The following is a 72,089-nucleotide window of genomic DNA, read 5'->3' as shown; positions in this document are numbered from 1 at the left end:
ATGATATTGTCCAATAATGGCAATAACAATATAATATCAACGAATGCCACCGATTCTTAGTATTAAACCTAGTAGCCACACACACATTAGGATTGAAAAAATGCGTAAAGATATAACAACACATATTACAGCTACATAAATTGTACTCAATATCTAAGTACAAAATATTTGTATCTACTCCATCACATTGATGAGGAATGGCTCACATAGCAAAGACATCAATCTTTCATCTCACAAATCTGACGTAGTTTGGCCCAATATAACATGACTTAGTTTCGATAACTCTTATTGAGTTAACTGAATAGTTTAATGCAACCGTTTCTTTATACCAATCCATATTAAAATTCATTGTAGAAGCTCCGGAACTGTAATATTGACTAACTGCTTTTACATTACCTATTTGAAACTGATCCTGTCATTAGTTTCAATAGGTAATATAGTTAATAATATAGGTAATATAAATCCAATTAGCCATATAACATTGGTGAGCTATCCTTGAAAGTTCTTTTAACTCAAACATTTTAGGAACCAGGTAAAACTTTACCAAGTTGCTTTTTATATTATTAAAAAAACCTCTTCCTTAAAATTATTCATATTAAAAACATTTATTCATAACATTTGATCTTTTCAACTTAAGATAACTTAGTCCAAATTATTTAACGAAAGCTTTGCAAACAAAGTGAAAAGATGTGCCATAGTGTTCCTAAAACCAAAAATTGCGGTGACATTGTCTTATATACTAAAAAACTTTTGCAAAACTTATGACAGCTAGTCTGACTATACTACTGGACCAAATTACACGCGGTTGGTGCCAAATGAAAGATATTTACCTGTAGCAGTGCAGAATCCCTTTATAAATTAAAATAGGCTCAAAAATAAGCACAAAAAATAATTTAAACTTTAAAATAATTAACATGGACCCTATGGGTTGCCATGTTGGTGACGAAATAACAAAAATTATAAACAGAAAATCAAAACAAACGGAAGAAAATCTAACGGCATTACAGCGTAGGGTGAAAATAGAGAAGTTTGCACAATACATACTTTTGGTCAAGTTTTTGTCCACGGGGCAAGCTCTCGTTCAACACTTAACTTCATTCATCGATTTAGGCCCTACTCATGTAATGTTTTTACCAGCTTCCCTCACTTTTAAACACAGAAATCAAAATTCATATGAAAACAGATGTTTCTGTACACTTCAGAGAAACCAAAACTGTAATACAGTAGTTAAAATGTATCTCAAAACATTACTGGGAATAAGTTGAATATAAAATTAACTTTAGTGGAAACACCAAGCAAAACCAACGACCCCTAATTGCTCACCATCACCGGCCTAAGTGACGACCTCGGACTAAACGACCGAGATTTCTGTGTAATTACCGTATACAGTCTGAGCTGATGCTGAACTCAAGGATTGTGTTACAAAAAGGGACTTTTCTACTTTACACTAAACTGAAATAAAGTATTGCAAACTCACTACGCACTTAGGACTCTTTAAATGAAGTCGCAATGTTAAAAAATGGGCTGTGTCAAAACCTGTCATAATGTTAACATAATTTCGTTAATGTAAAGTAAATTGCTGGAAATATTACTATACAAAAGTTTTTGTACATAGGTAGTCATTTTCATTACATCAAATCTTTAAATCTGAGTACTGCCAGAAGGATCCCATGTAATCCTTATGACGCGTTTCAAGTACTAAACCTTCATCTTCAGATTTTGAATAAAAACAACTATTATAAAACTGCTGCATCGAAAAGGCCGTCCGACAGACCACGCATGAAATTGATGAAATTGTGTATAAGGTACTAATCCATGATATTTCCGGACGTTTTTTTTTTCATTTTTTTTGAAAATTTGGATTGTTATGGTAATTTTCCCATAAAACCCCATAAAATAGCGAAAAAATCTGATTTTCTCAAAAATGGCCGGAACGATTTTGATAAATATTTAGTATGTTATAGTCCTTTAAATTATAAACAAAATTACAAATCCTATTTCCGTAAAAATTACGATTCAAGAGTGATTGTAACTTGAATTGTAACTGTAATGTTATTTTCCCCCCAAAAACCCCATAAAATAACAAAATACCCCCGCCGCAGCAAACCTGCTGACTAAGTGGATTTCCATTTGACTGATTGGATTTACACTGAAATGTCTACTTAAAAATATAACATTTATTCTTGATTTAAATAGAAATTAGTTTAACAAGTACTTAGGTTTGCTGCATCAGGGAGGGTAAAACTGTTTTTTTTTTTTTTTTTTTTTTTTTTTGTAAAATGTGAATAGTTAGTAAGAAATAAAAACATTTTCCAAATTTGATCAAAATATGTTCACAAACAAGCAAACTACAACAGTTTACTTATTCTCCATAAGAATAACATGGGAATTTTAAATTTACAATTTTTTGGAATTTTCTCCGTAACCATTAGGCGCATAATAACGCTTCAATATACTAAATTATTTGTTTTTTTAAGCTCTACACAATGGTTTGGAAAGAAATTGCTAAATTTTATGTTTTTTGGGTCAACAATGGGAAAAACCTATTTTTACCCCATAAAACCCCCCGTAAACCCCCGTTCCAATGGTCCGATCATGTTGGATCGCGAACTCGTTCGAATAAACGTACGTTTACACGTTTGTACCAAATTTAATCAAAATCGGATCATTTTTGCTCGAGTTATCATGCTGACGGACATATATATATATATATATATATATATATATATATATATATATATATATATATATATATTAGATATATATATAAATATATAAATATATATATATATATATGAATTTGAACGGATGGTGTTTTTGGCCTCTAGGGACCTCAAAACGAAAAAAAAAATCGGTCCCGCGTCCAGGTCTTACCATGAGTACTACGGTAATAGCTTATTCCCTATATGGGAAATTCGCTAAAACCAGATTGTTTCCGGCCGGTTTTGATTAAAATTCATGTGTCATGTTCCTCATAATTCAAAACAAAAGAGTGCAACCCCCATTGCTGTAACAATTATGGTTCAAAAGCTATAGCAACTTTTGTAATTTTTCCTTATAGAATATCATAGGTACTCCCACCGCTTACCCATGTGTACAACTTAAATATGAAATTAAATATTTTCTCCTGTTTAGAGTATGGATACCAATAATTGATAACACAAGGGTAAATCAATCCAGCTCCTTTAGGATTCAAATCCGAAGACTGTACCCACTCGACTACCAATTAAAGAATTTTAATTTACAGTAAATATGGCCTATAAATAGTTAAAATTGAGAAATTTATCAAGTAAAATTCACATTTGCTAAACTAGTCAGTGTACTAGAGAGTATATCAATCGCTTTCAGTTAAGTACGAGGGGAATGCAAATGCCATAACAATTAATTATCCGAATTGCAATTGCATTCTGTTGAAGATATGTGTCATGAATGTAGTAATACCAACTAAAATGTCATTGTTATGTAAAACATGTTACAGATACCTTGGGGCATGTTTGATTAAGTTATGAAAACTGATCTTGAGTATGTATGAAAATGTTGTATATCTTTAAGAAATTGAATCAGTTGTGCGCTACACTGTGTTCTGGGCTCTAATTTTATTATGTAACCCTGTATCAATCTATTTTTAAATAAAGTATACAGTATAACAGGTTTATTCAGTTGCACGATGATATTACTAGTATTTGGTTACACTCAAGATAGTTTCATTGCTGCTACTCTTTTTTCTAGCCTTATGAAGTTTTGAGAAAAATATGTATAAAATAATCTTTATGAGGTAACTTCATAAATAAAAAGAATACAGTAGGTATACGTATAATTATAGGCTATGGAATTTTCCAACACAAAGTGTTTTGACTACACTGTGTTCCGGAAGGTGAGGAATCTCCTCTTGTTTTCAAGTGACTAACTATCTACTTTTACCTAACCACTCTATTTAACCCAACCAACCTATAGTTTTTCCCTCACATTGGTATATTACATATCTAAAACACAGTATAAGTTAATGTACATTACCCGTTCGTTCTTCACTTTGTTTGTTAAGGGCTGTCAAGGTATTTTCTTTCTGTTTCAGGTTGAATTTTTACTTTCTCACATGCTGAAATGTTTTAGTTATTATTCTGTTCTAATTAAACATAAGCACACATAACAGACAATTATGTTTTCGTAAGAATATTATTAGTCCAATCTTTTACAATCTTTCCAAATATTTTAATATTAAAGTGATACGATCAAATTTTATGTAAATGGTTAAGGCCATTAACCAGATAAAATTATAGGCATAAGGCACATCAAAATGAACCTCAGAGTGTGTAGATTTGCAGAAAAATATTGGCATGAACGAACTCTATTAGGGCTCTGCCCCAGGGGCTGATTTCCAAAGGGTTATGCCTTACACGTTTTAGAAGTTAACGTTATTCGATTAAATTAGTGAACACAACAGGCTGGTCAATGGAATTTACATTAGTTTGTTTATTTACATTTTTTTACTTATATTATTATTTACTTTTATGTTCTTAAAAGAGGTGCGGTAAATGAACACTGATGGGATTTCTAGCTGTTTCATACAAGTGAGTGATTAAAAGTGGGTGTTTAAAAGACGATGCATAAGAGGTGAACACTGAACAATGCATGTGTGTTGGGCGTCCAAGAGGCTGTCACCAATATTTTAACAGGACTTCGTGAAAGAGGTTGACGAGTTCAGGTACAACCGTAGTTTTAATTGATTTCATTAATTTAATGGTGGCTGCTTTGTACACCCATGAATTTGCGGGTAGAACCTCTTGTGTAATAATTTTTAAGTGTATAACAGACAACAGTGTTTTATGACTATAGCGACTAGCTTAATATTGTTGTTAAGCATAATTACGAGGTTCAAATAAATAAAAACCTAAAAATCACTTATAAACTAAATAAATGTAGTATAATTTGCTAGCTTTCACCATAGACTAAGCCACTTTGTGTTTTAAAACATATCGACAGCAACCATAAAACATTTGCACACGTCTGACGTGTTTTAATTAAAAATAACTGTTATAAGTCATCAAGACACTCAAGACATTTCGCCCCATGTCAATATTTACTCTGAGAACAGCCCCAATAGTGGTCGACAACATGATATTGGCTGTCGGCCAACCAACACAGAGAGATGAGTTGACATTTCTGTGACTTCATTTACTGTTTTCAAACTTGGAGAACTAATATTTTTAAGTTATTAAAACCCTTAATTGGAAACAAAGTTTGCATGTAAAGATAAATTACATTTATTTTGTATGCCAATTGGTTCCTGTTATGTTCAACTGCTAAACGCAGGACATGTATGCCAATGTAATAGTGAATTAACTAATTTATATTATATAGCCCCCATGTTTATGGATATATATCTGTAATCAATTTGATAAATTTATCCTACAACAACCACATTTTTCTGATCCTTGTGACAGCAAACTATATAAGACAAAGCTATTTTACTGGGTATGTATTAATGTCGTTTTTATACTTAAGTGGATCCAACCCAATGAAATTAACGGTTTGCAGTATATGTGATTAGAGCTACGTAATGAAATCTATGGTATTTTAAATAACGCTTGTTCTAAGGTAAATTGTAATCGAGGTTCTTGTTATCGAGGTTGTACTGTACAAGCAAACACAGTGAGTTTTACTAGAATTTTAAACCATCGAAATAATAGGCTATTGCTGTAAATTCAAACACAAGAATAACCATTGTATGAACTTTGCAGGCAATGTAAAATTTTAAGAGGACAATAACACATGCATACAAAACAGTGGTGCTTGACAACAGTAGGAAGTAGCACAGTTACACTAACATTTAGTTAACATATTTATACAAGTCTAAAACACGATATATAGGCCTACACAACTTGTGTCCAATTAACAAGGAGCTGAGTACTCGTATTTTTAATTGATCACCTTCAACCATGAATGAATTTAGGCCTGTTACGAGTGTGTAAAAATAAAAAATATAAAGTAGTATGAGAATAAAACTTGAAATAGGTACGTAACTTGGTTGAACTGATTAATGCATGGATATGTAGGCTATTTATTATTTAATTTACTCGTCTGTTAATTGAGTATTTAGTCGCACACTTATCCTACAATAAGTGATCGTGGAAGCCTATCCAGCAATACACAATGTTTAATTCAAAAATAAAGTAAAATTATTTGAGTGAAATAAGTGAAGTTTCGCAGTTATTTTGATAAACGTTAATTTCAAAAGAGGAAATTCAGGGCAAGAAATATTAAGATGTTTGTACATTGCCAACCTTCAGCTATTTGGAGGTCCTTGAATTTACAAGTCTTTTCAAATTTTACCAGCCAACATTCAGATTTCGCTTAAGTGAGCTGTTATAGGTTGATTGGAATCAATCCTGATGTCAGATTATCAAAGCCTTCCTAATTACCAGCTTTTCAAGTCAAGTTAGTCTGTAGGTTTGAAATAAAGAATGGCTATTTAGTTTGGTCAGCAAACAATCTAAAGTTTTAAGTAGTACCTTAGTGTTTTTTTCTGTAAAATTAAATATTTAACCATTTGTTCTTATTGAATTTTATGAAACTATAAATTCTATACAAGAGGCTAAATTAAACGGATATATTAAAATAACATTAAAACCCTGTGTTTTTTAAATACATACCTATGATTTGGCTTTAAATGATTGATTTTTCTTCCAATATGTTATCATGATCTAAGAAAACTATTTTTCTTTTCTTGACAGAAGCACATAATTGGAATAGTTGTTTTCATCACTAGGAGCGAAAGTGGCTTTTTTGTTCGCAAAGAAATTCTTTTTGGTCTTTTAAGTACCAAAAAGACACTGTCTCTCCGTGTGATGAACTGAAAACAACTATTTTCTTCATACTTGGAAATAACCTTCTATTCGTAACAAAATTAAACTATTTAGTTTGAGGTTATACAATGTAGTTATCAATGTTTATATATCTGTTGTTTACAAACATAACATTTTAACATCCTTTGATTAGCAGTATTTTCATAATGCACTGATAATATTTTCAGGTGAATTTTAAACTGAAAAAATAGCATGTTTTTTCAGTTCCCTATTTGAAGTTACCCGAAAACGATAAATTTGGGAACGATTTATTGAGATCTAAAAATAGCTGCTTTCCAGATAGTATAATGATTAAAAATATATTTCATAACTTTTACTTATTATAATTCTTATACATTTATTGTGATTTTTAAACGAATTATGATTGTAAGGAATTTCCAGCCGACCCAGTATTTAATAGCCGCACGTTCTACGAGTTGTTCAACTTGGGCACGAGCGCAGTTTCTTTCCATTTACTGGCTCCTTTAAGGTCTGGTTCTTTCCAACTTTGGCCATAAATGTTGAGAGGCTGTCGTAGCGTCGTTGTGTTTCGCGTGACTCTCATGCTAATATTATTTCCCCACAAACAATGGCTGTTTTCAGTGTTTTTATCGGTACTTTTACAATATATTATTATCTCGCTCTCATCTATGGTCTGGAATATTTTCGTGTACAATTACGTGGTAGGCCTATGGATATATTAGGTGTTAATTTAATCTGCCCCTCCTTATTTTTTTGAGACTGTAACAATATTTTGAAATTTGTTTAAAGGAATTTTTATTTGACCATTTAAACTAATTTCTTATGGTACTATTTTTTATGTTTGTGTTGTATACAATTAGTTAAACATGACAAGATCTTTAAGGACCAAAAATTGTGTTTGGCCTCTCTCCGCCCTCAAACATATTTCTTTTTGCAAGTTAAGTATGGGTACACCAAGGGCCCTATTTTTAAAATGGTTGGGAGTTGAGTCAATTGTCAACACTCAACTCAACCAACAAGGAAATAGGGTTTAGTTAGCCTATTTCGGTTAAGCTTTCCAACGGTCTACCACTAACCCCCCCCCCCCTAAAAATAGCGTCGTGGTTTTCATATGAAAAACTATAGGTCCAATATTAAAATTTGTGTTGATCGAGATTGTTTGATGTTTATTACTCAGTTTTATGTTTTTGATTTGAATAGCCCTCGAAAAACGTGTTTATAATGAGAAGACGTTTGCAAATATATATTTTGAAATTTATTACTAAGCTTATGGTTTGTCTGATGATGATGTCAGGTAAATTTCCTCTTTGGCAGTTTTTTCCTCAGGTACATCATTACATTATTTACAAACAAAATGCATCGTTTTAAAGATTTATATAAACATACAAATATTATGCATATTATATTAAGTCCTTATTGTAGACAAAGAATGAAGATTGTACAAGAAATATTTCCAACACTCCGCAAGTTTCAAGAGAAATGGCCTCTATTTGTGATTTCGTCGCCAATGTATCTACAGGCCCGCATATATGATTTTACTGCCCAAGACGCCCCTCTTCAGCCATTTATGTTTATTGTAATTATTGTTGGCATCCCTACATTTTGTCATAACATTCTGCGCTACTGTTACAAGCCGAACGTTTTATGACTCCAGACCTTTCTCCCCCATAAAACAGATTCCTTTACTTCTATATTCAACGAGTAATTTTTTGGTGATTCAATAGTATACTTGAATTCTAACTTATTGACTGTTTACAATTAACATATGTTATTCTTCTCGCTTTTAATTTCTGACAACAGCTGGAGTTCGAAAACAATGTGTGTTTCCCATGTCAATCTTATGGAGAAATACGAAACTTTAAAGGGCCACAGGGCCTCACTCTCTAATTATTTCCCTAAAAAGAAAGTTTCTTGCACAGCTTCACGTTACGCTCTTTCCAATGACACCAAAAACGTGTCAATCGGTTCAGTAGTTTCGGAGTAGTAATTGTCACAAAAACCCTGCTTGCGAATTAAATAAGTAATAGATTTATAATAATAGTCCTGACATGTAATATTTTCATGTAGCCTCAATAATTTCTGTAATAATTTCTGTATGTTCAATGACCAAAATAATCTAAAATCTTGAATCTTTTTATCAGTCTAAAAATGAGGAAGTTGTTCATCAACTAAATTTTAAATTGAGTTTGTAATTTACATAGTAAAATGTGTTGTTTTCCTACAAAACCTGAACAAAATGTCAACAATTATAATTTTGAATTGTGACATAGGAAATTAACCGGGTCAAACATCCCAATATGACAAGTGTGACAAGAAAGTGACAAGCCAATCAACTCGGTGTCACAGGCTTGTCTCGTTAAATGTGGCTTTTTTTGCTTGGTTGCACTGAAAGACTTGATATCTCTATAAAGCTAATCCTAAAAGCATACATAGGGTTAAATAAATACTTATTGCTTCATTGAAGGTACTTCAGCTCAAATTATTAGTAATATGTAGGTAAATAAGTAAGGACCCACAGGTGCAAAGACAAAAATGGCTGTTTAAATAACATAACACTAACAAATAATTCATTACATTTATACAGGTACATGTGCCGGCCGGCTATAGATCCCGACTCAGATCCGGCCGGCACATGTACCTGTATAAATGTATTGAATTATGTGTTAGTGTTATGTGTTTTTAATGTTTAAAAATGTTGACGAATCTGCTAGATGAATTGATAAATGTATCCACGGACCTGAAGATAGAGCTCAAAAGCTCTGAAATGCGCATCGTCCTTTAGTGACTCAATTCAGAACTGTTTTGACTGTATAACCTGACTGTAAGGTACGTAACCTAGATATTACTTTGAATAACAGTTCAGGAGGCAAAATAATGACTATAATATAATTGTACAATTACCTCGTCACAGCTCCGTAGTTTCCGTATATATTACGGCCGTTTCGGCATCAAAATGCCATCCTCAGATACATACATCCACCGGATTTGGCGTCGTCAAACTTGAAACACACACGTAACACGATAACAAACATTTAAAACATTTAAAACATAAAAAACGAAAGACAGGCCTGTCGCGCACATGATGAGTACGTGTACGGAAGCTGAGTCAGCTTTCATTTTGGGATGGATAACCTTCCAGCGGCTCAGATAAGGATAACGCAACAGCTGTATATTCTCTTCAGCTCTATACACACATTTATCCATAACTAGTGGTCGTCCTGTGGTCGAAACTCGACCAAAAATAATTAATGTACAGACTTCTCTATTTTCTCCCCACACTGTAAATAAAACATGTGATTGGGATTTCTTCCATTTGTTTTGATTTTTCTGTTTACATTTTGTTGTTATTTCGTCACCATCATGGCAACCCAGTTGGTCCATGTTAATTTTTAGAAGTTTTCAAATTCGTTTTTTGTGCTTATTTTTTAGCCTATTTTAATTTTTAAAGGGATTCTGCACATCTACAGGCAAATATCTTTCTAACAGTATGCGTAGATTTCCCCTGCGATGCACACGAGCTGAGAAAAAAGGTTTTAAAGAAACATGCTTGCCTATTAATATATAGATAGATAGATTGTATCTATAGTGCTCTATTAAATATTACATCCTCCCTAATTCTTTTTGTTTGAATTAGAATTGCAAACAGGTTTTTATAATATCTAAGTCCCTAAGGTTTGTTGATACTTAAATAAATTGAGGTTATCAGTTTTAATAAGAGTTTTAACCAAAGTAATATTTTGATTACTCGCAATTTAATATACTCAGCAACTTCCAAGGCTGTGTGCCTGAAACATCTATTTGCCTTTGTTTAGATTGGATAAGTTTGATTAAAGAATCTTATGTACCTCATGGAGGCAGTTTTCTAGTTCTGCTGAAACTACTTCGCTCGCCTTGTTAATATATTCCATGCTGACACAGAGTATAACGTATCTCTCTAACTAGGAAAATGTTATCTTTCTTTTTTGTTTTTGCGAATTTCCTTTAAAAGTTTTAAAAGAGTACTATGGTTTATTTTTCTATTAATATTATACTGTATATAAAGTGTGTCCGTGCACGCAATAACTTGAGTTTTTTCTTCGATTTTGATTAAATTCGGCTTGAGGGTGTAAGGTGGAATAAACTTGAATGAGTTCGCGAGCCAGCATGATCGGACCATGGGAAGTGGTTTTACAGGGGAGTGCATGTCATATTGTACCAATATGAATTTTGAACATGGAAACCCAGGAATTGTCCAAGAGATTTACTTTAATGTGACACAAGACACCACCATGTTTAAGTTTGTTTACTGAAATAAATGTTTTTGGATTTTGAAGAGTTGATTGTGAAATGTATAATTTATAGCCTAATATTGGATTTCAGTATTAACCACTGGCTAGGCACTTGGCCACTTGATAACAAGTAATCATTGTCTCTCTAGCATCTTAACAAGCTGTGTTTTTCTAGTGATTAAATTACAGGGATGGTTTAGTATGGATGGAAAGCATCATGTAAACTTGCCCTCTGTAATCATTAAAATCTTGATTAATCACTTTATCCTCTCATTTGTTTGGATAAATTTTATTGAAAATCAATTCAGACAAATGGTAATTTGCGTAGTCGGCAGGTTTGCTGTGGCGGGGATAAGTCCGTAAACACAATAACTTGAGTAATTTTTGTCCGATTTTCATGAAATTTGGCTTGAAGATGTAGGGCGGGATAAACTTGGATGAGTTCGCGAACCAGCATGATCGGACTATGGGAACGGGATTTATGGGGTAAAATTAGTTTTTCCAAGTTTTGACCCTAAAAACATGAAATCTTGAAATTTCTTTCCAAACCATTTTGTAGAGCTTAAAAAAAGATATAATTTAGTATATTAAAACGTTTTTGTCTAACAGTTGCAGAGAAAATTCAAAAATGTGTAAATTTTAAATTTCCATGTTATTCTTAAGGATAAAATATGAACTGTTTTAGTTTACTTGTTTATGGATTTATGTTGATCAAATTTGGCAAATTTATTTATTTTACCCTATACCTATTTTGAAACAAATACCTTGCTATTGCGATACAGTTTTTTGAATACACGTTCAGAATGTTCAGTATGAAATTTGCAAATAAAGCGTTGTGCAGATGAAAATTCAACAGAACGGTTGTGACGAGGCAGTCGATGAGAAGATCAGACCAGATTGGAGGGAAACTTGGACAGTTTAGCGCTCGGCGGAGTTTTTCCCGGCTAATGACAAGGCTTTCTTCAGCAGCAATGAACCCAGTTGGGGATGTGTTTTTCAAGTTTAATACTTATAAAACCACAAGATTAGTTTATTTAACTTTGATACTTTAGAAGCTGAAGCCATCAGTTTAGTATGGTAAAATTATGATAGTCAGTAAGGAGGTACATTAATTTGAAATTCAATCCTATTCTATATACTATACTTATATGAGCAATATTTGCTTGTATATGTAAATTATATATGTGTGCTTGCACAAAGATATTGAAAAAAGCTTTTATGATTTCCTTTAAATGTTGTAAATAATTACAACAGCTGGTTTTAGCCAGCCAAAATGTGTGTTTGCTGCAGTTAAAACTGCCAACAAAAATCTAATTACGTAGGGCATTTCTGTATATAATGCATATTTTAGATTTAGATTTTATAATAACACTTGAACAGACACATATTTCCCCCAGACACATTTTTGGCTCTCCAGACGAGTCAGCTGGAGCTGAGTTAACAGCTGATCGTTCATACTGACAGGTTAAGCCAACACAATCCATCACCTTCATCTCAGAATCTTTTTGGATCAAGAATTACTTAAGGCTGCAATTTTCAGTAAAATCACACCAAATCTTTCATATGGTGTACCTTAAGTTTCTTATCTTTTAAATTGATGTTTTATAGAATCCATATACTTTTTACGGGTACAGGGACAGATTGTTACTCTGTTTTATTATTATATTTTATTTTATCATACTGTGTATAAAATAATATTATATTAAATATTATATTATATTATTACTAGCAGAATACCTGTCCTTCGTACGGGGTTGGTGTATAAGTATCAAATGCAATTGCAGTTATACTCATGCTTTGTGTTTGAAAAGGAAGAGGACACGGTTTGATAAAATTTGGTTCTTTTAATTTACGGAAGCTATAGTATAACACATATCCATAATGTTTTACCACTACACCTAAACAATAAAATTGTAAATGATCAATTATTCGCACAATATCAAAACATTATTTATAAATTAAAAACATAAACTTAACTGTAAACAATCCTACTTTAACAGTTCTCATTGTGCATCACAGCTTTTTGTTGCGGCTTGGTTAAAATTAGCTATGTTGTTATAAATATAAAAAAAAACGAATAGTGCTGCACCCTGTTGGTGAACCTTATAACTTTTAATTATATTGAATATCATAGAACAAATTGTGTAATTGAAACAGCAGACAAATTTCTTTAATGCCTTTAAATATGAATACTCATAAGGTTGACATGGGAAACTTTAGAGCCACTACTGGGGCAGAGCCCGAAAGGATTTTTGAGATAAGAATATGTCTATATGTTAATAGGGAATGTGAGCTATCATCATGCTCAACCTAAAAGTGAGTGAGCGTAGCAAACGAACTTCAACCAGGACGTGATTGAGCCATGCGAACGAGCTCATCTAGAAAATTAAGAAGTTAAACGGGGCAAAGCCCGCGGGTACAGATAGTTTATAATATTAGTAAGATATCATATTTATATTATATTATGTTTCATTTTATTATACTGTGTATTATTACGCACTATTACTCGTCAGCAGGATCATTTATTGAGATAAATTTCTGGTAAAAGACATGTTTTCTATACTTTCTGAACCAAAGAAAAATATCCCTCCTGCAGCAAACCTGCTGATTAAGCGAATGTCCATCTACCTCTATTTGGATTTTTACTCAAATGTTTCCCTAATGTCAGATTTATTACTATTTAAATAAGATGAGATTTAACGAGTACTTAGGTTTTCTGCTACATGAAAAGGAAATAATGTTTTTTTATCAAATTTAAATCCAAACATATAAAAGTAAAAGCCCTCACTCACTCACTGACTGATTCATCACTAATTCTCGAACTTCCAAACTAGCTATAAAGTTGAAATTCAGGTCAAAAATAGGAAAAAGGAAAGTTATGAGAACATAGTTTTCATAATGATATTACTAAAGATATGCGACTTATAACGCTAGACGGTATTCACCGTCTGGTTGAGATTGTTGAGAACAGTACGAGTTTACGTTGTGTCAGCTAATTTCATTGTATACAGTTATGGCCATACGGCTTAAAATATGTTCGAGTACAATTATTTTATTTTTTTTAGTAGTGCAAAAGAAGGGCATAAGAGCTTTCACACTACATGGTTACAGAGACGGTAGAAAACCTTGTCGTATGGTGTTTTTGACCTCTGAAGACATCAACATGAAAAATTAAATCGGTCCCAGGCCAGGTCTTACCATGAACAGTGGTAGTTAAAAGCTTATTCCCAATATGGGAAATTCTCAAAAAATAATTATTTAATTCATCATTCCAAACAATTTGTTCAGGTTTATATTTTATTTTGTACTAATAAGGGGAGGGGGAGTCAAGATCAGTAAAACATATACAGTATCTGTAAAAGTACGCCTGAAAAATGTCTGAATGATTTACCAGTAAAGCAACAGATTAATTTTGGGTCTCGAACAGTTCCAAAAAGTTGATGAAGGAATAATTTAAGAACTCGCTGGAAACTTGAAAAAGCACAGTTAAGGGGTTCCACAGTCAAAGTTGGATATTGGGGAAACAGTTTAGAGTAAACTTTGTTAATATCTGTGCAGCTGCATATTGAATGTGGTTTGGCTTCTGGTTGAAACTTGTACCTACATGTATTGAGTCTTGAAATAGTTGGGTGAATTACTCTTCTCAAATCAACAAACCTGTCCACACGTTTCCTATGTCGATAAGAAAAAAATAGTAAATAACATATAAAGCTACAATTTGTTCAATTTGTACATTTTTGTACAAACAATGCAAATTTGTACAAACAAATTTGTACATTTTTTGCTGCCTGATGGATGTTAATTCTATGTGTAAATTGTCTGTTAGAAAAGAAATACATGACTATCAAACGAGGAAAAACTATCTTCTTAACTTAATATCTGTACAGTTAGAAAAAACAAGAAACAGTCATGTTTATATGAAAATTAAATCTATACTTATTTAATACGCAAGCACGATTTTTGTGACAATTACTCCTCCGAAACTACTGAACCGATTGACATGTTTTTGGTGTCATTGGAAAGAGCGTAAGGTGAAGTTGTGCAGGAAACCTTCTTTTTAAGGAAATAATTAGAGAGTGAGGCCCTGGGGCCCTTTAAAGTTTCGTATTTCTCCATAAGGATAACAAGGGAGATAATTTTTATTTACAGAAACATATGTTTGTTACTTGAAAATAGTCAAAGTCTACTACATAATAATTCCTGTGTATTATGGCTGTTAATGTATACTACATTTCAATCAAGGACTGTGTGCCTTAAACTTTACTCATAATGGATCTCACTACTTTATTTTCATGCTGGGAATAGTAAAATTTAGTTGAGAATAAGATACCCTATTTAGAAAATTTACTATAATAATTGATGTATTTAAAATCACAAATCTTTGACATTATTAATTCATTAGAAACGTAACAGCTGATCGAGAAATCAAACAAATCATCTACTTAATGTAAATAATGTTTTTACACAAACATAGTTTTTTTAACCAATAACTTGATTCTTTTTTACTTGTGGGTGTATTTTGAGTTTGCAGTTATGAAAGCACCAAGCCAAGTACCTTTTATCTAATTTTCTTTATAAACTAACAGTATTAATGAATTACTACTTGAACTTTACAAGTTAAGTAATTAATTAATTGTCTGTATGCCATGGGGAAGAGTGGACCCTCGAAAACAGTCGAAGGCAGAGGCACCCATCTAGAAAATCCAACTGAGTTTTTAAATATAGAGGTAAGTGGATTGTCAAGACACAGATTATACTAATAAAAGGAGGCAGTGGTTTTATTGATATTAATACATCAAAAAGGGCCTCATTAATGGCACAAGGCTTCATGTGATCAGAATGGTTAACAACAATGTAAAGTAGAATGTAAAGTCCTAACATGGAACAAGTGAGTAAGGACATATTTTGATTTCGAAGATAAAAAATTTGCCCGTCTGAAACAAAGTTACCTTTTAAATTGGAAAGATGCTAATTTCTGTTATCTTTTGGCATTTGCAGCACAAGCACTATAATTAAAGAGCAGCAATGTTCTTAGCCAGACCAATTTCAGTAATGAGCAACTATATACTGTATACAGTAAGTTTTTTTTAAGTAAGGCTACATCTTTTAATAGTAGGATAAGCATATTCATTACGGAAAATTCTGACCAGGGATATATTCCTGAAGGTAACTTTAAGACTAAAATCGTAGTATTTATGGAAGTGCTTTTATGAAAAAAATATTGTTTTTCAGTGTTTATTTTTAAAAGTGTTTTCTTCAAGCAGCATTTTATGACCCTCAAAATATGCTACATTCACTGCCTATTGGTTTGATATGATAAAATGTTTTGTTAAATGTGTTTTTAAAAATCTTAAAAAAATAACTACCCTGTAACATACTTGAACTTGAACACTTATTAATTTACTAAATATAATACGCATACAGCTAGAAAACGGCTGGATTGCTTCCCTCCTAATGCTTTATTATTACTGTATCTAATTTTCGACGAGTCAATATATAACACGATGAATTTGTTTTCTAAATTCATGTTTTTGCGGGGCATTGAGCCGCACAGGTTCACTACGGTAGTTATTTAATAAACTTCCAGAAAACATGTGGAATATAACTTCAAAACAGTTTGAAAATAAGATTAAAATATGGTTAAGAGAACATATTTTTTATACTGTTGATGAATATTTAGCTTGTGACATTAGCATTTTAAGAATTTAAATTGGATAATTGTTTAGATTTTATATTAATTGTTTGTTATGTGATTCCCTGGTGTTTTTATATTTTGTTATTGTTTTTATCTATAAATATTCTAGTTTTCAATGTACCTTTTACTTAGAATAGGCTATTTACATGCATTATATGCTTGTGACTTTGTCAATTGCACACGTGTGTTTAAAGACAATAAAAATCTTTGACTTTGACTTTAAACGTGATGTTACACTACTTTTTGAGCTTTTCTAATTCTTCAATGATGATTTGTTCGATTTTTGCTTTACCTCAAACACATTTACTGTAACCTAACAAATCTGCTAGCCATTTTGTAAAATTTTTACAGTTCCACCTAACAAGCATCCTATGTTTAAGTTTTACGTCGCAGCTCACTAAAAAGGCATATTTTTTGTATTTATTATTTTCCTCTAAGGCCGACGGTTTTTGAGTTATTTGTGATTAAGTTTTTTATTTGTATTTTGTAGTTATTTTATTATTTTTTAGTTTTTTATTTATTTGTGATATTTAGTTTTTTTATTTATCAAAAATAGGCAACACCCATGGAAATTGACGTTGGTTACTTTCAAGGTTTAAGACAATTCATCCCATTTAGTTAAATAGTGTGGAAGTATAAAATCTTAAAATTTAACTTTATTTAATGAGTAAACAACTCCGAGGAGATGGAGCAATTTATTTAAGTAATATTAACTCGTACCAAGTACTGGAAATATTGCATGCAGTGAGGTAATCAAGCATATTTTGTAAAGTGCGCAATAGTCATATTAATATTTTATCCTCATTTTTTACCCATTTAATTAATTAACATCTCCTTTTGAAAACCCCTTCGGTTAGTATTCGAATCTTGACGAAGTATCGCCATCTTTTTAGTAAACACAACCAAAATTTGTAAATTGTAAATTTAAATCTCCCAGCTATTCTTATGAATAAGTAAACTGTTTTAGTTTGTTTGTTTATAGATTTACTAGCTGTGTGCCCGTTCTACGCACGGAGATCTTATAGTAGTCAGTTGAAACCTTATTATATAAAGAACAGCAGTTGGTTTGCATATTTTCAGACGTGCTGGCAAAACTATTATATATAAACCTAATATTATGACATATAAAGAAAAAGCAAAACATATATAAAAAAGTGACACATTGGAAAAGCGAGTTTAGCATCATCCGTAAACCTCTGTTACAATCACCCACTGCAGTTATGATTTTTCACTTTACGCTTTACACAACCGCCATTGAAACGCCGTCAATTTAATAAACGTAAGTTTCCCAGCCCTATACATCACTGTTTCAAGGTCTTTTTCCCGGTTATCAAAGCTTCAGAGCAATTTTATACACATAGAATCTCTATTTCTTTTTACACATTATTGCATTTACGATTAATGAAATCCTTTATGTAAGGAAAATAGTTTTTAATCTCACTTGGTTTTGGATTTTGCTTTCAAAATGTGATCGGAAATGTTTGCGGCATTTGTTTAACCTTTAATGTAAACATATCAGTGACAGCTAGAAAAAATAATCTTAATCCGAACAGCTGTTCGTTATTTCATTGATGATTAAGTGATAAACATTGGACATTGGGAGAAAACTTGACAAAAATCGCACGAAGTCGGGTTTTTAAACGTCCGTCGTTTTATATACAAAGTAGTGACGCCATATTGTAATGGCTAAAGACAATCTCGCCAATCCAGTGAATACAGTAAAATTATTTGGATCTTGATAGGTACTCTAGTTTTTCAGGAGAAGGCCGCGTAAAATGGCTCTTGGGCCGTAACAGACACGAAGACAGACAGAAATTTAGATGAGACTTGTTTCGGTTTGTTTAATGTATAAAACGTAAAAATAACCTAAAAGTTTATGATTCTGAGCAATGTACAGACAAAACTCTAATTTTATTTATATAGATTATGATGAAACTTGGGAAATTAGTTTATTTATACTAAGTTATTGATATTTTACTAAAAAAACACACTATATTACCGTTGACTGTAAATCCTTAAGCTGATATTACCCTCCCTGTAGCAGCAAACCAAGATACCTGTTGAACCTAATTTTTATTTATATACATTTAATTTAATAAAACATCCAATCAGTCAAATGGAAATTAGCTGAGTCTACAGGTTAGCTGTGGCGGAGTTGTTTTACTCATTAAATAAAGTTAAACTAGAGAGGACCCGTGCTGCTCCGCAGCATTGAAATTTATTTCAGAAAATCTTAAGATAATTTATTAAACTGAATATTAGTGTTAACATTTTACTCAAATTAATAATTTATGTTATAAATAAAATTTGTTTATTTACACCATTACATTAATAAAATATAAATACAAATATTAAATCATCTGCCTTTACAACACTTCTCACCATACAATATTCAATGTGCGTCGTCCTTTTGGTTTTATTTCCACTTTAACTATTTCGAATTATTTTCCTCTCGATGAGGCGACATACAGCTGACCATGGCTAAAAACTGGTTCAAGCAAGTAGACTCCAACCCGATCAATTGTTTGCCCCTGCGCTTTATTAATGGTAATGCAAAATGCTACCTTAATTGGAAATTGTCTTCACTTGAAAGAAAATGGCACAGTTGTATCTGAAGGCGAAAGATCAATGCGCGGCAGGAGTACACGTTACCCGATGTTCTTCCCCGTTATTATTTCCAAATCTAAAATAGTTTTATGCATTTTCTTTACAATAAGCCTTGTGCCATTTAAAAGACTTGTTGTGTAATTAAAAAAAAAGCTAACAATTAAACTTATGGGGAATAATAATGAAGAACCGAGTGAATTTAGTGTCAAAAAAACTTAATTTGATAAAAAACGTAAAGAGAAAAATGAGTAAGACTTATTAGAAAGAATTGAATTGTTGTAATGAAAAATACAAAAGTACATAATGATTGATGTAAACAAATGTTGTTAAACATTTGTAAACAGCTGACATAGAGGAATATAAAATTACTGTTTATTTCTTTACAAAGAGTAACTTTTCCTTAACATATCAAATTTATGTTTTTGATTGAGTAATACCATAGACTAACCAACACAAGTAGACTTCTCATCCCATTGTAAATTTTGTAAATAAAACAAAGGCGCTAGTGTCGATGAAACTTTGTTTCCATTATTTTAGGGTTAATTTCTTGATTTGTGCTTTACTGTTTGGTTATATAACTAGGGGACAAGTTATTGTTTATGATTAGATTGTATTATTTGGTTAAACGAGGTTTTAAATGGCTGTAATAAAGGGAAACAAATTGTAAACAAAACACGACCTCTACATAAACCGTACATGAACTAACAATAAAATTGTCTTCAGCTGTTCCATAAGGATGAGAAATCTACTAAGGGAGTATGTTTTATCTATGGTAATACAGTATTTTGAACATAACTGATACGAACTATCTATATCTCAAATGAAAGCTTTTATTTCTAGGAGTATTTTAAGAACAAAACATATAAACAAACTAAGATAAAATGGGGTTATTGATCACTGGCCATCGGTAAATCCCAAAATAATTACATTTTTTATTGTTTGGAATTCAGCAGCGCGCTTCAGGTACGGCCGATCGTAATAATCAAGGGCTCAAATGAAAGCTGTTATTATGAAGGTTATTAGACCAAAACATATAGGATTACATAATTATAACTGAGGAAATATATCTTCAATTGAAGTAACAATTTAAAAAAAATCTAATTTATGTTTTTTGGTCAAGTAATACTGTAGATAAATCAGGGTTGGTACTGATTTTAAAAAAATGAAATTCCCTGACTTTTCCAGGTTTTCCAGACTGATATTATACTTTTTCCAGGAAAAAGTATAATATCAGTCTAATATCAGTCAAGTATAATATCAGTCAAAATATCGAATAGTCAGAATCGAGAATTATTAGAAAAAATGTAGGCCTAAATAGTTTACTCATAAAACCAATAAGAAAAGAATTAAACATCTGGAATCTGGAAAATTAAGAGTACCAACTAACTTAACCTCACACTTTATGTTCTACTTGGCCTTGACTTGACACTAGCAGATAGACGATACGGTGCTTCTGATACTGATATATATATCGATATTTTGCTAGCGATATCATCGGCTTATATCGGAAGAAACATGTGATATAGGAAAAATAACTACCATGCTTGTACCGGAGACAAAAAGTAATACCAAACTAAACTATTAAATGTTTCAACTAACAGGATAAAATTTTTTTTATAAACTCCTACAAGTGCAGTTTTTTTTAGTTTATTAAAGGTTGAATCAGTATTGAAAGGGTAAAGGTGTTGAACTTTTCAAAGACTATACTCCGGGAAATAGAAGTATTATTAATAAAGAAGGCTTGTCAGAATCTGAGTGGAAAGACAGTATAAAAATTATTGCAAATGTGGTGCCAGTGCGTGTTCTCCACAGCAGAAGTCAGGGCAATAACCGCTGCAGGCATGCCTGTGGTGAGATTGAAACCCTTGCACATGCCCTTGGCTTCTGTCCGTTTGGTGAACTTCTAAGAATCACTAGGCATCACAAAATAAGAAGTATCATAGCAAATGCCTTCCGAAAAAGGTATAACACATGGGAAGTGCAAGAAGAAGTACACTGTCTTTCTTCTAAAGGAAGCACCAGAAGAGTAAATATTTTATTGATAGAAAGAGAAACTAACAAAGGCATAATCTCGATTCAACAATTCGATTTGAAATAAACATAAATCAACCTAACGAAGTAAATGAAGAAAAGAAAAAAAAATATGATCCTACCTTTGAATATTTCAAGCAAAATTTTAAAATTTGGAAAGTTGAGGTGATTGGATTGTTTATTGGTTCAAGAGGAACATTATCAAAATTTTTTGTGAACTTTTGGAAACAATATGATTTGGACAGATCCTTTTTGAAAATTATTACTCATGAAACATTAAGAGGTTCATTGAGCATAATGAGAAATCATCTATATGGCAAACATCAAAATTAATCAGTCTTATACAATTTTATCTTGTATAATTTTTTCTGTGTCATTGGCAACCTTATTTTTTAAGGCAGATGTATTTATTTTTATAAATAAATTCTTTTCTCTTTTTATAAATTCAATGAGGAATTGTATTCAGTATCGTATTGAAATTGAAACGATGAATGTAGGCCTATCCTTCCGCGCATCCCGGTACTAGCAGTGTTTCCATACGTGGGATTATTAACTTATCCCGAAAACTTTTCAGAGCCAGCTTAGCCTTAGGACACATTCCCTTAGGGTGGTGTAATTCACGTATCGCATTTATTCCTAAACCAGGAAGGGATAGTTACACTGATCCTAAGTCATTTAGACCCATTTCTCTATCTTCTTTCTTCCTTAAGATCCTAGAAAAGTTGGTCTCAAGATATATGATGGATACAGCTCTTAGGACACATCCTTTTCATAATAATCAGCATGCGTATGTCTCAGGAAGATCATGCGAGACTGTGTTGCACCAACTTGTAAGCAAGATTGAGAAAGCTCTAGAGAGCAGTGAAGTGGCCCTGGGTGCCTTTCTCGATATTCAAGGTGCTTTTGATAATACTGGTACTCCAGCAATTCTTAATGCGGTGAGAGGAAGAGGTTTTCACGGTATAATATGTAGATGGATTGAATCCTTGCTTCACAGTAGGAAGGTTAGGCTCTCACTCCATAATGACACGATCGAGGCAAGAACTACTCGAGGATGCCCTCAGGGGGGGGGGGGGTTCTCTCTCCTCTCCTTTGGAATTTGGTAGCAGACGACCTTATAAGGACACTCAACAAAAGTGGGGTTTTCGCCTTAGGTTATGCTGATGATGTTGCAATCCTTGTGGTTGGAAAGTTCCACGGAACCATAACTGACCTTATGAATAGAGCTTTAAGGGTAGTGGACCGTTGGTACCAGGAAGATGGGCTCTCTATAAATCCCAGGAAAGTTGTAATAGTACCCTTCACAAGAAGGAGGAAACTGGATGGGATCGGCCCACTAAGACTGCAGGGCACTGTAATAGAGCTGCAGAATCAGGTGAAGTATCTTTGTGTAATTTTGGACAGATCACTTCACTGGGGACCACATCTTCAAAAAGTCACTGAGCGTGGCAAATGGTCCCTTATGGCATGCAGGCGGATGGTAAGTGGCACATGGGGGTTACAGCCTAAACTTTTATGCACTGGCTGTATGTATCTGTTGTTCGACCCGCCCTTACATATGGTTCGCTTGTGTGGTGGCCAAAGATGGAATCTACTATAGCTGTCAAAGCTTTAGCAGGAGTTCAGAGGCTTGCTCTTATAATGATAACTGGGGCAGTAAGCAGCTGTCCTGGAGCGGCTCTTGACTGTCTGCTTGATATGCTACCTATCGACATTTACATCAAGGTGGTAGCAAGTAAAACAGCCCAACGCCTTAGATGCGAATACTTATGGATAACCTCAGGAAACAATAAAGGGCACTCCAAAATTGTTCAGGTGGTACATAATGATGAATTGCACTTGCCTTCAGATCACATGTCCAAAAAATACTCCTTTGGAAAGCCTTTCAAAGTACTAATACCAGATAGGAAGGATTGGTCTGGCGGAAAAGGACCCATACCCACAGGTGATTTAGAATGCTATACTGATGTTTCTAAGATCAAAAATGGGGGCACTGGAGTAGGTGTGCATTGGATGAATGGAGGCACTGGCATTTGTCTTCCAATGGGGGTGTACCCAACTGTCTTTCAAGCGGAGGTCACTGCCATTCTAGTTTGTGCTCAAGAACATCTTAACAAAGATATCAGAGACAAAACAATCAATATCTATACTGATAGTCAAGCGACCTTAAAAGCATTAAACTCTTACGAATTCAACTCCAGGCTCGTGTGGGATTGTTTTGCTTCTGTGTCTGAGTTGGGTAGGAGAAATGACCTTACGCTTTGCTGGGTGCCAGGACACTCAGGCATTAAAGGAAATGAAGCTGCAGACAGATTGGCAAATACTGCCTCTGCGACTTCAATGATAGGCCCACAACCCTTCTGTGGCATCTCACGAAACAGTGCATGTTCTGCGATTGCGTCATGGGCCAAGGAAAAGCATCGCAAACGCTGGGTCGATGTTCCCCTTCTTAGGGTCAGCCAGCTTACTCTGTTTAGGCCTTCTAAAAAGGTTGCCTGTGACCTCTTGAGACTAGACAGACGAAGAATTAAATTAATTGTTGAACTGATAACTGGTCATGGAAGATTCAGGAAACATCTACAACGGATGGGCTTATATGATGGTGAACCGATCTGCAGGTACTGTGATAGGTCAGAAGAGACAGCTGATCACTTACTCTTTGATTATAACGAGCTCTTTGACGCTAGATCGATAACTCTTGGAAATATGGCTAGAGGTAGATACCTTCCTGAGGATGAACTAATTGGGAAGCTACAGGCATTCATTGGGCGCCTTAACTTGTAGGTCAACAAGAAAGCAATTATTGCGCACCCCAAATAATTCAATTTCGGATGAAGTGCTTAAAGGTCTCTTAAAGACCTGCCCCTGTCAGATAAGATAAGATAAGATCCCGAAAACAGGATTTTTAGAGCATGAGCGGGATTTGAAGGGGATGTGGGATAAAACAGGAGTTTTGGCTATGACGTCCGTTTTTATTTACTATGCTTTTATTTTAGTGAAAAACTAACCCCAACCGAAAAAATTACCTTAACAAAATATAATAGCAATGTTAAAACAACTATTTAAACGAAATATGTCCAATTCAACACTCAGAATTTAACATCAAAAATCTTAAGGGATTAAACGGGATTTCTTAACCAAGTGACCGGGATTATATTCTTTTGGTCGTGTAGAAACACTGGGAGCTCGGTGCGTTCAATTAAGCCAGTAATCAGAGGGTGATGATAGAATGTCTGTCGATGTTCGATGTTTTTTATATCGATGGTAGGTTCCAGATGTTTTTGTTACATCGATGTTTTCGTCAAACTTCAATGTTTTTGACCAAGTATTGAGACCTAGATGCAAAATGTAGCATATCTGTAAAAAATGTAGTCTTTCAAGAGAAATTCCAGATTTTTTCCAAAATTCCCTGACTTTTCCAGACCAACAAAATTCCCTGACATTTCCAGGTTTTCCAGGTTTTCCCTGACCGTACCAACCCTGTAAATGAATGCTGATGCTTGATGGCAAATCTACGCGTGCATACCTTTAATTTAAGACCAAAATTATGAAAATCGGTCGGGTAGAAGAGCCGAACGGACTCGGAAAAGAAAAACCAAATTTATCTCCCATAAGAAATGTACAGGGAGCAAATTTTTTTGCATAACTCAAGTAATACGTCAGATAAATGAATGCCGATGCTTGATGGCAAATCTACGTGTGCATACCTTTAATTTAAGACCAAAATCATGAAACTCGGTCGGGTAGAAGAGGCGGACGGACTCGGAAAAGAAAAACCGATATTTTTTAATATATAGATTTTTAGATTTACTACCACACTATTTAACTAAATGGAATGAATTGTCTTAAACCTTGAAAGTAACCGTCAATTTCCATGGGTTTCGCCTATTTTTGATAAATAAAAACACTAAATATACTTAATCACAAACAACTCAAAACCCGTTGGGCTTAGAGAAAAATGACGAATAAAAAAATGTGTATTTTTAGATGGACCACATTTTGTATATTTAGATTTTTCCTGTATCTCTATTATAAAAGTCACTATAGCCAAAAATACAGAAATATGCCATTTTCCAATATGGCGGCCGTAGCACAGCTTCAATTTTAGGAGACTTTTAGTATGTTCAAAAGGAAGGTACACCCAACATCTGTATCAAATTCCCCGCTTATGCTAATTTTTTTTAGGTTTATGGAATTTTTCGCTTATTTTTACTGCACTATAATTATCCCACAAGTTGAGCCACTACTGCTAGTTCTTTCACTTCAAATAAATGCAGGTGTGCCTCAAGGATCGAACCTAGGCCCTGCCCTGTTCCTACTGTACAATTAAGTCAACGACCTGCCTGATTCAATATCAACAGAAGAAACCTGGTCGTTTGCTGATGATTTCAGCCACCTAGTGCAAGGGTCAATAGAGACATATTCAATCTTTAAGAAAGCAATGTTCAAGATGAACAATGAAATCTGTAGTTAATGTGAAGAGAATAAAAATGTTGCAGAAAATGGTTAAGAGGAGATTTGTTTGAATATTCTGGCAGACTTTTTCTGCTGTGCATGCGCTTGGATGTGTTTTCAATTCAATGTTACTTCTCCAAACTACCAATAGGTTTACTGTGGTCTTTTAACACCTAGGCATACTTGGAGGAACTGTCATCCGGTTCCAAATGTGGTTCCGTTTCTTTAGTTAGTTTCCAAAATAATCAAAATAAGTGCATATTTATGGTCCAATTTAGGTCTTTAAAAGGTACCTCACAATCAAATAGGTTTTACAAGCAAATAGAATGCTGTTATAAAAAGAGGCTACCATACATGTATGTTATGTTATATACATAAGTAAAATATATAAAATACCCCCTCCGCAGCAAACCTGCAAACTAAGCGAATTTACATTTGCCTTATTGGATTTACACTAAAATTTCCATTTGCCTGATTGGATTGTATAGACCCTACTTAAATTGTCTCCTTAAAAATATCACAGTTATTCCAAATTTAAAATTAGTTTAACGAGTACTTGTGTTATTTGCTGCAACAGAAAGGGTAAAAAAGTGGGTTTTTTCAAATGTTGATAGCTTAATAAGAAATAAATGCATTTTTCAAATTTTATCGAAGTATGTTCATAAACAAGCAAACTACAACATTTTACTTATTCTCTATAAGAATAACATAGGAATTTTAAATTAAGTTTTTTGGAATTTTCTCCTTAACCATTAGTCGCATAGTAATGCTTCACGATAGTAAATTATTTGTCTTTTTAAGCCCTACAAAATGGTTAGGATAGAAATTGTTAAATTTTACGTTTTTTGGGTCAAAAATTGGAAAAACTAATTTTTACCTTTAAAACCCCCATAAACCCCCTTTCCCATGGTCCGATCATGCTGGTTCGCGAATTCGTTCGAATAAATGTAGGTTTACACGTTTATACCAAATTTCATCAAAATTGGATCATTTTGCTTGAGTTATTGTGCTTAAGGACATATACATATATGAATATGATATACGTATATACATATATGAATTTGAACGGATAGTGTTTTAGGCCTCTAGGGACCTCAAAACGTAAAAGTAAATCGGTCCCGAGTCCAGGTCTTACCATGAGTACTACGGTAATATAGCTTCTTCCCTATATGGGAAATTCGCTAAAAGGAAATCAACTGAATAGGTATTTGTATACTGTGTTATTTGTATTTGTTTCTGGTGTTTTGTCAACTGAGGTGAAACCAACATTTGCCCAGCTCCAGCTGATAATGATGTGTCCCCCTCCAGTACACCTGCCAGTTTTATTATAAATTTAGTTTTATTTCTTGTTTCATTAGCTTTCAATAAAATTTAAAATATTAGACTTATTTTTTGTTTCAATGTGTAAAATCTTAGCCCTTACCATAATTGACAAAAACAAAATACTTGATACAAGCTGACCTAACAAACTACAATGGCCAGACCTGAGATGCACGGCGCTGCGTAAACAATGACAAGCTGACTCAGAACAGCTGAGACCAGCACTGCTGGCCATTCGAGGGCAAAGGGTTAATAGTATTACTGTATTGTCCCATAATCATTATTGTGGCTTAAATATGGCTGGATTATCTCAAAAGTGAAATTGTGGCTTAAATACCGCTAAATCATCTCACAAGTGATATGGTGGCTTAATTACCGGATGAATATCCCACAATTGTTATTGTGGCTTAGTTACCGGATGAATATCCTACAATTGTTATTGTGGCTTAGTTACCGGATGAATATCCAACAATTGTTGTTGTGGCTTAGTTACTGGACAAATATCCAACAATTATTGTTTTTTAGTTACCGGATGAATATCCTACAATTGTCATTGTGGCTTAGTTACCAGATGAATATCCAACAATAATTGTTATTGTGGCTTAGTTACCAGATGAATATCCAACAATTGTTATTGTGGCTTAGTTACTGGATGAACATCCTACAATTGTTATTGTGGCTTAGTTACCGGATGAATATCCAACAATTATTGTGGCTTAGTTACCGGATGAATATCCAACAATTATTGTGGCTTAGTTGCCGGATGAATATCCCACAATTGTTATTGTAGCTTGAATACATCCGGATTGCACAATCACAATCACAATACACACGAGTTACTGAACTTGTAAAACAAATCTTGTTAACCTAAAATTATGGTATAGGAATGAGGATAAAGAAAACCAAGTTAGACATATTCAAAGTGTATTACTCGAACAAAATCTTTCGCTAGCCAGCTGCAAACATATCTCTTCTTAAAGTTTCTACTTTTTACAGCACCAATAACATCCTTAGAAGTCCAATTGACAATAATTAGAGTTAACATCTTTCAGTTGTTGACGGATAAATTTCTCGATTCGTTTAGGAATACTGGTGCTGTTATAAACCAAACCTTTTGTTGCCTTCTCTTTCCAACACTATATCTTCGAAGCTTATCTAACCTTAAATTAGGAATATTACTGTTATTTATTTGTTAAAAGTGACAGAATATGATTTTTATCATCAAATTATTTGAATATTCATAACACATTACTTATGAGGAAATGTAGACCATGTATTAGAACAACTAACAGGATAACAAGTAGTGATAAATATAATATATATTATTTTGATATAATTTTAACAGTTTAAAATAAAATTATGTTACTCACAAACTAATTTTGCATACTGAACACTAGTAAATGAGAGGGAATCTGCACTTGGTAAAAAAAAGGTAGTAATTAAGTTGGAGAGCGGAAAATAAAAATAGATTTGCCAAAATGTTCTTAACTGAAAATAAAGATAATTTTACAAATTAAGTTATGCTTATCATAAAATTACAATTGCAAAATACGGTTACATATTTAGCATTATTTTAAACTACACTCATAATACAATGATAAAGACTAACTTCTTTATGAGAATTCCACAATATTATATGTTACCACAGAAGATAAAGACAAAAAATTTCACATTCCATTTGTTTAAATATTTTTTTTAACTAAGAACAACCAAAACTTTCTTTTCTGATCAAACTGTATTTTGTTGTGCAATAATCGATACATTAAATATAATTTCTGACCAAAGCAGAAAGTAACAGGTTACAAAAATGTTATCTAAATAAAACTTTAAAAAAAAACTGTGGAATTCTTTTGAGACATAAAGCAGTTACAAGAAGTGGATATATATAAATGTAAATATGTCCTCTTCGAAGCAAGTTAATAGTAAGATTTAGTTTCATCCTTAAATTAAACAACAATAAGCAGTTTATATTAATTATACTTAAGGGCTGAAATACACCAGGCAACTTATTACATAATAAATCAAAATGTTGTTAATCAAAATAAACATAACTGTCCATGAACACAAACCAAAATAAGATAAGTCAACCCTTTAGAAAAACCAAATTTAGTTAAATTGTTTTAAATTTAAATGTTTAAAGATTAATATATGAATAACTGAATTTTTAAGTGCTTAATTATGTCAAAACTGCATTTCTTTAAATAAAAAATTGCATTCAACGTTCAAAAGACATTTAAACAAGAACTACAAGTACTACTTGAAATGACAATGACAATTTAACACAAAAAGAATAATTTTTAAAATTCTTCATTTCAAGTAGTAAATCACACAAACTGCTATTGAAGTTGAGAGTAGCAAACTTTAATTTTCAAAGAACAACCAAAAGAAATTATTTATTGGATTATACTTTGCTCCTCTCACTCATAAGACTAAATTCATTACGATAGGTGTCTAAAACAAACTGAAAGAAACTGCATAAAGAACAATAAGTGCTATGATTACAATGCATAAAATGTTGTCGGTGAAAACTCACACATTTTACATTAACTTTTTAAAATAAACAATTACAAAACAGTGTACACATTGATACACTGTCTGATTACTTCAAAAATATGATATACTTCGTGTGAACGAAATAAATCTGTCGGCTCGGGACATGTCAGTCGAGTAGTGTGTTGAGAACTGTCGGGACCCACTGAGAAGAGTCACACACATGTGTGCGTGTGTACAGCGTACAGAACAAGTATGTACCATTAGACATCATAAAACATAGCTCACTTCTCTGTAGTGCTTACATAAACAAATATTAATCTAAAAAATATACACGTTTCAAAACCATTCATAATCATTCAACATAAAATTTCATAACTATATTATGCGATTTACAAATACCAAGCCAGCAAAATGCAGACTGAAAATGTGTATGCACATTCGTGAATTTTAAACACTCATTCATGATAGTAATCATACACTTCCTTTACTAAAAATGTACAGATATTACTACTATTATTATTTATATTTCAAAATGTAAGAGAATCTTTTAATAATTTACATTGATCGGACAACACAACTGTATGTATACATTTCATACTTTACAAATATAAGAGCGTTATTCGTAAAATAAAAGAACATGAGATTTTTTTTTCTTTTTGTTTTTTCTATGATAGAAACACAGAGGTTAATTTAATCTGAAATGTTTACCACATTTTTCCCCGAATGAGTTAAAAGCTATAAAACAAAACACTACTATTCTAAACTAACTAAAATTAAGAGGGTCCAAAAAACAAATTTGGGAAATGAAAAACCTATCTTTCTGCTAAATATATAGATATACGTACATATTATGCAGCGAGGATAACATTACAGTGTATTAAAACGCTAACTTACATTATATCTGAGAGTACAGAAATCATATTATTTTCAAAGCTGAAAACATTTAAACAGATTTCATCTGATATCTTAAAAACTAAACAATGTATTATATTTGCATCCACTTTTATATAGGTCAAATCGAGTTATGAGATGGTAGCATTCTACCGTCACAAGAGCTTAGAATCTCTTTTTAGTCGTAATTTGCTATGCATCAGTGGGTCCCTCGCTAATCATGTTTTAAAAATTTATATTTATGATAAAAATGGACCAACAGTTCTCAAATACACTACTGCATCGTGAAGTCATCTGTCCCTGAATTTACACATTACATGTATGTTCTGCCTATGAAGATGATTTAGTCATTTTTAATATCCATAGCCTACATGAATCATGGGTTTTACATTCGATAAATGTTATTCGTATGACAAAGAACGCTCTCCAATATTCCACAGTTATATGAAATAAACAAGTCACGATAGATGAGCAAGCATCTGTCAGAATCTTTCCCAGTTGGGGGTTTTAATGCCCGAGTCGTTATATTACTTCCAAAATAAACTTTATTTTGGATCGGTTACATCTATGATTCTATTGAAGATTATCTATAGAAAATGGCATCAAGCCTATAATTATTTCATCTGGCCTGACAATCTTACAGCCAACCAACCTTTACCGTACCATTCAATTAACATGAAGATTATATTATATAACAAGTCTTTATTCGAGTTAACAGTTTGCAATGGCAACACACAATTTAGAAATAAATGTTTACAATGTGCTATAGTATTCACATAAACAAACGGCTAAAATATACTGTTAAAAGTGTAAATAAATATAAACACAATAATCATGTACTGCATATTAACGGATAATCTTATTAGAAGTACAAAAATTTGAATATCTCCTATTAATAAATAAAGAATAACATCAACAAAAATGATATATAATCTTCAAGCTAACATGCACCTGGCATTATCACATTTCGACTAACTTAAAGAACACTTTGCGTTGTGTCTGCTTTCTCTTCAACAACATGATGATAATAACAAACTATTAGAAAAATAGATTATGTTGATTCAACAATCAACACGTTTCGTCGCTTATGTAAATAAAATCGTCGAATCGATAAGTCTCATGCGGCTAGAAAACAAATAACAAAAGAATGCCGCTTAGGATACAAACCGACTTCAACAAATAAAAAAATATCACTTGAAGATTTATCAGTCAATGTCTGAAGTTCCATTTTCTATGTTGATCAGTCTTCTTGAGAATAGTATGTGGATGTCGCAAGAACATTCGCGGAATGTTCCTTGTTCACAATAGCACAATTACATAATCGCACTTGTTTCATAGTTGTCATTAGATTTTCAAAACTTCATATAAAATGTTCATATCACTATTAGTCTCAAAACATACAACTAAACGTAAAAAAATACAAAAATCACGCACAAAATAAGAAGTCTAAATCACACGTGCACGTTTTCATCACCTGAAAAAGGACATGAAATTAAAAATTACTACAGTGCCCTTGAATGTAATTTTTTTTAAATATACTTTGATAGAAAATATAACATAGAGTAGGACCTCGATGTATTAACGCTTAAGGGGGAACATAAACTTTTGAGCTATTGAGTTATTCGAGTAAATTGAGGTTCGAGTTATGCCAAGATGTTATCCCGAACATTTTTAATACTGAGGTGTTGAATTCAGGCAGTGTTATCATGCACCACGACCTTTCTAACTTGACTTATCGATTTGGTGGCTATACATAGTAGGCATACAGTATTTACACAATAATAGGTTTTACAAAAGCAAGCTTTGAGAATGTTGTTTGTAGGCTGACGGGCAATTACAATCATTGTAGCATTTGATGTAGGGTACCATAACCTGTTACTGTCTGAAGTCCAGGGGCCAGAAACATGAATTTTTATTCAGTTTTTATTATTCAACAATAATAATTTAGTATAAACGCCAATGAAATTTTTTGTACCTGTATAAACTAAGTTTAACCATAAACTAAGACCACCACTGGGACCTTGGCTAAGATGGCAGGACCATGTGCGGAGAGATAACGGCAGAGACAGAATGGATGGAAGACAGAGGGCGACTTGTTGTTGGTGTGGCCAAAAACCTACTGAGGTTTGAGTGGCCACATAGGTAAGGAAAGGTATAAACCAAGCTAACAAAAAATGTATGTCAAGAACACCAGATTCAATACATTAACAATTAGTTGTGTATGCACAGTACTGTCTATATTATACAGCAATGAAGTAATTGAGGTTAAATGTGAATTTCAAATTATCTTACTTGCATCTGTGAACGTCCATGTCTGTTAAGTTGGCCTTTTTACAACTCTTCCTATTCATCAATCAACCTTCAGTCTCATACTTTTACCAGTTTAAAACAAATGCTTCATAACATGTTATTTTTTTTATAATTCCACATTTCCTTTAAATTTTTCCTATCCTGTCATCATCAACTACCTTGACCACTTTTCTTTTTTTCCACCGTCTGTAAACATTTTACATTCACGCGTAGCTTATGCGTGATGTTTGACGGTTACAAATAATCCCCATAACTGGCAGACTAAACAGTACTAGCCAAACAAAAAATTACTCACTACACTAAAGAATAAAAAGTCGGCTGTTGTGATTCTAAGAAATCGCATATACAGTATTGAAATTAGGTAGGCCTGTCAATTTATTACATTGACTGTAGCTTATTGTTATTCTTGTCTACGTAGTATAATGTACACTAGGCCTAATACAATCGTAATAACGTATCTATTGAATCACTTAGCATAATAGCTTCTTATTTGCATTAACAAAATTGAAAACAAGTTGGAGGTCGTTTTTACAGGATATCTTTTCAAGAAAAGTAATTTTGTTTCTAACTTAGTTTGTAAAATATTGTTGCAGAATGACAAAAAATATAGTTCATCACAAAGGCAAAAAGTGTCTTTTCAACCCTCACTTATTTTTGAGCTTGGAAAAGAATCACTTTACGCTTTAGTGATACGATATTTTATTCTTATTGAATGTTCATGTTATTAAAATTTGGTTATGCAAACAACATTTCATATTTGATTTGTCATGTTAATTTTAGGATTATTTTGTTTTGTTTATGGGTGATCTAAATATACTTACTGAATGACTATTTAGTTGTCGCCTTTGGCAGCAGCCAAGATCTCCTTGACTCCCATTGGCCCATCACCTTCGCCATTGAGACCGCTCAGAATGTCAACTGTAAGTATTTAATTCTCTTAACATACACAAACTTTGTTATCCATCTATCTAAATACTTGATGCAATGAGTGTTTTCTCTGTAACGTCCTCTTTTTGCCTGACCTACTTAACCGATATTTAGGACGAATGTGTCATTTTAAAGCTTATGATCTACTGGATGGGCGAATGTTAATTAAAAAGGTTACCTCCTATAGGGCTTCGCCTGCAATTTATCTCTAGAGATCGTGTTTAAAGGCTGCTGACTACCTTTCTCACAGTTAAAAAAATATATATTAACTTACCAGCTCATTAACCTCAGTTGAATATTTAACCACAACCAGATCGAAGCAAGAAGCGAAACAGTTTATGAAAATGGGTTTTAAAAACTATTGTAGGTGTTGTTGATTATTGTTAGCGGATTTATGTAAGAAAACCCCACTTTATGATGTGGATCTACATTCGACATGTACATTAGTAGTTGTATTATACTGATCTCATCTAACTGTTTTGAGTGTTTAATTTTGTTCAGTTATGAAGTAAGGTTAAAAGTTAAAAATGTCCTTTGAAGATAAAAGTTAAATATGTCGTTTAAAGATAAAAGTTAAATAACTGCATTACTTGCTATGTACCAGAGGCAGAGTTTGAATCTTATTAAAAAGAGCAATTTGTGTCCTCTCGTTTTATTTAATAAGTTTAATTTTGAAATACCAGGACAGCACTGGTTTTTAAAAAAGCTTTGTGTAGAATTTTTATGAGTATCATGTTGAAAGTCTAAACAGATCAATTTAAAGTTTCTAACACAGAGAGGATCTTTGATTTTCAAAAATAATTCAAATCATTATCCTTGGCAAAATTAAATCCAAGTACAACAAAAAATTAGACAGTTTTTTTCCTTTAAGGAACAATGGTACTGGTAACTGAACATACCATGGTCAGAAGCATCCTCGAACTGAGCGGAGGAAGCGTCACCTGCTCCTCCATTGATCATTGGCTCGGTCCTGCAAAAATATACAATTTCAAACAACTTTGATACCAACATCATGATCATACACGCAATCAGGAATTTACTTTTAATAGAATTAATTAATAGGAGTATTTGAAACGCTCTAATTTACAACGAAAGCGAAAATTGAATGAAATATTCACAGCCACTACCTTCGACAAAGGTAGATAAGCAGGTATTAATATTCTGAATAATAGATGTATAAACTTAATTTTTGTAATGTGCCAGAATGTTTTCCCTCATTCAGGTTAATCTACGACAAATAAATGTTAGTACCTGACCTTAGAAAGCTCTAACCTAAATGTGTTTAGTTTTCCGAATTCAAATGTTAATAAATAGGTATATTACTTTTATAACATGAGAGCATAAAGACTCTCAAAATATTAATAGGCCTACAGCAAAATGTATAAAAAAAAATAATAATAAAAGAAAGAGGGGAAAGAGGACCAATTTGAATCAAATCATTGAAATAAATTATCTTTCATCAAACTTTAACTCTTATCCTTCTATGACAGAATAATAAATATCAAATCATTCAATGTTGAACTAATTAAATAAAGATTTAAGTCCTCAGTAGAAAAAACATTTTTCTTTTAAAGACTGTTGTACAACAAAACAGCAACAATGGCATCTCTTTTAGTTCTTCCATTGAGATTATTTACCAATAGTAAAAAGAATACTTACCCGGACAGTAAGCTGCCGACAGTCTTCTTTTCATCTTTGTTCATCAATATTTTCTTCTGTTTGTCATCAATGTCAGAAGCGAACACAGTTTCACTGCACAAAATACACCAAATTCTAAGATAAACTGACTATTGAACACCATTGAAGACACCAAACAAAATTGATCAGACATTATACATAAGAAAGTTCGTTAAATGCTTTGACTCTTAACAGCTTCAAATATTTTGTTGTCCATAGTGGCAACAACAATGTTCTATTTAAAATTTAAGTTAAAAAAGGTTTCATGATTGATCTGATGAAAAAGTAAGACTAGATAGTGCCGATACTATTTGTGACTTTAAATTGAACCCAGGTACAATTACTATTTCTCAGCCAAGATTCAATTTTTTTCAGCCAAGGAAAATATAATAGAGAATCACCTATATAAAGTTAATTTTGCAAAATAAAGTTAGTAGCTAATAATATATATATATTTATATCTATATCTAAAAGAGGAACTATGTATGTATAGGCCTATGTATAGCCTATACGTTAAAATCTCTTTTACTTCAAATGTAACTGAAGTAACAATAGCTAGGCCTCCTAGTCAACAAAGTTATCCAGTTAATAGTCCAAATTCAGTTCTAGTAACAATTAAGACCAATTGAATCTTAAGCCAGAAAAATAAATTAAAATCTAATGATCAATATCAGCTGGAATTAATCGTTGACATTTATAAATCTTGAAACTTGTCCTTATAATTGAAACTGAGATATGAAAGAATTTTTGCTGTAGAGCAAAAACTTACCCAGTTCCTGGGAGGACGACTGACATTCCACGACCTTTGGTAGTTTTCTTGAGAGGCTCTTTTCTGCCACCAGGTGGTGGGATAAGACGCTTCTTGGTCTGTAACAAATGGTCAACATTGGTGATCAAGTAGTTGCTGAAAGATAAATTGTGAGTTTATAACTCGGGTTGTGTTTTGATAAACTCATAGAAATTAATTGAAAACTAATAAAAGGGTAAAATATGAAACAGTACAAATTTGATGGTTATGGTTACACTACAAAAAGGCCTATATTTTAAAACTTTACTTGAGTTTAAATTACATATTTTTCTTAAAACTAGGCCTATAACAATTATGAAACAATTACCGGTGGACGGAAACCACGTCCCTTGCCCTTGAGTGGACTGCGAGGATTGAAGGTGGGTCGGTTGTTTCCTCGATACATTGAGTTGCCATAACCACCAACACCGACTGATGTTACCTGATAAATAAAACAGAAAAATAATCTCAAAATCTTGATTAACACACAAATAATGCAATAAAGTTGGTACAACTGATTATTAAGGATTCGTTTGGTCTCTGGAAAAGAGGATGAACATATTCATTTTCGCTCAAAAAATAAAAATTTAGAATATAGGGACAGCAGCTCGCTTACCTAAAAAAAAAAATGCAGGTAGGCTATATTACCAAGGGGCAATGACTACTCCTGGGAACTTGACAAGTATGGAAGGGAGTTGGCCAAAAGAGCTATTTTTTGCCTCAGTGTAATTTTTGTGAAATTTTTCTAATTTTAAGCACGCTTCTATCCCTATTTAAAAAATCACAATCCTAGCCTAGAGAATAAAAAAAAGTGCAAGCAGATAATTTATTCTCTTTAATCTTATAAAATCCAAGTATTCTATGTTTAGGCCTACCCTTAAAATAAAATATGAACTATCCTGTAGCTGATTATTTGGCAAAATTTGTAACAAGGAGAGATTTATGTGTACTAAAATTGTATCTGACCTGTGGCTGAACCATGACGGATCTGCCGGCATTAAGGTGAGCCAGTCCGTAGTTGGGACCCCAGGAGCCGACGACCACGCCAGCAATTTCCAGCCGGCCGCCCTGGTTGGTGGGGATGGCACGACGTGGCATACCTCGCATTGACATACCCCCTCGTAGCAGTTGCCCACGACCAGATGTAGGGTGGTTGTTACTCAGCATGCCGTGGGGCACCATTGGAGGTGGTGGAGGGCCCATACCAGGGTGAACTCTAGGTCCTGGACCTGTGTACAACAAACCAGGATTTTAAAAGACACCGAAATCACAGAAAGTGTATAGGCTACATAAAACAAAATTACAATTAAAATTATCCTGCAAAGTTCCATAAACATTAAAATTTTCAAAAAAGTGGGAGAGTCTTCTCAATAGACCTATAACAGATTTTTGTACAAGTAGGCCTACGACATTTAAATATTTTAGGGAAACTGAGTTTGTGAACCACAAAAAAGAACCTTTCTTCATTTTTATACGTGAACATGTCCCGCAATTACAACGAAGTGGTGAACATAACCAGCAGTTACACAGGCATTATAGTTTCATGGGTTTTCAGTGCTATAATGAACATATCCTGCGCAACACCAAAATCATGAACATATCCTGCGCAACACCAAAATCGTGAACATCTTGTGCAGTCATGGAGACATCTTAACAGTCACCTACCATTGTAGCAACATCTCAAACAAAAAAATGTCCGTCCCGAGAAAACCCTAAATTACATGTTATCCAGTCCTGAAGATTGGGAATACATTATTCCTGAAAATTTCCCAAAACCTGCCCATCCCTAATTTGTATTAAGTAAGGTTAGTCAAAACATTTAAAGTTCTAGCAAATGTTAGTATTGTCAATATTAATTTAGGAGCATCACAATGTATAAAGGAGGTATTGAATATTGATGACACAGGCTTATGAGTATGCCTAGAAACTTCAGGTACCGTAGGACCTACAGTTCTAATTAGGGATGGTCAAGTCTCGAAATTTCGGAAAATTTTCGGGAAATTTTTACTCTCGTTACACGAGACGAGATTTTTTATTTTTTGGCCGAGATTTTTATGAAGACGAGAATAAAAAAAAAAAAAAAAAAATTAAAAACTCCTGCAGAAAGTCAATGCAATACCCGCAATACAGGAGCGTGTTGTAGTTGCGTTTCCTTTGCGAAGGCGTTCTTATTGAATTAATTCTTTAAATGTAAATATTACTTTAATTATTTTAATAATATTACTTTAATAACATTTGAGAAGTTTTGTTAAGTGTAAGCAGTGTGAGGAATGTTTTATTACTATAAAAAGTCAATACAAGTAACTATTTTATAAAAATTAATATTGCTTTTATTTTATGATTTATTTTATTTTAGGATAAGTTGAACTCTATCCTAACTGATATCACTATGTTTCCTAATCGTAGGCATTTTTAATAAGTTAGGCGTGATTAATAAAAAAATGTTATGCTGATGTTTTTTAATAAAAGATTATAAATATTCTTGCCTATTATCATTTTTTTTGTATTTAAACAGTCATCTAACAATGTTACAAAATCAGGTAAAAATTTTGAACGTGCATTTCTTGTTGTGTATGAGAAGGGAAATCCCGTCTCGATCTCGTCTAGAAATTTTATGAGAAATAAAAAATCTCGTCTCGTCTCAAACTAAAAATCCAATCTCGTCCATCCCTAGTTCTAATGATTTGTACAGAATCTAGAGTTATCAACTGTTTACAAAACAATTAAGTAACTCAATAAGGAATGTTAACCAAATTATTTAAGAAAATACTCTTAAAGCTTTGTGAATTTGTGTTCCAAATTAACAACTTGATTGATTGAAAACAGACCAAACTTTTAAGCTCAGCGGATAGTGATTTACCTTGGATCACAACAGGCATCGGAGGACGAGCAAACTGGACATTCAATCCTTCCAAGATGGCTTGACGCATTCTCTCCACTTTCATGACCATGCGGACACGATGGTTGCACAGTTCCATGATGTTCTTGACTACCGAGGCTCTGGACAGCTGGTGGTGGAACAGCTTCCCATCAAAGAACAGCCAAGGACAGCACATGAGCCATGGTACAGGGGCTCCACATGCGTCATTGACCAGGAGTGCTGTCTCTACACCTTGCATAAACATGGTGGCCAGCTGCACCCCACGGCTGCTCACTACTGGTAACTGTAACACAACAGATTGATAATAATATCAACTCTAACTAATTAATTTAATTTAACTAATTAATTTGACTAATTAATTAACTAGTAGAAAAAGGAGGATAGCAGCTAGCTTACCTTGAAAGTGTGGGTAGGCCATAGAACAAGTAGAAAAATATTTTGCAGTTTGCTCACAATATTTCGTCCCCTAAGGGACTTTGTCAAGTGTAGAGAGAGTTTATAAATTACAAGATCATCTTGTAATTTATAAACTCTCTCTACACTTGACAAAGTCCCTTAGGGGACAAATATTGTGTGCAAAATATTTTTCTACTTGTTCTATGGCCTACCCACACTTTCAAGGTAAGTTAGCTGCTATCCTCCTTTTTCTACAATTTAAAATCCTGGCCTAGAGCCTTTCCTTAAACAAAACTAATTAATTAACTAGTTTTTTTTTTTTTTTTTCAAAAAAGTCATCCCGAACAAGGCCAATGGTGTAGACCTAACAAGTAAATAATGATAGATAGTGCTGCAGTAGCCTATTCCATGTGGCAATAACTTTTCATATAGGTGAACAAGCATTTTAAACTTTTAACTCCATAAACTCCCAACACGATGATATGGCCAAGCTCAAAGATCCTGCTGATTCACGACAACTCCTGCCCCTACACAGCAAATGTCATTTGTGAAGTTCTTCAATCTATGGGAGTTGTTTCCCCCGTTTCCAACACACAGTCGCGAACCTAGCACCGCGAGACTTCAAACTTATTCCCGGCAATGAAGAAGTGGCTGGCAACGCAGCCTTTTGATGACGACGCACTGCTGCAAGAAGATGTAACCAACTGGTTGATGGTACAGGCTACCGAATTTAACAATGGAGGAATTCTCATGCTCGTTCATCGCTACGATAAGTGCCTTAATTTGAACAGTGCCTCATAGGCCTATGTAGAAAATTAGTAGGCTATTTAAGTGTGGCTTTCATCTAGGTGTATAATACAATTTTGTTCTAAGACTTTGTTTATCCTTAATTCTAAAACGTAATCTACTTTTGGCTTTTTGGATAGCCCTGTAGAATTGATAACAATAGGCCTACCCAACAATTTTCCAAATATTGTGACAACACATACCTGCAGCTCCTGGTTGATTTCAGCATTCATAAGTTCAGGCATGATGGCAGTGGTTATAAAGGCATCCAGTTCTGGTTTTCTTAAGACCTTTTTCTCAGGGAATGACATCATGTATCTATTAAAGGGAGAAAGGAATTATTATTGGCTTCACTCATTTCACATATTTTTAAATATAGTAGGCCTACATGAATATATTGTATTCAATTTACAGGTTCAGTTGTTTTATTAAGGTATATGAAAATGTATGGTGTTCAGTAAAGTAACTCAGTCTCAGATATTTTGTACAGAAGTTAATCCTAAATAATCTCAAGAAAGTTAAGAACTAGACACATGCTTTTTTAGTTGCCTACAAAATATATGGGTCCAGATAATAGGAAAACCACAATGTGAGAATAAATTGTTATCTAGATGATTTACCTGAGTACAGTGGCCATGATGAGCACATGTTGTGGGACGTAGTCAGGGTTGAGCATCAAGGCAGTGTCAGAGCGCATGCAAGTCAGGAAAGCTCTGAGTCTTCTACGTTTGTCATCAATGGTTGTGCTAAACATACATTTTATAATTAATAAATCTCATTAAATGTTTATCGATCCACAGTCAGATATTTTTGAGGTAACATACTTAGCCTACTACATTAAAAAATATCTGAGGTCATAATTATGGTTCAGATATGTCTTGTCTATATTAACATCTTGTGATTATATGGTTGATATTTACCCAAACCACAGCCTCTGGATGGTAGGGACGCCCCATCCTATTTGTTCAGCAGGTACAATATCAGCTCGCTGGTACTGGTTGCTCTTGGTCCAGATCCACTCCTTGATTCTTACATCTGGCGGTTTGGAATCTAAAATCATTACAAATAATATTAAACCATATGAGTAAAACGGTAAAACATAAAAATAATACTAAGAAATTAAAAACAAGAAAGTAGGCTATTCAAGTCCAGTAATTTAATTTATGATTGAGTTTCACAACTAATAGAAGTAAAATAGCTGCAAAGTAAAATTCTGAGAAAAATAAAAATTGCCAGCAGCTCAAACACATATATTTTTACCACAGCGTTAGGCTAATATACAAATAAACCTGACTTATCACAAACTTGTTTTGAGCGGCACTGAGCAAAAAACAGCAATAAGATGCCCTTAAGAACTTTTGATCCTGTGATCGCAGCAATACTGAGAAGATTTCCTGCTATCATGGATCCACGGTTGTGACGCAATTGAGGATGCTTCTACGATTGCAAGGAAATCTTGAAAATATCCTGAGATCACAGCAAAATCTTAAACACCTCTCAGTCGTGGAAACATCATTATCGTCACGAATTAGTGCATAGCAACTAAAAACCGAAATCAATATTTTCCATCATTATTCATTATTTTTAAACCCACCATTGGATAGGCCAGTAGTAATCGTACTGTGTGGTTATTACAATCACCTGGTTTGCTATCCTTGCTCCTTGTGGCCATGTAAGTGTGGTGGTGCAGGTTGAACAGAATTGCGTACACCATCTGGCGCACGGGTCGGTAGAAGTGGTGGATGCTTGGAATCTCTTTGTGGCTTTCATCTTCCATTACGACTGGTAATTTTATTTCACCCTGAACAAAAATCAAATTTAATTTGTTAACTGACTGGACGCAAAAAAGAGGTAGCCTAAAATGTTTGATAGAGCCAAAGATGTTCAAGCCTTGACCTTTTTGAGCTGAGCTTTTGTATATAATGTGACATAATTCCCATGTCCCATAATTCTCTTTTAAAAAAATCTGTTTGTTTTAAGTAAGTTACATACAAACATGAAGAAGCAATAAACAGTTAAAAATAAATGTCACTGGAATTTTTTTTCTTTTTTTTTTGAATACTGTATTTTACTTTTGTCTCAAGTCAACATTCTTTGAAATTAGTGTATTCATGCACTTAATTACTAAATACAAATAAATGTAAACCTTAATAGTATCATCGTCACAAGTAATCGCAGCTAGATTGTGAATTATAGTGCTTTCTGCAATTGTATTGGGAAAATAAAAACACAACTCTAGTTCAATTTTCTTACTTCACATGGTACTTTTTTCACTTGAGAATTTTAACTAGGCCTGGCTTGAAAATCGAGTTGCCAGCATGTCTTCGTTTATTTTAAAACATAATGAATGATCAATTGTCCTAGCTTCAATCACCCGAATCGCCGACAGCAAGGATTACCTCTAGGAGAAAAAAATAAATAGCCTAGGTCAACCAAAAGAAAATTAACTTCATGTCCGTTTTTTTTCTTTGTAGATTATGGGAACCCCTTGCATATTTTAATGAGTGCCATATATGTCCGTCATTTATCATTCGGATTATTTTAATGTGTGCCATATACGTCCATCATTCAAATTAAGTCAACAGTAAGACTGTTTGTTTATTTAAACAACTATTTACCTGAAATATAGTGATGGGGTCCGGTCTTATTGATCCGGTTAGTTAAGAGTTCTAAACTGACCTGGGTGAGTATCTGGTAGATGCAAGGTGACATGAGTCCCTTGTTGTGTCGCTCACTCACAGTCCTCATCACTTCTGGAGGAACAGCTGGCAACTCGATGACTACCTTGTCTGTCTTCCTGCTGTCATCAGACTTGCTGGACTTCTGAAATTATAGTTCATCATACACTGTTAAAAAAACAAATTTGATTGTGAACAATTTAATTGTGTAGAGGAAGATTTTTTTTAGGATAGCAGATTTTAGTCCCAAACTGACTAAAGAAACAATAAACTTAAAACTTAGACAAAACATTTGAATATTTTACTGTCACTGAAAGAATTTTTAACTAAGGAAGGTATGAGTTGGTGAGATTTATGAAGACGGGAGAGTTAAAAATACTGTCAGTGACAAGTGAAATATTCTAATGTTTTGTGTATACTGTAGTGCAAAGTTTAGTGTTTCTTGTGCCAGTTTGGACTCTTTCACATTCAGTTAGCCGTTTGATAAAAATTCTTGACCAATGTGCTCTCTGTTACAGCCTTAAAAAAAGATTTATACTTGTTGTGTCAGCTTGACTAGATACATTTTCCTTGGTTTGTTTTCCTACTGTGGTGTGTTAAATTTTACTGGAAGTAGATTGTTAAATAAATAACATGGTATCAATCACGCAAAAAAATAAATAACAAAAACATTACATTAGATTGTAGTTGAGACTTTTTTAGTGACCTACATTAACAAATTTGTACCGACTGGCTTTTTGAACATAACCGTCATGATTTGGAAATCTAGCACCATCCACAAACCTCGACACCAGCCAGTCAACACCAACCCACAACCCATAACATACAATACCAATAGGCTACTGCAATCAGTTACCTGTTTAACCTTCTTCACTTCCGGGGTGAGCCTGGCTGGTGACGTGGCATTAGATGAACTGCTAGAACTACTAGAGCTGAGGAGCAAGCTTTGCCGGCCGTTGGCACTGCTTCCGTTCAGCGGAGGGATTTCGGGATCGCACAATTCAAGTTCTTGGTTCTCTTTCAGAATTGGTTCATCGATAATTATTTCGGGTCGTACGTTCAAAACAGCCGTGGCCTCCTTGTACCTCGTTAAACTGTCAAGCTGCAACACCAAGCATTTATAAACAAATTGTCAATAGCCATAGTTAGTGATAGGCCTACACTAAAATATACAATAAGTAATTATTCAAATTCATCTTAAGAATATTCACAACGTATAATAAAGTTAATTAAATAAACCAGATATTAAAATTGACGATGATAAGAAAATATCATTTTGATAGAAACAATTTCAATTTAGACACATTAGGCCTAAAGATGTTTGGTATGCATATTGCAATATTTTGTGACGAGAGATACAAACATAGAAGACGAAACTAAAATATAATAAGCAATATGCAAATTAATCAAAATCATCTAGAACTGAACAAGATTCATATCCTTCTTCGTTTGTTCCGCATAATGCAAAGTGTGTAAAAAGTTTTTCCAGATTCACGATCAAATTTTTAGCTGTAAACTACAATCAGCTCCAGATAAACCGTTATCAAATTAACCGAAGCACGTTAAATAAAATAAGTATAATTAAATGCAGACGGTCGGTCATCATTCGAAACTCAATATTTTTGAAAGTCAATATTTTTGAAACTGTTAATAAATTTGTAATATCTATATTAAATTTGGTTGGCATTTTAATAAGTTATAGCTTGAGCTATTAAAAAAACCAAGTGTTTTAATTTTTTTAGTTTCAATTAATTGCTCAAAGATAACCGATATCATGAAAACATGACAAGAACTTTTTTTATTGAGTATTTAAAATTGTTCCACCAATCGTAAAGACTGAATAACAAATAGCTGATAAATCACGCTTTTCAGGTGAGGTGAACCCTACCAGGAATTGTTTTTTTTTGTTTTTGTTTATCTGAAATGTAGGCCTAGTTGTGAACCTGTCCAAAAGGTTTTTATGTTCTAAAAATTTTTATTTACTAGGGGTCTGCGGGTCCCCGATTTTTTCGGGTCGGGTCGGGCCAGCGGAAGGCCCGAGAGACCGGGTCGGGTCAGAGATTTGTTCGGGCCAAGATCGGGTTGGGCCTAAACAAATTATTATTATTTTCAAAGTTATAATAAGTAATTTTCAAAGAAACACTCTTATATATATTATTACAGAGGAATTAAAATGTTAAAATTAGAATTAAATATTAAGTTTGCTCACGTTTAAGAACAAAGACACAACAGAGCAATTGCCTTACTGTCACTAGCCAGAGCCAGTCGTCTACTGACAAAACAAAAGCCGTGACTCAACAGTGCAAAGAAAACGAAGTCAAAAGAAAGACTATTTATCCAGAGGTCCCATTTTAATTATTTATTGTTTATTCCATACCTAGTTTAAAATATATTTTAGTATTTTATTTACATAATAAATTATAAACAAAAGAAATATCTGATGTAGTGTACAGATCTGTATCTTGTTCTTTTATTTTCCTATTGTCCTTTTTGTCATTCAGTAACAAAACAAAACAACACTTCTGATCGTCTGGTTAGGCATTGTATGGTCACTATTTCATTTTTTTTTTTTTAAGTATCAAGTATCAGCAAGTCTACAAAGAGGTTAGGCCTAAATATTTTATAATTTTATTTTATGAAAGTTTTCATCAGTAAAATTATTTTTTTCTTAGGTTAGATAGAGTTTCAAAAGAGATATTTCTAAGATCCAATACAATATTTACAAGACACAAACTACCATGAATTATAATTTCTTTATAAATTATCTGTAACAGTTTTATATTTTTGAATAAAGAAAATATATCTTTTTGTCTCTACTTCCTTGTTTCGTTACTTGCATTTTGTCAGCAATTGGAACGACTAGGTGGTGTAATAGGGGCGGGGAGGGGGAGGGTCTATGACCTTGAGTGTCCCCGGGCCTGGCTCGGGTTGTGTAAGAGGGGAGGGGAGGGGAGGGGGAGGGTCTGTAACCTTGAGTGTCCCCGGGCCCGGCTGTGAGTGATTCATGGTTTTTTGTTTACATTCTACTACCCTTCCTTCCGAGAAAAAGACCCTACGGTTTCAAAAACATTGACTTACAGTATAAAAACATTGAGTTGTGTTGCTAATTAGGGCACTATAATGTCTCTGCTGTCTGCTTATGTTGCCAAATTAGCATTTAACTTTCTTTTCTCTTGATTTAATATAATTTTCTATATATTAAGAGTTCCTTTTTGGGTACCTAATAATTGTGATATTGTTTGACTTGAGTTTATGGATTTTTAATTCTTTTCATTTATTAGCTAAAATCAGTTGTTTTAGGATCTCTTGCAATACCTATAACTGTGCCTATAACTGTGTATCTATAACTGTGTACCTATGACATGATATGCAATTTTTACAGTCTTTACTATAACTATACCATAAACAATGTATGTGTGCTATTTTTACTGTTTTAGAGTTTTATAGTAAATTAGTTTACACAATATCTTTTCTTCAATGAGTTCTCCACTTGTCATGTTGCTTAGTCTATTACTATTTTAGGCCCTATAAAAAATAATTCCTATGTAAAGCTGTAGGCCTACTAATGCCAATAATAGATAATTCTTTATTTATGATGATGTAACTAATAATGCTATTGTAAGTGTGAGGTTTTTGTACTTAGGAGGTTAGGAGGCAGGGAATGAATTATTCATATTGCATGGTGGAAACATAGAATTTTTATTTTCTTTCTTCTTGCTTGCAGTCTTGAAGCCAGTCCACAGGACCTAAACTTGTGATAAGGTTAATTGATTTGTTTATGATCCTTTTATATTAAGTTCCATTACAAACTTGTTAGAATATAGCTGTTTAGATATTTCAACAGTTATGAAAATGGGAAAGAATGGCTTGATAAAAAAAATTATTTTCTTCTTTCTTGCAGTTGAGGCAACTTCTAAGCTGTAAATAAGTTATGAACATGAAATAATATACATAAATACATTTTTTCCCATATGTTATTTTCAAGTAATATTAAAAACACAGATAGGAGTTAAAAAAATATAAAAAATCCGGTAATTAATAATTTTTGGCCCGACCCGATTTTGGCCCGAAACCCGAGGACCAAAATTATCGGCCCGACCCGACCCGACCCGAACCAAAAAAGTCTGACCCGCAGACCCCTATTATTTACACATGTTGAAGTCCTGAAATAATGTTAATTACCAAGACTTTAGCTCTGGAGTTTACTAAATTACAAGTTAATGATGTAATCCAAATAGTTTCTGATATCAATATTACAACGATTTTGAATAGGCCTACTTACAATACAGAAGCTCATGTAAGAAGGCCTACCTCACTCTCAGCTGTTTCTGAGGCAAGTTTTGAAGTATCCAAATCAGGTTCTTGTTCCTCGATGCTATTCACTCCATCAATCTTGGATTTGTTTCCTCGAACCCTTTTGACTGTAATAAGAAAATAGAATTTACTTTCCATAAAATGTATACACCTACCGATTTCTAGCCCTACAGTGTCGTTTTCAGTTTCAAAAACCAAAATTCTTTTTAGGAAAAAAACAAAAGAATTGTATAATGATTTTAGATGTTGCAAGAGAAGCTTGAATAACCCTAAAATCATAAATAAAATAAACCATAATGTACTTTTAAATTAACAAAATGTACCTATATTAATAAATACGGTATACAGCTTTTTTGTACATTCTTTTACACTATCTACAACTTTTGCTCTCCCGCATCATTAACCAGGCATACTATGAATATCTACGTAAAAACTGCTTGTACATTAAGAGAAATACTATTTGAGTAGATCGCAAGTGACAACAATTCTGTACTTTGGCCTAATTGATCAACCTTACATCAACCTTTGATCTTCTATACTTGGACTGATTATTTTTCCAATTAGCCTAAATAAATTAAGAGTCCTTATTCAATAATACTTAGCTAGTTTGTTTTTTACCTGTTGTTGACGGTCTATATCTGAGGAATCCATCTTTAGTGCCATCTAAATAATACTGAATGCTCTGCTTTAGTTTGGATAGCCTAGGGTCAGTGGAAGATCCTAGGATTGCAATGGCTGTGTCTTCAATATTATCCACATTCTGAAGATCTTTGACCTTTTCTGCCAACTGTTTGACTAATACATCTCCTGGTATCTGCAATCATAGTTTGGAATCAACAGTTAATACTAGAATTCATTTCCTACTACTGGAACGTTAGTTATTAATAAATAATAATAATAATGTTACCTTCTTCCGTTCCAAATGATTGTAGTATTTACGACGCGTTTCGTCAGCACAGTGACATCATCAGGTATCCGCTATCGCTTCGTCTTGAATATATTAACATAAAACAGTCATTGCACAATACACAAACACACATTTAATACATTTAAAGACCGGTCGTTGTTGTCGTCGCGGTGGCCACAACTCACGTACGCACATGACTAATTCTGGGCGACGACTCAAGACTTGGATAGTTAATACTAGTCCTGTTACAAAAACTGTGCATTACACAAAAAACTAATTAATAGTTGATCAATTAAACTAAAATTAAGAAAATACACTGATTCAAAGGAGATTTAAAATTACAGTACTTCAGACAAGTACTTATTAATTTCAAATTCATACCTTTCCTGGCATTTGTGTGATGCCGGCTTTCTTGTAAACATCAATGAGATCATGCTCAGGAAGTATGTAGTTGCCTAGCAGTGCAGCCAGCACACACAGTTTGTCTGAGGATAGGCCGAGACCCTTGCACAACTCTCCCAAGATGTATTCCTTTGACTCGAGGGATCCCTAGAATCACATTAAAAGATATTCAGTAGGCTTACATTTTTTATAAAAGGTAGAAATTCACTATTACACTACGGTCGCAAAGCAGGTTTGTGTTGTAGAATGAACACTGGGGCATAGTTCTCACAATTTCTACAGGTGTGTCAATAGCACTCAATGCCGAGTACCAAGGACTCAAGTCAGAACAGTTTTCCGACGTGCCACTGTGAGTCCACGCTGGTATTAACTACAATAGTTCACCAAATCTGACACAAGTCAAATAAGAAATAAGTACATTTTACTCGGGTGGACTAAATACTCGACATGTCACACCACTAAGCTGGCAAGTTACACCTTACACCTGGGGAAATATTTGTAAATCTCAAACTATCATACCTTGTATGTAAGTTTCAGTTGCCGAGCGGAGAAGTACCTCGGAGGATCAAAAGCAACGTACTCTGCATCATCAGCGATCAAACCGTGATAGTTATTCTCCCTGCAGTATGCAATCACTTCCTGCTTGTGATCGTCCATGGTACAGACGACTTGGCAGTTGAGATGCCTCAGTACCATGCGGATTGCTGTCCTTAGGCAGACAGGAGACGTCCACCAAACCTTGGGCGGGGGAGTACCTTTGGTGGTCACATGTTTCAAAACCTGCAATCGGACACCAAAATATCTATTACAAAAATAAAGACCAGGACCAGGACCAGGATGGCGGTTAACACAATAGAAACAGAACCCCTTTATAAATTTCTAGGTACAGTTTTAAAAATAGCAATATTTTTTAAAGAAAAAATGTATTTATTTATTTATTTATTGCTCTTGACAATTTTTACATTGTGTACCATATAATAGTGTTTTAATACCGTACAGTATATAGATTAATGAGAATTCATTAGTTTTGATTCAAAGTATATTATTTAATTCAGATACAGTTATAAAGCAAGAACCTTCAAAATATTTACAATTCAAAGTCAATAAACCAACAGATGTTAATTATAACATCTGCTTAATATTACAACATCTCTCCTTTTTAGTTGCCCTCGTATCTTTTCACAGGTTTCACGATTCTTCCAAACCTTGTTCTAACTTCTTCATTAGATTGGAGACTTGGTTGTGAATAAGAAGGATTGTTATTGTTTACAAACAGCCTTGTATTGAAAGTTGGTGTACTGGTATTTCTAGAGACTTGTCTTGGTGCTTTCTGATTACTCTGATTAGTGTTGTTGGTTTGAGAGGTAGGGGTTTTGAGTAAGCTCCGTTCATTGTTTAAGTCTATAGGAGTTTTCGGAGACTGATCGTTATTTTTAGAGAAAGGAAGTGGAGTAATACTTGCTGATTGTTCAGGACTGGTTTGGCTTTTGTACGGAATCAAGTGGTATCTGTTTCGGCGTACTGTGTTTCTTTCAGTATTTACCCAATAAGATCTTGGCTCATTGGCTAGGTTTGTTATTGTACCCTGACGTTTTAGATCTTTGATCCACACTTTTTGTCCTCGTTGCAACTGGGGTAAATCCCTGGTACCGTGATGCTTATCATATTGATTTTTGTAGGATTCTCTGTATTTTTCCTCCCTCTTCTTGAAACTGGATAAGTCAGGTCTTTCAGAAAGCTTCTGTGGCAATACAGGTAAATTATCTCGTAACCTCCTGTTGAACAAAAGTTGGGCTGGGCTAAGCCCGTTGGCTGTAAGGGGTGTGTTCCTGTAGGATAGGAGTGCAAGGTAAGGGTCTTCTTTGTTCTTTCGTAAGACACTTTTAGCTATTTTTACAGCAGCTTCTGCAGAGCCGTTACTTTGATGATGTCCGGGACTGCTTGTTGTTAGTTTGAAGTTGTACTTTTGTGCAAAAACTTTAAACTCAGAATTTTCTAAGCATGTCCGCTGGGAAGCAAACTGAGTTCCACAGTCTGATCTAAGTTCGACAGGTATTCCGTGGCGACAAAAAATTGATTTGCATTTCTCTATTATCTCACTTGTAGTTAATGTTTTTAATGTTGCTATTTCAAAGTATCGACTGTAACAGTCTGTCATTACTAGAAACCAAGTCCCATCAATTTTGAATAAATCGATGCATGCTTTCTCCCATGGACGAGAAGGAATTTCAGATGTCATTAGTGGTTCATGATGCTGGGATCTAAATTCTGTGCATTTAGGACACTCATTAACCGTTTGTTCTATGTCCGAAGATATACCTGGCCACCACATGCTGTGACTTGCTCTAAGTCGGCATTTACTGATTCCAAAATGTCCGGAATGAATTCTATTTAGCATATCAAGTCTTAGGTCACTAGGAATAATGAGTCTATCTCCTTTCAGCAAAACACCTTCACAGAAGGAAATTTCGTGGCGGACTGGGTAGTAAGGTTTTAATGCATTAGGCAATTTGGATTTGTCCGGCCATTCAGAGGAGCAAAACTGCTGAATTCTTCGGAGAATCGGGCATGATTTTTGTGCATCACATATTTTCTGGATTATAGCATCGGTTGTACCCAAATTTGTAATTACTGAACTAACAGCAAATTCAACTTCTTTTTCTAAGTCGTATGATTCTTTAGAAGGCAGAGGGCTTCTTGAAAGACAGTCGGCTGTCGCAAGATGTTTTCCTGGAGTGTATGTAACTCTATAGGAGTATCTCATAAGTCTTAGACGTAGTCTCTGAATACGGGGTGTTAGGTCATTCAAATCTTTGTTTGTTAGAATACTAACGAGAGGTTTGTGGTCTGTTTCAATGATTATGTCTTTGCCAATTATGTATTGTTTTAGTTTATCACAGCTCCAGGTTACAGCAAGGGCTTCTCTTTCTATATTGGAGTAGTTTTTTTCGCTCTCAGTAAGTGTTCTTGAGATGTATGAAATAGGTTTCCATTTGTTGTCTACTTGTTGCTGAAAGAGTACCCCACCAAGACCTGTTTGAGATGAGTCAGCAGACACCATGGTAGGGCGGCTAGAATCATAGAACGCCAGTTGGGGAGCGGAAGCAAGAAGTGACTTTATCTCTTCAAAGGCTATATTTTGTGTTTTGCCCCAAACAAATTCATTTCTTGTACTTAAAAGGTCTGTAATTGGTTTAAGTATTTGGCTTTTATTTGGAATATATTTTCCTACAAAATTTACCATTCCAATAAATCTTTGCACACCTGCTATGTTAGTAGGAGGAGGCAATTTTGTTATGGCTTCCACCTTTGATTCATCAATTTTGATACCATCCCTTGATAATTGGTGGCCTAAAAATGTGAGAGACTTTTGTGAAAACTGGCACTTGCCTTTATTTAGAGTAAAGCCTGCATTTTGAAGCTTTCCAAGTACTTCTTCAAGAGCATGATCGTGTTCTTCTTTGGTTTTTCCCCAAACAATGATATCATCCATATGAGCGACTGCATTCTTTTGTCCATTGAGGGTCTTGTTCACTAACTGTTGGAAAATCTCTGGTGCTGAACTTATACCAAAGGGCAATTTTAAAAACTTGAAACGACCGAATGGCGTTAAGAAAGTGGTCAAATCTTGTGATGTCTCATCTAAACTGACTTGCCAGAATCCGTGGTTGGCGTCTAATTTTGAATATAGCGTTGCTCCAGAGATTTGAGCTAGAGTTACATCAACTGGTTGGATAGGATAGTATCTTCGCTTTACACTCCTGTTTAATTTTGATAGGTCTACACAAATGCGAACTGTATTGGAATCTTTCTTGGGAACAACAACCATTGGAGCACACCAATCTGTTGCATGGTGGACTTCAGCTATGACTCCCATGGAGATCATGTTTTTCAATTCTTCTTTTGTAGCCTGCCACAGAGGCAAGGGGATCCGGCGAGGGGCATTGATAGCATAAGGAACGACATTATCTTTTAGTTCGACTTTATACTTTTCAGTAACATTCCCTAAGCCATTGAAAAGTTTTGGGTAATTAGCGAACCACGAGTTAGAACTTATTTCATTTATTCTAGATACAAGCTGGAGCTTTTCAATTGCTGGTTTTCCTAAAAGAGGAACAGAAGTCCCTTTAGAAACATATATTGTTTCATAGCATGTTGTATTCTTGTATGACATTTTGACAGTAGCCATCCCTAAAATTGACAGATCTTGCCCATTAGCCCCTTTAAACTGTTTAAGGGTAGGCGACAATCTAATTCTTCTGTTTAATTTAATGTCTGATGGCACGACTGTTACATCTGCTCCTGTATCTATTTTGAATGCAACACTGTCACTGTCATTGATATTTAATAATACTGTCCATGGATCAGTAGGCCTAGATGAATAAATTTGGCTTGGAGTCACCGAACCAATAAAGTCTTGTGATTCAGGGTTTAGATTATCAATTGATTTAAAATCGTCAGTTTCAACATGGTTTACGTTTTTTGATCGACAAACTTTTGAGAAATGTCCAACTTTACCACAGAGTTTACATGTGTGGTTTCTAGCAGGGCACAAATACTTTTGGTGAGATGGAGTCAAACCACACCAAAAACAAGATTTGATATTTTTATGAATGGCTTTAGCATTATTGGGTTTGTTAGGAAAACAACAGATGTTAATTATAACATCTGCTTAATATTACAACAAATAGTTATTCTAATATTTATAGTTAGGCCTACATAGAGGTTATTTTATAAAATTACACTGTGGCCCTTAACTCCAACGGTGTGCAGTGAACTCATCAACCAAATAGAACGCCTGATTTTTCAAGTCACGCTTCAGTTCCGTTTTGAATAGAAGGGAACTTTCCAGACTTTTAAGCCTTTCAGGAAGACAGCTAAGGAGCCTGACACCTAATTGAGAAGGAAGTTTCTCAAATGCAGCTGTTCGGTGTTGGGCAGTGCGAAAACTTTCCCTTGCTCTAGTCCCATGGCTGTGCACAGCAGTGCCTTGGATAGGCACATGTTGAAACCAATAAGGTACAGGTAAATTACACAGTAGGCTATAATTTTTTATATTATATGTACATGCTAATAAGTTAATTTCAGACTGTAATGTGAATTCGCAATAGCTCAGATATTTGGAATAGTTATTAAACAATTAATTCTTATAAATTTCATTGTACTATTCACACCTTAATAAGCTCTTTTTTTTAATTTGACGGTTTAGGCCTATTATTTCCAGACTCAATAAGTTAATCTTTGCTTATGTTTTAAATAAACTGAACTAATAGGCCTAGAAGTATTGGATTTGAAATAGTTAACTTAAATCATTTGCACATCGTAAAATATTAAAATCAATCAACTCAACATCAACAAAAATGTTTAAACAAAGGCAGACAAACCAAACTCCTAAGAGTCTTCTTCACCCCTGCGAAAACAATAAAAACTTGTCCCTCGCTCCGGATGGAATGTTTAAAGATACAATGTTAAAACTTTTTTCCCTTGCATATTAATGTTGGTTCTAGAGCCCTCATACATGATATATCCAAGAAAATCAATAGTATAAGTATAAAAAAGTTGTGAAGTAACATAAATTGAGTCATTTTTAAACACTGATAAAACTAATTATTATTTTCAACCTTTTGAGGTACAAGAGCTCTAATATAACTATTCAACTACATTGATACCAAATTTCTAAGAAAATTTGTTGAAAAACGGCCTCCGAAACGGGGGACGAAATTAACATGTTTGTCAGAGGCTACTGCGCTACTAGCCTTTTACAAAACTTGGCACAGGCGGCAGATGAATCACCCAAGTGTCGATTTATTAGGTAGTCGTGTGTTTACGATGTTTTCAGAATGGCCCCGCGCTACCCGCCCGTCCTCAACAATTTCCCCAAGGCCATATCCCCAAAACGGAACTACACCGAGGGAGATGAAGACTCTTTAAGTTGTCATAACAAACCCAACAATCAAAATATGGACTGAATACAGAAGCATGAAATGTAATATTTTGAACTATTTCATACATTTATAATTTAGAAATTTAACATTAAAACTTATTAACATTGTAAAATACCACAAAAAGTGAATAGGTACCTACTCAAGTTGCAAGACCCACCTGATTGACCTTCGTCCTTGTTTTTTGCTGTGTCTGTATCCATTCTGCCATTCGCTGAGGTTCGGTACAGCCGTTGAAAAATACTACTAAATCAATATTTGCCTTTTGAAGATTTGTTACAAACTGTGCAAGAAAACTGACCATTCGATTCCACTGTCCTCCACATGCCCAATCTAAAATGTACATAATGTAATGCATTAGGCTTACAATTTGTAAGGTCGATGGTAGTTTAAAACAAATAAAATTAAGTATGCGAGCTACAAAATATTGTAGGCCTAAATTACTCTCTTTTCTTATCAATAAACCGAGGTTTTTAGGGCTTCTACTTTCCAGGAATACTGTAAAGAGTAAAAAATTTCAAATCCTTTTACCGGTATTTTAGATTAAGGCTAAATGTGTCAGAGTAAGTGAATATATTAAAGCATAGCTAATATTAAATAACATTTCTTTTAGTTATTTGATTTGGTATAAAACCAAATTGGAAACAAATTTAAACACTGTATTAAAACTTTTATAAGTCCTAACTGTTTTTAGCATATTAAAAAAAAATCTTTTTTCTGGCTTTAAAATATTATTATAAGTTTTCTATGCTAAGCCTTAGGCCTGCAACAAATAATATTAATTACAAAATGCACTAGACATCCTAACTTAATTCATGAAATTAGTCTGAACACTGAAACTATTTTTTAATACAAAGTAATGGTGCACACATCACTAAAATGTCTAAAGGTTTGGAGCCTTCATTACATTTCTCTATCTAAATTTGAAACAATTTCACTTATGTCCTGTTGCAACAAGGTGTATTTCAATTGAATATCAAATATGGATAGTACAACATAGGCTATAGTACCTGAGAAGAAACCACCATAAAGACGATCCAAACAGCATTCTCCATCAACTACAAGACTGAATTTCATTAACGGGCTTCCACCTTTTTTCTGTGCCTGTTTTGCAAGGCGCTGAGTTACGGTTTTTGCTATTCGTACGAGATCCACCCCAACACAAGACTCAGGTATGGCACCACTTTCAAGAAATGTTTGAAGATCCTGGATCCCCATTATGAATTTTGCACTTGTCACTTGTAAAATTAAAATTCACTCATCCAGTAATGTGAATCATTTAAAAACCTGAAAGAAACAAATTGTTTGAGAAAAACATGAAAATTTAACCCTGTTGAGATAGGATCAATGTATCACTTAACTTAAAAGAATTCAGCTTTCTCTGCACGTTCCTCTATATCTGTTGAGCAAACACACAGAGATAACGTAAACTAAATAGTGGAATAGGCCTGTGAATATTTTTTAACTTCTTGATAATGCCGTATATTTTTTTATAATTTTCATCAAATTATCAACCGTAAAAATTTTACGTAGGCTTAATTAGTTAATGATGGATAAAGAAGTTAAAAAATATTCACAGGCCTAGACTAGGCCTATTTATTGTTTTATGTCTGTGTTCTTTATCTCTAAGCTCTTGTTTTATATGTAATTTTTTTATCCACTTAATTTTATCAATGAACTAAGTATGAGAGGCCCTAGTAAAAAAAATAGTAGGCCTATTTAACTTAGATTATTGCTAGGTTTTGAACTAACTTGGGCAAGGAATATTGGTTTTAAGTTCAAAATTGAATGTAGACAGAATATTGATTAACACAGCAATAATTTTAAGTTTGATACTATTTTTATAACAAAATTACATATAAAACAATACGTAGCTTGGGCCTAAGACCGTCAAGTTACAGTAAATCAGCATTTTAAAATTATAAAACTTTAGGGAAAATTTATTTGGTACATATAGGCCTACCTAGGCCTAATGTTTTTTTTTATTTTTTTTTTTATTTTAGTAAAGGATAATATGGCTAGGAAGTTTTTACTTACTTAGTTGCAATAACAGAAAACAATTTAGACCAACTACTTTTTCTAACACAATGATCCTCTTACAGGGGTGGTGAAAAGTCCCAGGACTGCTTAATATTTTTTTTACTGTTACAGATGGATCTATACAAGTTGGTACACTGTTACTAGGCATAAAACATTATTTTACTACAACTTCAATGAGCCGTTTACCACTTCAGGGGGGCCGCCCACAAGGAGTCGGAAGAAAATCTTAGAAGCATTGGTTGATATGCACATAGAATTAAAGACCTTTACTAGTCGAATAAAAATACTGAAAATTTGAACTCGAGCGGACAACAGAGTCAAAAATGGCAGCCGTTCAAAGACTCCTTGAATCTACTATTTTGAATCTTAGAATGACTGCCATTTTTGACTCGGTAGTCAGTTTGAGTTCAAGTTTAAAGGCCTTTAATTTGATATCAGTACATATCAACATATATGCATATGTTTGTGATTTTCTTCCAAATTCTAGCGGGTGGCCCCCTGAGAAGGTAGCAAGTAACATTGCAAAGTCGATGCATCTTTGAATGGCTGTAATTTGGGCTTAGTTGTCTGTTTGAGTTCGGGTTTGCGCCATTGTATTTTACTAACAAAGACCTTTCATTTGATGTGCATATGCTTACATTTAATATTTTCTTCCCACTCCTTATGGGCCGTCCCCCTGAAGTGAGCCGCTCATTGAAGTTGCAGTATAATAGTGTTTTATGCCCAGTAACAGTGTACCAACTTGTATAGCGCCATATGTCATGGTTAAAAAAATATTATGGGGACTTTTCACAACCCCAGTATATAATTTGTTCAAGAAGGCATAAGCTAGAAGTTACACGATCATAGACAGAAGATTTTTTATTAACCTACACTTTTAACCAGGCTTTGTGTGTGACAAATTTGTAGCCTATATCTTGTTTTGTGATCAATTAAGGAGTGAGTAGGCCTAAGTTATTTGTACAAGATTCTTAAAAAAACAATTGGATACATAATATCTATAAAAGAGGAAGTATGTATGTATATACCCTATGGGCTCCAAAACCGCTCAAAGGGGCTCCCCCCCCCCCCCCCAGAGGGTTTTAAGGGATCCAATGTCAGACTTTTGGAACTACAATGATTACAAATAAAAGCAGATGTTTACTTTTAACCAACTGTTTTGAGTAGGTTTGAAAAACACACCATTCTGTATTAGTCATGATTTAAAATAGTGCCAAATTGTTTCCACAGAATGCAGCACAGAAAACTATTTTACTTTTGATCCAGTGTAGGCCTACCCCCGTGCGCGTGGTAGTGTCTCAAATTTATTATCAAAATTAGTATTAATAACGCTATAACTTTATCATTATAATTTAGATAGCATTGAAATTTTGCCATAAAACTTATTATCTGTTAACCAATTGGATGGAAATGTTTAGCCATAGAGTTCACAGATCTAGCCTCCCAGTGCAAAGGCACGTCTGCCTTGGACAAAAAGACGCCAAGATCAAATTTAAGTGTAAAACCTTAAAAAAAAAAACAATATTCCCGGGAAAGATTTAAAATATTTGTGAAGTGTGTATGTAAGAACTTCTAAACCAACCACTAGGTGAGGATGTTTGAAAACCCCAGCTAATATGAGAACAAAAATTAAGTACAGATATTAAACTCGAACTTGAAGCCAAATGTCCAACTAAAAAACTTAACAAAATCCCTCCGCTAAGGCTTTTTAAATAAATTATATAAGAGAAGATCTTCAATCAGTTTGTCCAAATGTAGATATTTGCAAGCACAGCTACGTCAAGCTGCTCACCAGAAAGATTGTTTTCATGCCTTGAAAGGGCAACATATTATTTAAGCAGAAGCCGATCTTCTGAAGAAAGACTTTTAGTTAACTAGAAGTCTTGAATATTGAACTACTGTAACTGCTGAACTCCCTAGACTTAGCTTGGACTGTTATTGATTTATTTCCAAAGTTTCAATCAAGGAGAAAAGATTGAACTAAGTTAACTACTAACTCAACTCATTCAAAATTGTATATGTTATTCTTTAAAGTAGGATCTATCATGGAGGATATATAATGCTTATAACGCTTTTCATTGAACACTTTTAGTCAGATCCACTTACCGGTACTTTTTTTTATACTAACTTTTTTTGTTTTGATTCATTTAGTTTCAAAATAACATAACAACAGTTTTTCGGTACATAGCAACAGTTTTGTAAATAAAAGTATTTGTGATTGTATATCTGACTAAAAGTTTTCAATGAAAAGCGTTATAAGAACCCTTCTATACGGACGTTTTTGTGTGCCGTTTACGCACCGCAAAACGCGATTATGACTCTTCTGATTGGATACCTAACAACATTGCATTCCATGTAGGCTATGCAAAACAGAATCGCGTTTTGCATGAAAACGGGGAAACAAAAAAAACTGTAAAAGAGGGCTCAAAATGTTATTATTTGTTGATGCAGCATGCAATTGCCGATTACTTTTCAATAAAAACAGCTAGCAGGGCATGTACTGTTATTCTTATTATGGTCAGTGAGCATGCTCACAAGGGTGGGGGGGGGGGGGCGGCTAACTTTGCTGCCTAGAGGCGGCAGATAGTTAAATACGGTTGCAAACCAGGAAATGTAATCCACTAGACTCCAGCACGTGCTCCAGCGTAAAAAACCAAGCGCTTATGAGTTAAAACAATAGTTAGTAACAGCATGGCGCGCTGGGTAATTGCTAGTTAACTTATATTTATAGATTTTAAGTTGAAAAGTAGACTCATCGGTAACCCAGAGATGAGGCAATGCCGGCAGGACCAATTATTAAGAGTAGGACAGAATCTAAGATTGTTAGCATAAATGAGTACCTAGATCCTTTTTATGTAAAAGCTAAATGGGCAAAAACTTGAAAACAGGACAATTGCTGTCCCCAGCTAATTATCTCTCTTCTATCATGTATTTCTTACTTCTAATGGTTTTAAATAATTTATCATACTTTACTTTATATAAAAATGTGTAATTTGTATTTGTTTTTGTTGTATTTAATAAAGAAAAGTGTGTTTAAAAAGTTCATGTTGTCTACATTTAATGCAAAAACCCTGTCCCCAAGATTAGAAGTTGGATACAATAACCCTACCTCTTCAGTATTATTAAGACGATATTGTTGTAATATTTGGTTTTAAATTGATGAATAATGTTAAAAGATTATAAAAATACATCAAACGGACTTTTTAATTAAATATAACGGCAATAGCGGGCGTTAAAAGTCGCGTCCCCAGCCGGGAACGTAATGCTGGGTTCGAGGGTTGGGACCGGTTCTCGTCGGGTCATTGAACCTTCTCGACTTCGGGTGGAACAAGACTTCGCCCTCTCTCAGTTCCTTGTTAGATGTGGGTGTGGTAGGTCAGACGCGATGTGACTCCAGGCTTTGCAGGTTAACAGGTAAGTCGTTTTTTAAAACCTGTTTTGTTAGCGTTAAGTTTTTGCGTAATGCTCGGTACCCTTGATAACTGTGACAATAAGGTGAATAAGTTATTGAAAACTAAGAAAATATAAGTAAAACAAATATTAAATCAAACATAATAGCTTGCGAAGGGAACTATGCCACCATGTTTCGTTTTAGTCAATGACGAGAGTAAAAATGCTAATATCGGTCACGCTAATGTCGGTCACAAAATCTGAGGATCTGAGGTGTGACCAGCATTAATTTTCGTACATTTTGTGACCCAAATTACTTCTCTTATGAGTTTTCAATGTCGAGAATTTTTTTTTTCCAGTAACCCACGATATGATTGGTGATTGCTTATATTTATTTTCTTTACGATAAATATTCTGATTGTGGAGACTATATGACAATCTGGGCGGCCAGAGTTTGGCTGCGAGATTAGCGAGAAAATTACGAACCTCGCTCAGTCTGATGTGACCTATCATTAGCAGACGATAAAATCCAAAGGTGACACAGCGTTACTAATATTATGCATTACTGTAATTAACAAATTGCTGACACCTCTGTTGTGATGTTAGTTAATGGATCCAGCTGAAAATTTGTAAAACGTATTTGAATCAACAAACGGAAGTAGTTTTAAAGTTTTTTTTAAGTTCCACTGAATGAAACAACGTTGGAATTCAACGATTCCCAGTCCTAAAAATTGCCATTTTCTGACTATGTTAATAAAATTAAACAAAGTCAGTGGGTATTTAAATGCCAATAATTTCCAATCTAAAACGTATCCTAAGCTTCCTGTTTAGTTAATTCAATATTTAACACAGATTTTTACATTTTCGGTTTTATTTTTTTTATAAATTAACTACAGTAATAACAACTAGTTGGCTGGGTGTAGGCATCTAGTAATAGCCTACACGACATATGATACAGTGGAGCCCCGAAAGTCTGAAACTCGGTAATCCGAAAATCCATTTAATCTGAAACTATAATGTTGATGCTGTTCATCAGGAAATGGAAAGAGCGGGATAGTTTTACCAATCGCGGTATTTATCATTTTCAGCCTGAAGAAATTGATTTGTCTTGATAGTATATAAATATTGAGTATTATACTAAATATTTCATGATTTAGATAATTAATTGTATTTTAAGTTTACTTAATTCACTTTTCTGTTTATACTCTATGTCTAAATATACTCATTTATTTGCAATGTTAATGTGTTTATTGCACAAAGACTGTTTACTTTGACTTTTTGGTATATGCAATTATTGATCATAGTATTATTTGTAATTTCCATATACTTTTTCCACATCCTGGTCAGTACTGGTCATAAAATTGTTTTCCCGTATGGGATGATGGTAAAATAATGATATTTGTTCATAGTAAGTACAATCAATTTTAATTTCTTGTTTTGTATACCATGTAATTAAATTATTTACCCTTTTCATTCTAAAGAAATTGGTTTTGCTTGATATTAAATAAATAATGAGTATTAAACTAGATATTTCATAGTTAATTAATTGTAGAAAATAATTTTTCATTTTTAATAAAAGAAACGTCATTTCTCAAAGAAGATAAACTTTTTATTTTCAGATTGCAAGAGTTTGCCTGTAATTTTTCTTTCAATTTTATTATCTATTTTAAAAATAAAACATAACAGTTTTATAATGCTTACGATCTCCATTATTGATGCATTTGAGGCAATGTGTAATGTCAGTCACGTTACCTGCATTACATGTAATGTCAGTCACGTGATGCATTTGAGGCAATGTGTGTAATGTCAGTCACGTTACCTGCATTACATGTAATGAGTCACGTGACCTACATTAGCTGTAATTTGGGTCACTCTTGTAATGGTGGGTCACAAAGTTTTTGTTGCCATATAATAAAAACCACTAATTCAAATGGTCGTTTTATAATTGGAAATTGTACTTATAAGTACATTATTTGGAAAAAAACCAAAACACAACCTATAATAAGTAATGTGTGTTGGATAAAGGAAAAAGAGAGATCCTGAAATCATGTCCACAAATTTATTACAGTTTTATTTGAGCTTTTAACATCAAATATATTCATAAACTATTATATTTTTCACACTTGACTGTTATTTGGTAACCTAAAAAGCTAATGGAATCATAATTACCATAATTCTTTCAAGCTAACTGTGTCAAAACTTAGGATTTTGTGTGTGACCCACATTACACAAAAACCTGTCCCCAAATTTCTCTTCTAGTAATAATTAATTAGGCTATATAAATTAATTTCAGACTTAAAAACATTATATTTATGAACTACAAAGACCAAACTTTCAAAAAATATAAGATTTATTAATGTAGGTAAGTATAATTTTTTTCAAATGCTGGGGACAGCAATTGTCCTGTTTTCAAGTTTTTGCCCAAATAATCAAATAGGCATAACTAAAATACAATAACTTATAAATGGTGGTAACCAAATAATATAGGCATAACGTTCAGAGTAAGAGTTTTGAAGAAAAAACGCCTATTAAAAAGCAGTTGAGACTAGATCAAGTACACTTTGCCTTGCTTGCACATTTTTGATATCGTTATTTCATTGTGTTTTACCCACTATTTAATTGTGAAAAAACAGTGTGGAAGTTGCATAAATTAATGGGTCGGTTCATTAAAACCTAACCTTTACCTTCCTAATCTAACCTCACTTCAAAACACTTAATACAGTCACGAATCCGCATAAAACCCGACCTAACTTCCTCACATGCATAAATAAGAACTGATTATTTGGTTTCAAAAGGAATTGATTTGATTTCATTCCGCATTAGATCAAGTATAAACAGTTGTTTGCTCTTCTCACTCAGTCCTCCGCACTCCTCACTCTTCACTCAGTACGGACCCGTCCAGACCACGCCATATTATCATTAGCCTACCACCTTCAGTACCGCTCAATTATCCTTAGATTCGTAATCCTAACCTTCGTTTCACGGCCACAACGGCCACTTAGGAATCTCTCCGACAAAAACTGATTGCATTTTTGGATTCAGCGTTAAAAATACTGTAAGTAGACATATAAAAATTACATCATATCCCAATCTAAATACGGTAAATATTTGCTGGACATTTAAACTTAAGTACAGCCCAAATAGGCATAACTTACCTACAACTTGTCTCCTGTAGGCCTAAGTTAATGTTAACACGTTGACTGCGCGTGCCGACTTTAGTCGGCGTCGCCAGCGCTCCCAGATGGCGCGCGCCGACTAAAGTCGGCACCAGACCAACAGAAATATATTGAGTCAGTGTGAGCTTAGCCTCAGACGGAGACGTTGTAATCGTTGCCAGCCTGCCAGCTTAGAATGCGAGCTTTACTTTGGTGTAGGTTGGTACTAAAATTTCCCGTAAAATCCTGTCTGGCAATGCTTTTGTCCCGGTTTCGGGTATTTTTTCTCTTCAACCCACATTACAAAGACACTGGATACGGATCCATGCAGTGCTGCTACCTTTGGGTGTTTCAGTGAACTACATCCACTCTCGGGGTAACGCAGCACAGTCACCACTGCTCTTTTGTGATTCGTCAGACTGAAATATTTGAATGCCAATTGCGTTCGCTGATTCGGTTGCGCGCCGGGGCTTCGCCCGACACTGGGGAGCGCCTGTAAAGTCGGTGCGCGCAGTCAACGTGTTAAATCAAAATTGAGTTAACTTTTATTTCTAGGCTAAGTATTTAAGAATTAACTTACCGGTAACGGTAATTAGAGACTTATGAAATCATAACTAAATGGTAAGATAAGCATTTAGGCCTAAGTAAGTATACAAGCAAGTCTTAAGAATCATGTTTTGGTTCATTAGCTTCCAAATTTCTAAGTTAAAGGCTTTAACTTAGGCTAAACTTAAGTTAGGCCTAATTATAAAATAGGCAGGCCAATCTGTCTAAAACAAGAATTAAGAATACATACCAAAAGTTCCAGAGATTATACTAGCAATTAACTATTATATGGATAAAAATTAATAATTATGGGCGATTAAACATGGTAGCCTACCGAAGTTTCAAGTTAGGACTAAGCATGAACCTTGAATGAATTCGGCAAGTTGGTCACCAATAAAGTAGGACCTACAACCAAATAGGGATACACAATTTTATAGCCTTAAAAATAAACATGAGATGTGAATTGTACGTACCATTTAAATCATCTAATCCTCTAAAGAAAACCCATGCTACAGAATCCCTGAGTGTAGGGAAGTGGTCCGTCTCCTCCCAACCGAATGACCGGCAAGAGCAGAAGGGTGGTTCACAATTTCTAATGAGCTGGATTGTGAGAGGGGAACTAACTATTGATAAAAAACACTTATCAAGTAAAGTTAAGACAACTAACTTGGCATTCAAACAAAAACCAGAAATTTTAATCGTTCTAAAACATCCTAACGGAGTAACTATGGAAGAATGGAGCGCCGATCACATCCGCCATTTTCTCGATGAACAGTGAGAAGATGAAGGAGGAAGGAAGAATCTAAGCACTTAATAATGAAGACAGTAAACGGAAAATTAATATTGACTAGCATTGGAGAAACGGAAGTGTGTTAATAGAAGCACTGATATATAATAAAACAGTGTTATATTATCAATTCTATTGCTATTATCAAAGTAGAAAAATCATTTTTTTCTTAACATTTTTACCCTCCCTGTTGCAGCAAACCTAAGTACTCGTTAAACTAATGCTATTTTAGAGAACAAATGTGTTATTTTTAAGGAGACATTTTAGTGTAAATCCAATAAGTCAAATGGAAATTCGCTTGGTCTGCAGGTTTGCTGTGGCGTGAGTATTTATCTTCATCTTCAGATATTTGGAATATGAGTGGGTTTCCCCGTTCACACCCATTAAAAATAAAAATCATCAGATTATAAATGGGGCCCATTTCATAATAAACTACAAGTTACAGCTTGTAATTTCCATTAGATTTGCATTGGGCGATCAGCTGATTTACTAATAATATTAGTTTGTACTTTATTATGAAAAAGGTCCCAGGTGATAGGATCCTGATCTTAGACCTTGGACGTAGATAATAGATGTAAATCTGGTTAAATAAATGACTTATGACTTACTCCCTTAGTTGAATTCACAACCATGATAGTGTGGTCAGCAGAAGCCAATTGTGTGTATTGTTAGTAGTTCTGTCCGGTACACTGTAGAGGTCGTGTTTTTGTATTCAATTTGTGTCGTGCTATTTCAGTCATTTAAAACCTCGTTTAAACCATCCAATCATTAGCAAACACTTGTTTTCTAGTTCGCCAAACAGTTAAGCACAAATGACATGAACTAAACACGAAAAACGAGCTTCAAAAAATGACAATGGGTTGATGAAGTCGACTTATGTTGGTTAGTCTATGCCTTGGAGCTGATTGCATAGCCTACTGGGGAAAAAATGGTTTATAGTGCTTACCAAGTTATCAGAGGGTCACCGCCGGTTCAATCTATAAAAAGAGTCGGTTAAATGTGTTCGTGGTTCGAAACTGGACCCACCTGTTTTTAGTAACAGCGAATATTTGCTAGTAACAAAGCTGCATAAGTCTAAGGCTTTTTCAGTAGCCTTGGCTTTGGCACAAGTCATCTAACTCCATTATGATGACATTGTTTCTATTGTTCTTTTTGCATCCACACGCATTGACGAGTAAAACATGTATGCATATATATATATATATATATATAAGATCTATCTTTTATCCTTGATTCAAATCTTTACTAAATATTTGTATAATGTTTAATATAACCCTGTTTACATGCATATAGTAAGTTGTCAGCTCATGGTCACCTTAGCTTAAAAAAAAATACTCATTAGTCATTAAGTGTTGTCGCTGCTTTAGATTGACCCAGGTTTTAGTAAATTATGGCGGATTTGGACACACCAAATGTTTGTCTCCTATCATATTATTATTAACTCTATAGCCTCTTCTATTTTAATAAAGAATTTTTCCTACAGTTACCTAACAATGTACATGTTCTCTCACCAGTGGCGGCTAGCCCATAAGGACTCTCGGACGCCGCCCTCCCAACAATACATAAATAAATTACATTTTAATATTAATATAATTCAGTTAAATGTAATTAAATTTACTTTAACGAGTATTTCAAACTACATACAACATAAATATATCAAATAATTGGATAATTTAATTCAGTAAAGACTAAATTTTGATCGTCGCTTGCTTAGTAAGGACGGCGCGGACGGCGGCCAGACCGTCCCAATCCCAATACATGTAGTCTTATGGCAGAACAACCAAACCGCTCTGAGGGTGCCATGACGTCATTCCATTGCTTTAGTATAGGCGCTTTGGGGCAGAGTCCAAAGCTGCGCACGCACCTTAAATCAGGGCAGCCACCACAATCTGGATATTCTGTATGGCTTACAAGCTACAGTTATGAAGGGTAGAACTGATGTTGGCGCACCTGTTTGTCATAACTCAAACCATATAATTTCTAAAACTAGAAATTAGAAAACAACTGAGCTAACCTCCAAATGTTATTTTGGTTTCGTGATGATGTTTAGTGATTGATGAATAGTGATGTAGAAGTACTGTTTGTGCAAGTATTTAAGCAAAATACTTACATTGTATACTCTATTAAATTGATTTCACATCCAGTTTAGTTAAAAATAGGCCATGCATTTCTGGTTAATTAATATTATTGAAGAACAATATATTTTTAGGTACCGGTATAAGTTTAAATGTAATTTGTTTTCGTAAGTGGTTTTACTTTTTTGGCTTTCTATTCCTTAATCCCTAAGATATTTTATAGAATATTATCATTATTTTGGCAACGTTATTTTCAGGACAGACCTATTTGCAGACACTGTAATTAAGTTAAATACAATAGGAGCCTTGGGCTTGGAAACAAGTTTAAATATATATATATATCGTAGGCTAGGCCTATGTGGGTTTGTATTACAAATTTAAGAATTAAATCTTTTAAAATTATTTGACAAACGTGAATGATGTTAGGCTTTCGTTTAAAGTTTATATATAAAAATATGCAGAGCCCTCCCACCACCTATGAACACCAGCCGCTACTGTACTCTCACTGATTTGAGAAAGCAAAGTGGCCAATTCGCTCATCAGTGAGACAATGTTAACATTGTCTCACTCTAATTACTTTGTCTCACTCCAGATTTGCAACGTGAAGGCACGAAATAGTGAGCGCGTAACATGCAGGTACGTTGGCAGCACTGGCTGTAAATCAGCTGGTCAGCTGTTGTACTTTGTCACTTCACATTAAATGTTATATTAAAAGTTCACTTCTGTGTAAAAATAGGTTATGTTTGAAGAAACATAAGACCAATTTATTTGTTTTATGGTAACTGTAGGAAAAGTATAATGTGCAACTCGAGTTCAAAGTACAATTGCCTCACTCGAGAAACCATTCGTGAGTAAGGATTTCTCTCGAGTGAGTCAATTGCTTACTTTTCTCACTAGTTGCACAAATAACTATTTAATCTGTCTTGAAATATAAATAAATAATAATCTACGGGTTTTGTTATCCTCACTTTACATTTATTTCCTATAGGTATAAATAATAACTATAAGCTTTCTATGATTCACAACTCAGATTTTAAACTTTCTGTTGTGAGTGTTGTGGCAGTCCTGACTGAAACTAAGACTTCAAGAATTTCTCAATATGTCTGTTGTTTTGTTTACGTTGCACTAATTCTTTAGGGCTAATTTCGCAATTTTAACTCCCTCATGTTTTTGTAAAACTTAATTTAAGCCTTTTAAACTAAGGGTATGACAGATTTACCCAGTCCAAAATTTGATTCGATATGTCGCCTGTGTTCCACGGGTGTTGTATCTGGTTCTGGTTCACGTTCGATTTTAGATAACCCTGAAGGATCGAACTTGAAAGTGGCTGACCAAATATGGGAGTGTCTTCAAATTAAGGTATAGGCCTAGGCAATAAGATCATTAGTCCTTAGTATCAAGAATTTTTTTCATAAAAATAAATTTTCAATTACAATCAAATTTAAACTAAGCCTTATTCTAGTCTGCATACTCAAGTTGGCTATCTGATGGCTATTACAATATAATAAATTTGTACCTAGGATATCTTATATTGGTTTTTAATAGTTTAACTACAAACAGGTAATAAACTACGAGATTGTAGTACAATGTAAGAATTAATTGGTATAGACATAGAGTAGCCTAACTTAAACTGCAGCCCAAAAATAAAAGGAGTGGTTACGTTTCGGACTACGGTTCCACTATCTATCTTACCTATTACTTACTTGATACTTGATGATGTCCCACTAGCATCGCTCCTGTGACGTGGTCGTCAAATGGGTAGAAACACAATAATAGGCCTAATTGAACAGATCTTCTACTTTAAAATAGGCCGCTTCACATAAATATTCCTTTAACATCTTCTTGAATTTATTGATATTCTGCTCTTGAATAATGTTCCTTGGTAGCGAGTTGTAGATCTTGACACTACTAAAATATGGGCTCTTGCAGGCCAAAGTTGAGTTAACTTGGGGTACATGTACTTGATTAGATCTTCTCGTGTTGTACTAATGGACCAGATTGTTTGTGAAAAAGATGTCCGGATTATTTCTCACCAATATGGCAGATTCTAAAATAAATAGTGATGGGATGGTTAAAATTCGAAGGTCCTTGAATAGGGGCCTACTGTGAGCAAGACGTTGAGCACCACACATTCTCCTAATAATTCGTTTCTGGAGGAGAAAGATCCTATTGGCCATGGTACTACCTCCCCAGAACACTATTCCATAAGATATTATACTGTGAAAACAACTACCGGTACCTATAATAAACTTTTAACAAAATGTCAGTCTGGACCAATTTCTGGAGCCTATTAATTAAATTGATTACAGATTGATTATTGATCTCGAAGCTATTGAATTAATATGTACATCCCACTTGAGATTTTCTGTTATGTGCAGGCCAAGATATTTTACTTTTTCACGGAAAGTGAGTGCGACCCCATCTATCACTAATTGAGGAGCTGGTTCAGGTTTTTTCCTATTGTATAATTCCATAAAGTTTGTCTTATCAGAGTTCAAGATCAAGCAGTTTTCGTTACACCAATTTTGCATCTCAATTAAACTAGATTGAGTATCTTCAATATGACTGACACGATCAGAGTTACAGATTAGGTGACATAAATCCTCAGCAAAAAGCCACACATTTCCAGATGTTATGGAGTCAGGTAGGTCATTAACATAGAGCAAGAACAATAGAGGCCCTAGGTTTGATCCCTGTGGAACACCCACATTAGGGGATGGAGCCGACTTATATGTGCGCAGAGTATTGTCATTCCCAAAATGCTCGAGTGAGACGACCAAGTGGCGGTCTCTTAAATAAGAGAATATCCAATGCAGAGGTCTTCCTGCAATTCCCAGGGAAAGTAGTTTACAAAGCAGGACACTATGGTTTAGCAGGTCAAAGGCCTTGGTCATGTCGTAAAATAGGCATAGAAGGCTCTCAGAAAGATCCAGGTGGTTATAGATGTTCCTCAGGAGGGCAAAGACAGCATCAGATGTAGACATATGTTTTCGGAACCCAAACTGACTCTCAGTCAATATATTATTAAATTCTATAAACCTAAGGAATCTCTTCAAAAAATGATTTCAAATAGGCCTACTTTTCCTATACATGGTTGCACAGAAATTGGGCGATAATTACTAACAGCAAGTGGATCAGCCTTTTTATATACAGGTACTACTTTAGATGTTTTTAACTTTGTTGGAAAACAGCCAGTTTCAAAGGATTTATTTAAAATTTGCGAGGGCTTCAATAACATTTTCATTACAAAGCTTGAGAAGGCTGCATGGTATCTCATCAACACCTGAACTTTTCTTGGATCCCAGTGAATTTACCACCTCCCTCACCGCAGCAACAGTAGTATGTGTGAGAAAAAAGCGTCCCTCACCTAAGTCAACAGACTAAGAGAGATAGAATACAAAATGTCATGTCTTTTACAGGTACTACCTACTACCTACATAAAAGCCTATGCAATTTATACATAGGCTACCGAACACAGGTTCGCTTGTGACCTAATTTATTCCCTATTTCGATGCTGAATAGGAATAAGTTCCCCAAATCATTTTTGCCTGATTTGAATTCCACAGACAAATAGTTTTCCGCAGGAAATAACGATAGGTTGGAGACATTTAATCAACAAATTTTTAATTGTCTCTCCATGATTATCTATGAAAAATACCCATGTTAAATGTGGGTTTTGGCCCTAACTTTAACTTACCTACTTAACTTAGGCTACGTTAGTTAAACTTAAATTGATATTTTGTGTTAAGAGGTAAGTTAGCTTAACTCTTATTGGTAAGATTGTAGCATTACATGTAATTCATTCATCATTAAAGTTAAGTTATTTACCCTATAATTTTGAATGTTTTCTCCTGAAACGTTTGTTATTACCCCATAATTTTTATGTTACCAGTCATTTAAAATGTTTCCCCTTGTTTATTTGTTATTCAATTTGTTTAATGTCAATCATAATATCCCATCACCTTGCAGAAATATCATCCCCCCTTATTACATTGTGATAATGCAACATGTTGTTGCCGATTGATTTAGTGTCTTCAGTTTCGTATGGCTTTAAAAGTGACTGAATTGTTTTAGGTTGATCTTCTTTTATATTCCGTTAAGTGTCTGATCCATTTGTAAATCTAGTAGCTTTATTTTACTTAAGATATTGTTTTCAAGCGGGTGTGGCTTAGTACCGTTAAGGGATTCAGGGAATGCTATTTTGTGGGATGAATTTTGTTTAAGTTGTTGGCTACTATTGAAGTTTGATTAGGCCTAGGCCCCCTACTGTATTATAATGGGTGGAATTGTGTTCTTTAAATCCCTCATTGAGAGTTCTATTATTGTTCTAGTGGCCAAATAACTTCCTATATAACGTACCCATGGATGTGGAAAGCGAATAGGGTGGACCTCTTGTCAGGAATTTTCGATTTTGAGTTACAGTATATATAGCCTATAGGCTACAGTATTTGAATTCCTTATTAAATTTTGAATCACTTGGTGCACGTCCCATGCATCATGCATCTACGATTTTGTTGTTGTTAAATTTATAGGACTTTGAAATTTTGTTATGGAAAAGGGTAGGACTTAATTTTGAAAAGTTCAAATAGCGTGTACGCATATAAAAGTTTTTTTTTTTTATTTATGAAACGATTTTGGTATCAAAAGAAAGCTTATAATGTTCGCTTTGGAAGCAATACCAATTTTTATCTTAACTCAAGGTAGTTTTCATTTAAATAATTGTTTTATCGAGGCATGTCGTAAAAATCACATTTCAGAAAACGAACCTATTGTCGGCCCTATGTTATTTAAGATAAAAAAAGGTACCTCTTGTCGGGACTGCAAAGTTTGTGAGATACTATAATGCAGGGCAATTCAATTTTGTTGACTAAAGTCTGTTTATAAAGTGAATATTAGAAATGGGACCCCTTGTCGTTATGGCAAAATAACATTGAGCGACAAGAGGTACCTCTTCTCAGACCGTGCAGAGGCTAACAAAATGATTTATTTTGACTTCTTACATCTTTAATTCAATAGTTTAACCGATACTGTCCTGTTCTATGTTAAATGAGGTACCTATAACAATTGAAAAAAATCCGAATTCCAATATTTTTGACCTTAGTTACTCATATCGGACGTACTAAAAATTTTGCATCAGCCGACAAGAGACCCTTTTTCGCTTTCCACATCACACATATATATATCAAACTAATATATTTCATATGATTATATATCACAGGTTCTCTGCAAATTGCACCCTATTTTATACTTCTACATAATACCTATTAAGCACCATACCATACCAACATATTTAAGCGTAGGTAGTATCTTTTTAGAATCAGAAAAATTTTGTCCTATAAAAAATCTGCCGTCATCATCTATAAACAACAGAGTTCCAGCCACTTATTCAAAAAGAGATGGTGGTTGCTGGAAACTAAAACTGGACTGTAAATCTGATGTAGGAATATGTCCCTATTGAACTTTTCCAAAAGTTCTTTCATTATGTGAGCAGCATGAGGTCGGGTA

General features: G+C 33.9%; 2 protein-coding genes across 3 annotated transcripts in view; one reads left to right on the top strand and one right to left on the bottom strand.

Moving 5' to 3' along the window:
* Positions 1-28,107: 28,107 nt before the first annotated feature.
* Positions 28,108-64,484, bottom strand: LOC128993856 (constitutive coactivator of PPAR-gamma-like protein 1 homolog). 2 transcript variants are annotated; one of them, XM_054417915.1, is made up of 21 exons: positions 64,196-64,484; positions 55,602-55,878; positions 54,752-54,924; positions 49,169-49,429; positions 48,629-48,796; positions 47,959-48,154; positions 47,338-47,447; positions 43,883-44,128; positions 43,028-43,171; positions 41,990-42,149; positions 41,269-41,398; positions 40,969-41,094; positions 40,552-40,666; positions 39,146-39,449; positions 37,252-37,514; positions 36,614-36,727; positions 36,268-36,365; positions 35,481-35,573; positions 34,721-34,791; positions 33,716-33,812; positions 28,108-32,058 (listed from the first exon to the last, which is right to left on the bottom strand). In XM_054417915.1, exons 2-20 carry the CDS (start codon positions 55,807-55,809, stop codon positions 33,727-33,729), a joined length of 3,066 nt encoding a protein of 1,021 aa, XP_054273890.1. In that variant the 5' UTR covers positions 55,810-55,878; positions 64,196-64,484; the 3' UTR covers positions 28,108-32,058; positions 33,716-33,726. The 2 variants fall into 2 exon arrangements, with proteins under 2 accessions (XP_054273890.1, XP_054273891.1); XM_054417916.1 differs by lacking the exon at positions 43,883-44,128.
* A 3,197-nt stretch (positions 64,485-67,681) lies between these two features.
* LOC128994732 (zinc finger protein 436-like) overlaps positions 67,682-72,089 on the top strand; it is an 11,214-nt gene continuing 6,806 nt past the window's right edge. The window contains exon 1 of the mRNA XM_054419477.1: positions 67,682-67,943. Within this exon, the coding sequence (XP_054275452.1) occupies positions 67,791-67,943 (153 nt within the window). The 5' untranslated portion in view covers positions 67,682-67,790. The remainder of the gene's footprint in view (positions 67,944-72,089) is intronic.

This window comes from Macrosteles quadrilineatus, unplaced genomic scaffold (genome assembly GCF_028750875.1).
Source record: "Macrosteles quadrilineatus isolate MER2022 unplaced genomic scaffold, UCM_ALF_1.0 Scaffold_5__1_contigs__length_97177068, whole genome shotgun sequence".
NCBI lineage: Eukaryota > Metazoa > Arthropoda > Insecta > Hemiptera > Cicadellidae > Macrosteles > Macrosteles quadrilineatus.
This window is presented reverse-complemented; position numbering and strand designations above follow the sequence as displayed.

Coding starts and splice junctions, on each gene's coding strand:
- LOC128993856 (XM_054417915.1), bottom strand. CDS start 55,809: ATGGGGATCCAGGATCTTCAAACATTTCTTGAAAGTGGTGCCATACCT. Junction 42,150..43,027: donor TCTACCAGATACTCACCCAG/GTCAGTTTAGAA, acceptor ATTTTTGTTCAG/GGTGAAATAAAATTACCAGT. Junction 40,667..40,968: donor ATCATGGCCACTGTACTCAG/GTAAATCATCTA, acceptor TCCCTTTAATAG/ATACATGATGTCATTCCCTG.